The following is a 67,792-nucleotide window of genomic DNA, read 5'->3' on the forward strand; positions in this document are numbered from 1 at the left end:
GGCCCATGGGCCGTCATCGTCGTCGAGAGGCGGCCCCCGGCGCCGCTTCGTGACCACCAGGGCCATGTTCGAGAGCTTCACGGAGAAGGCCATCAAGGTGATCATCCTGGCGCAGGAGGAGACGCGGCGCCTGGGGCACAATACGGTCGGCAGCGAGCAGATCCTCCTGGGCCTCATCGGAGAAGGCACCGGCATCGCCGCCAGGGCGCTCAAGTCCGCGGGGCTCAACCTCAAGGACGCGCGCGTCGAGGTTGAGAAGGCCCTCGGCAGGGGCACCGGCCTCATTCCCGTCGAGATCCCCTTCACGGCGTCCGCCAAGAAGGTGATCGAGTTTTCCGCTGAGGAATCCCGCCAGCTAGGTATGTATCATATGCCGGTCATCCAAAGAAGTGGTTCTTGCGGTCATTGGTTATGTTTGGCTATCATTTCAAGTTATTTGATTTAATGAGTATGCACACACCAATTTATCAGCACAAACGACTTAACTAAGGTCTGTGCCGGTGGCCACAAATTGCCATGGCTTTGTATTTTCACCAAATTTCCAGAATTACCGACATTTCGGTAGGTGCCACAAAATTTGCATTAGGGCCATGACATTTCACTGATGTGTGAATTTGAGCTAATTCAAGGTGGACCTTTTTGTCGTTCACCCAAATTGAAAGCTCGAATAACAATGTCGGCGATTTCAATAATGTCCTAATCTGAATTTGAACCCTCATAATGCATCCCATAGTGGCAGAAGTAGTACAGTATGTCATTTTCATTAGAAGAAACGTCGAGGAGGAGAAAGTACAAAAGCCAAAGGCAAAACCGAAACAGCGAGGAACGAATAAGGAGGTCTCAACTACTAGTGCAGCACCACCCAGGAAGACCAAAAAGAAGAGCAAAAAACAAAAGGAGGAAAACTATACAGTATGTCATTGTTCATGGACAACTGTAATGTCTCGTGGCAGAATATTATTAGCGCACTCATAAGCATGGTGACTATTTCAGTTATGTCATATATCCTTGTTCTTTATTACCTTTGCTACTGGACTTAAGAAAAGAAGAACTTAGGTAGTTCGTTATTTTTCTTGCATTAAATTCCCTTACAATTGTCCAGGACATAATTACATTGGATCGGAACACTTGCTTCTTGGGTTGGTCCGTGAGGACGATGGTGCCGCACTCATTATTCTTAAGAAATTTCAGGCTGATCCCAACAACATACGCAATGAGGTAAATTTACATTAAACTACTAACCAAACAGGGAGTCTTTTCACTTCCATTCTCAGCCGACAGCCTCACAGCTATGAATTTGTCTTCCTCCTCTTAGGTTATGAGAATGATCTCTGAAATCTCTGAAGGTCAAACTGTTGGTACTGGAGTTGGGGGAGGAAGCACAGGATCCAAGATGCCAACACTTGAGGAGTATGGGACTAATCTAACAAAATTAGCAGAGGAGGTGCAGTACTAGGCCCATTATATATACTATAACCTAACAGGACAGAATGTAGTGGAATGGAAAACGAACGGTCAATTCTACTCTCTTTTCTGTAGGGAAAGCTAGATCCTGTCGTCGGAAGGCAGAAACAGATCGAGCGTGTGCTGCAGATTTTGGGTAGACGGACAAAGAACAACCCCTGCCTTATTGGAGAGCCTGGTGTTGGAAAGACGGCTGTTGCAGAAGGCCTTGCGCAGCGCATTGTCACCGGGGACGTGCCTGAAACTGTTGAAGGGAAAACGGTTTGTGTTCATTCAGATGACATCTCTTATACTAAGTGTTATAGTATCGACTTTCGATCATTTGACCTCTCCTGCACTAATGGTGTGAGATGAATAACTAGCTCTTATTGTTGTAATCCGTCATGGCAGGTTATCACCCTTGATATGGGACTTCTTGTTGCCGGTACCAAATACCGTGGGGAGTTTGAAGAAAGGTTGAAGAAACTGATGGATGAAATCAAGCAGAACGGTGAGATAATACTGTTCCTTGATGAAGTTCACACGTTGGTAGGAGCTGGAGCGGCAGAAGGTGCTATTGACGCTGCTAATATTCTGAAGCCAGCACTGGCAAGAGGTGAACTTCAGGTAGGCTGATGCATCAGACCCCACACCTCTGTCCAGATGCATAGCGGCAAGCAATGATTTATATAGCATTCGTTTTAATAATACTCTGATAATCAAGGAAAGAATCTACTCCAGTTTGCTCCCTGAAGTATGACCAATGTCCTTAGTAGTCAGGGGTTCATGCCCACATTGCCGGTAATCAAAATGAGTTTCTTGGGCATCTTCTTTTGCTAAATTGCTCACTGTAAATTTGATGTTGTCAGTGTATCGGAGCCACTACGATTGATGAGTACAGGAAGCACATTGAGAAAGACCCTGCACTGGAGAGGCGTTTCCAACCTGTGAAAGTTCCAGAGCCCATGGTTGACGAAGCCATAGGAATTCTCAAAGGGCTCCAGGAGCGATACGAAATCCACCACAAGCTCCGATATACAGATGAAGCACTGGTTGCCGCTGCTCTCCTCTCGCACCAATACATCAGGTTTGTAAATACTGCAAATTGCAGCGAACCGATGAATTTCCAATATTGTCTACTTCGGTGGCAAAAATTGTACCCCTGGAGTTCTGAAAAGAAGTTTATTTTGCCTGCAGCGATCGGTTCCTCCCAGATAAGGCAATCGACTTGATGGATGAGGCAGGGTCTCTTGTCAGGCTACGGCATGCCAAGGTAGAAGAAAGGCAACACATATATGCGCCTAAACATTTTTCCAAGTTCTTGCATGCAATTTTAAAATAACTGAATCTGAATTTTCAAACTGTATGCCGCTGACAGCTACCTGAGGAAGCTAAAGTTCTCGACAAGAAGCTCAAGGAAGTCATCAAACAGAAGGACGACGCCATCCGTTGCCAGCAGTTCGAGATGGTAACCATGTCTTCGATGAATCAACCAGCTGCAATTTATTCACAAATCTGACATGTTATGTTCTTCGTTTAAATTGCAGGCAGGAGAGCTTCGCAGCGAAGAGGTGGAGCTGAAGTCCCAGATCACGTCACTGGTGGCGAAGAACAAGGAGATGAACAAGGCGGAGGTGGAGTCCGGCGCGTTGGCGGGCCCGGTGGTGACCGAGGCGGACATCCAGCAGATTGTGTCCACGTGGACGAGCGTCCCGGTGGAGAAGGTGTCGGTGGACGAGTCAGACCGGCTGCTGAGGATGGAGGAGACCCTGCACCGGCGTGTGATCGGGCAGGACGAGGCCGTGAAAGCCATCAGCCGCGCCATCCGCCGGGCACGCGTCGGGCTCCGGGACCCGAGCCGGCCCATCGCGAGCTTTATCTTCGCCGGCCCGACAGGGGTCGGCAAGTCGGAGCTCGCCAAGTCGCTGGCCACTTGCTACTATGGGTCCGAGGAGGCCATGGTCCGGCTGGACATGAGCGAGTTCATGGAGCGCCACACAGTGGCGAAGCTCATCGGCTCCCCGCCTGGGTACGTCGGGTACTCGGAGGGTGGCCAGCTGACGGAGGCCGTCCGGCGGAGGCCCTACACCGTGGTGCTGCTGGACGAGATCGAAAAGGCGCACCCGGATGTGTTCAACCTGATGCTGCAGATCATGGAGGACGGCCGGCTCACGGACAGCAAAGGCAGGATGGTGGACTTCAAGAACACGCTCATCATCATGACCTCCAACGTCGGCAGCAGCGTCATCGAGAAGGGCGGGAGGCAGCTGGGCTTCGACAATGGTGACGGCGTCGAAGACGGCGAGATCAGTAGCAGCAGCAGCTACGGGAGGATCAAGAGCCTGGTGGACGAGGAGATGAAGCAGTACTTCCGGCCCGAGTTCCTCAACCGGCTAGACGAGATGATTGTCTTCCGGCAGCTCAACAAGTTTGAGGTCAAGGAGATCGCCGACATCATGCTTGCCGAGGTCGCGGGGCGGATGAAGGAGAAGGGGATCGAGCTGCTGGTGACAGAGAGCTTTAAGGAGCTTGTCGTCGACGAAGGCTTCGACCCCAGCTACGGAGCACGGCCGCTGAGGAGGGCGATTATGAGGCTGCTGGAGGACACGCTCGCCGACAAGATACTCGCCGAGGAGGTGAAGGAGGGAGACTCTGTCATCCTCGACGCAGACTCGGCAGGGAACGTCGCCGTGCTCAGTCGGCATGGCGACTCGCCGGAGCACCAGCCCGGCCAGTTTCTTGCTCTGCCTAGTTGATTGGGCAATTCATGTTTTTGTATAGCGTAAATCTAGCACCGTTTCAGCCATGGATTATTGGCGAGTGACGAAAAGAGTCCTCGTGGATCGTAATTTCGGAGTAATTTTATTTTTCTCGTTCGGTTTTGCTTGCTGGTGCACTGCATTAAACTGCCTTCAAGGGATTTCTGACTATAATGAGCTGGGAAGCTCCCAATCATGTACTTTATTCAAGTGTATGTTCTTGCCAAAACTCTTACAGCTAATCCAATTTTTGACAGTATTTCATTTGGTTGAATTTGAATTCCGGATCAAAAATCATGTTTATCTACCACATGGATTTGTAGAGTGAGAAACAATTTCAAACAAATGATGGATTTTAGAGAGAAATTGAGATTAGTTATAGTATGATTCCATGAAATTTGGGATTGAATTCTTGTGGTCAATTCCGCGACAGCCAAACAAGTTGGTTTCTGGATTTCGAAATGAATTCCAGAATATTCTAGAGGCCCAAATGATGAATGCCAATCGAGCTGTTATTTGTGTGACACCCCTATCTACTTCAAGGCAATTTTACCACCTTAAGAGTTGAACTCGTACGACAAGATCAATTAATGGAAGGCACTATTTGCATGTTTCCTCGCTGAGCTGAGATAGTATATAATGGTAGGCAAACCCATGGCAGTTGGCATGCAATGCTCATGCGAGAGAAAGTGTTTAAACATCGATGTCCCTACGCAGTATCTTCAGTTCCTGCAAATTATATCGTAATTTTGATGGGGTCGATGTGTTCATTCACATCTCGAATAAATTACAGGTATGCAAAAGGATAATAAGTTCTCCAATGGCACTAGCAGGAGGCTATACAAAGGATAGGCCAACCAAAAGATCCCAGGAAATACCTTGGATGTAAAAGGGTTCAGAAGGCACCCCCAGATTAAGTTCTACCTAGACCTCGTTTCTTTTGCTTTGGATTTGGACTTGATGGCTCCTTAAACGCTGAGGGGCAAAGGGTGTTTATACCACAGTTCACGCATTTGGGCCTCAGCGGAGTACAGATTGTCTGCCCAAATCCAACCTGCAAGACATTTTCAGTTTCAGCTTAAGATGACCATTTCTGCAATTTAAGGTATGTGACTATCTAGAGCGCAGGTTTCTGAAAATTCTGGAAATTCAGTCACTTTTTATGCCCCACCATTAAAGTGCAATTGCAGCAAAATACGGAGTATATACAAAAGAGAGTGCAACTGCAACAAATACAAAACTAAATAAGTGCAATTACCACGAATACAAAACTAGAAATCAAAAACAAAATACTAAAATAAAAAAATAGAGGAAGTTGGCCACAAGACACCGTTGTTTTCCGGCCTTTGCCAAAAACAAATAAGGAAACTATAAAAGTGACTGAAACACCACTGAACACAAAAAGTGATTGAAACTTCAAAAAAATTCAGGCAGGAGGAAAAAGCCACCATCTTTTAATATATAGAACATGTCTTCTAAAGGAAGATGAATCAATTCAGTAAGGCATTACCAGCAGCGGGTTTATAGGCTCCCACTCGTCCTTTGGCAACCACTTCTCGAGAGACATCCTTGTTTGTTCTGGTGTTGTAGTTTTCTGTGCGCAGATGGTAAATATAACTTGTTCCCAAGCAGAGAGACAATACAGCTTTAACAAATACCTGCTTTGTTCCTTCTCGGTAGACCCATCCAAGACGGTTAGAAATGCGATGCACATGGGTATCCACACAGATTCCTTGAGTATTCTTCCATGCGATGCTCATCACCTGTTATAGTGAAAAATAGCTATGAAGAGAATTAAGTTTAATTTTCAACTATGAAGGACATAATTAGTAGATAAAATACCAGATGAGCCATTTTAGGGCCAACTCCTTTCAGAGCAAGCAACTCCGTCAAAGAATCTGGAATATCACCTCCAAATCGTTTAAGACAAACTTTAGAAGCTTCTTTTATGAATTGGGCCTTTCTCTGATAGAATCCAACCTGATTAAATTACACACAGTATGGTATTAATAGTTGATCTCAATAGTCTCATGTAACCTGAAAAAGATGACAGTAGAAGCTGACAAAAAATAGTAAGGAACCAGCTCCCAAGTAGCTCGGTTATCAACAGCTGTAATTACCACCAGAGAATAGTAATGAAGTTCAAAGCATGGTTATGTCAGTCTACACTATTATCTATTGCCATTCACTCTGCTATGATGTAAATTTTCCATCCGCATGCTTATAGCTTCAGCTTAGATCCAGTTACTAATAATGCAGCAATTATTGCTTTAATTAAATTGGGAAGGTGCCATTTGTATTGATCCTAAGCATGCAAAAGGCAACTTACCGGTTTGATAAGGTTAGCTAGTGTGGTCTCATCTGTTCTGACGATAGCATCAGGGTCTAGTAAACCATTCTCGGAGAGACGCTCCACGGCAGCTGATAAAAATTGACTCCAAAATACAATCATCACTTTCTGAAGGAAAAACACTACTAAATACAGTTATAGATATGGAAAACAACTAATTAGTCAGACACCCAGACCTTTTCATGAGAAGATTAATTCAATTCAATGGACAAACAGATGGAAAATCCACCTCAAGTTCAGAAGTATGACCCCCCCCCCCCCCCCCCATTCACTAATCTATATTAACATTTTTGCAACATATATAGAGTCCAACATGGGTAGATTCTTGTGAAGTATTTTCTAACGCCAAGGTATGAGCAAACTAGACAAACAACAACACCATTGCCATCTGCTAATTGCGTACAAAATTAAGTTTCTAATAAATGTCAAGTCAAATGGAAATACACATTTTTGCACAAGACGGGAAGATGGGACATATGAGTGTATATTCCAGGCTTTCCAGCAGTGCTTTGGATTTGTTGCTGAACCATCTACGAACTCCATCACATTTTGAACAAATTTCACCAGAACATGGGTTAGCACCCGTTTCAGCATTCCCAGGCTCCAAGCACTAATTGACAAAGAATGATAACTTGAGCCATGTTCCACCGAATACTATCCTCCGAACAGTAATTGGACTAGAACTGTGTTCAAATGCATATGCTGTTGTAAACAAATTCATATTTGTGGCAACCGAACTGATAAGTGATTTGAATTCTGGAGAGTTTAAAAAATGAACACTAAGAGAGCCACTGATTCATTACTTTCAAAAAAAAGAAACTCGTAAGGCATACCATGTGTAACTTCATCTTTTGTTTGGCTTGACATCATAGTTGATATCAGAACTGCAAACCTTCTTTCCTGCACATGAAGAAAAGTAGCTTATGGTTTCGTAATCAATGTGGCAGAATAGAGTTGACTAACATCATTCAATGTAATTGTAGCTAAAACTTTTACCAGTGAAAATATATTTTTTATTAGATCCACCTAAAAGTATAAACAGAACAATGTGCAAAATGAGGTTTCCACAAAATATGGTGTTCTATTTAAACTTGGCGGGTCAATAGGCTCATGGCCAATCTGCAATCTATTATCCATGAACCCGTGTAGAGACTGCATTTTTCTGCCAAGATAGTCAATAAAATACATTTCCAAATGGAAACATAGCGAAAGAAAAAAATAGGGGAATTGAATAAGACCACATTCTCACTACGTGTGATATATTGACCTAAAGGGGATCACATCCGCGTGTTAATTTTCATGGAAAATGGACTTCGTAAACTACGATTCTGAGTTCAGATCAACTGTCTGCCAGATACCTTGGGTGGAAGAAGAGAACCAGCTTTTTCACAGCCCTTTGTATCTACAGGGGCCTCACCAGATAACCTCATGCTTTTTATACCTCCAAGAACTGCTTCCCAATTTTCTGGAGCTACAACTGCATAAATTACAATGTTAGCTTCCTGACCAGCAAATGGTCATGAGGATTCTTGCACAGTTAGATGCCGGAGCAAAAATCCTCAATTCAATAGTCCAAATATCTGGTCTGACTACTGTATTAAGAACTCAATAGACTTTAAGAATTGCGTCAAACCCAGATATTTCAACAGCTAATATATACATTCATCGCTAACAGCATGGCACAACAATCAAGTATTCAAGGTGGTACATGTGTACTGATGTGTTACGTGAGGAAAAAGTGAAAGAACGGTTGTGAGTTCAATCTGATAAAAAAAATTGGGGTAGCTAGAACTGCAGATTATTGGGGGGAGACATGTAGAATCTCTAAAACCGAAGTTCAAGAGTTCGAATTTCATGAAAGATTAGATATCTCACTAAAGATCTCTGCATCAATCACCTACGAAACACGGATACATGGATACGTATCCGGTAAGCGTTACGGGGATACCTTGACATGGCAATTTCCCGAAAACATGGATACCGGGATACGTTTGTATATATATAATGATTATTTAAAAATACAGAAATTAAAGATTTTTGTAGGATAGATGCCTTTGTATCAATGTTCTTCTCCACATCCAACATAAATGATAGCATAGTTCAAAGATCACAAAATCAGTTCACCAAACGAAAGCATCTAAATAAGGAAGGTTCACAGATCATAAACTAGGCATATTAAGATCACAAAATGGGTTACCCCAGGTATCCCTCAGGTATCTTGTTTTTTCTTTCAATTTTTCAATTCGAAAATAGCTGGATACGTATCCGATACGTATCTGGGAGTATCCGTGCAGTATCCGATACCGATATGGCAGTAGAGGGAAGTATCCGCGTTCCTAGCCAATCACCAACCAAAGGGCCAGCATGTAGGAGCCAACATGTATGGTTAGATACGTCAAGAGAATACAAATCCTAATCAAAATATTGTGTGGGGAGAGAATTTCAGCAGTGCGTGGCAAAAATGATATAATCCAAATCATTGTCAAAATATTGCTGATACTGATTGAACGGGTTTGACTTGATATCAGCTTGTAACGATAGAAACCGTCACAAATAAGAACAATAGAAATATCGCAGACAAAAGATGCCATAATCTCCTTCCTCACAATCTTCTGACCATCTGATTACCTTTCAGAACAGATGAAACTTTGACCTTTTTCTCCAACCTGACTGAAGACGTGAAAAGGTAAGCTTTTTGCAGGACATGAGGGAAAACTTACATCTACAATATTTATAACATGTGCAGATTTACAATAAGATGGTCCATATGCAACATACCATGAAAACAAAAGAAGGGGGAGAAACAAAGAACAACATTAGAGTAAATTTGAACATTATTACTGCACGGATTAATGATAACAAGATAGTGGATACACTTGAAGAAACAAAGGAAACATGAAAACATGCAAACAACTGACTTCCTGCCCATAGTAGCTGTAGTAGTTAGCCTCTGTTTCCCCTCCCCTAATGTTCCCTCTATCTTAGTCTGAACTGGAATATTTCCGTTATCAGTAATGGAAAGGGGGGGGAACCCCGGGTGGTAACTGACTTCCTAACTTTCATGATAGTGCTTTTTGAAACTTTAAGTAATGCTCAATATATGCACATGCTGGCTGTAGAGCAATTGGTTGAGGAAGTATGATTATGGATAAAACAACTATGGTGAAAAAATCATTGTTCAAGAAATCGGTAATCGGTAACTGCTTGGTCGGGTAGGGATTAGCGATTAATCGGTTATTGGACCGATTAATCGGTTTAATCGGACGACCATTAATCGGTCGACCATTATACTATATAGTATATATAATTATATATTGGGCTATTTGCCGCATCAGAACCTTGGGAAGGTGCAACCATCTAAAACAAATCAAGGGAAGCAAAGGCATCAGTGAAAACGGATGTGAGCAGCAGCAGCTTGGGAGGAAGCAAAGGCATCAGTGAAGCTCTTCAAGGCTTCGAGCAGGGGCTGGCCGGCGGATTAATCCGATTAATCCCGATTAATCGGTTGTCAGACCGATTAATCGGCTTGGGCGATTAACTGCGGCGATAACTGTTAATCTGCACGGTGGCCTGCCGATCAGCAATTAATCGGCCGATTAATCGCTGAATCGGCCGATTTCTTGAACAATGGAAAAAATTGTAACTTATGTGATGAATTATTCTTACTTGATGATGCTGGTACACCATCTGTAGATATTGATGCTTCTGCCTTGATCTTGTCATATCGAAAATCTTCAATGTCAGGAACGATATCAACCTGCATGTAGAAATTTTCTTGAATGAGATCTGAATGAACCAAAAACAAAGAATAATAAAGGAAGCACTACAAAAGTGACAGCATGAATGCACATATGCACTGAAAGTGGGCAAGTGCAATTACATGTCAGAACAACCAAACACTCGACAGAACAGTAATTTAAATAAACGATATGAAAAGTCCAGAATGAAAAATTAAGAATGTGCGATGCTTCCATTTTAATCTGAAGATATTGTGGTGAGTTAGCAGAAACCTCCTTCTTAGGATGCTCCCCGTTTAATTCAAGCACCCGGCTCAACTTTTTCCTCTTCATGGAATTCATTTCATACTTGGAGTTGTCAAAAGAAACACTGGATTCACACTTCACTTCTCTTACACCTGGAAAGGCGCAATTTGTGCTTTAGAGAAAAGAATAATAATACTAAACACACTTCAGAAATAAAAACATGTAAATTTAATTTAGTAGCAAAGATATGACTAAAAATAGTATGTACTAATTGAAGTAGATCAATCCAAAGTTAGTCTGAAATAATGTTACTGACCATACTTGAACTTCTCTTCTTGTCAATTGGTATGACAAGCAAACTTCTTGCTTATTCTTCTTCTTTTTTTGAGAAAAGGCAGATACTTTGGATTATATTCATGTTATTAAAAGTGGAAACTAATGCCTCACGGAACAAGCACATAAAGGAAAACGCAAGATAACTCTGCTGAAAAATATGTTTTCCTTACATTCCACAAAAGAGCACATGGCAACTAGAATCTATAATGCACAAGAATATCACCAAATCATCAAGAAAACGCACTGATTTTCACACGGTTTATGAAATGAAATGAACAATTGCGTCCTCTGTTTAGTGATGAGGAAAAAGAATTTGATTTTGGGGCGGGGTTGCTTCCATCTTTTTTACTTACATTTAAAGAAATAACCGCACAAAGGGAGAAGGTGTTCAAATTTTGCCTTTTTCTCCCCGGGATGAAACTATCAAAGTCCAAAATGTACAAATATTGCGATAACAACAGCAAATGGAGCAAAGGTAACACACAGATACGGCACCGAATTGAAAAGAAAAACAAGAGGCGGAATTTCACCTGGGTTGAGCTCCGGGCGGGAGGCGCGAAGCAGCCTGGAGGTGGACCGGGTATTGTGCATGGATGAGATCGACGAGAGACCAATGCCGACCGGGAGGAGATGGGGCATGGGCTGACGAGCGTCAGCGCGTTAGGGTTTTATTAGCAACGGCAGGTGTTCTTGGAAGCTTGTTGCTTTCCAACTTTCCCCCGCCTTTGACAAAGGGTTTTCCTTGCGGTGTTCAATCGCGATGCGTGGCTCGTCGGTTGTGGTGGTCCAGTTTGTCTCGTGGGATACTGCGTCGCCTCTCCTCGACTCCCTTTTTCTTTAAACAATCGTCTTGTTTTATTGATTCATACAAGAAAATGCAATAGATCCAAACAAGCTAAACGATCGTACCGAACGAAAATCCACTATAGAAAATCCACTGTAGAAAAAAAAGCTCCATCTTGGTCTTCCGAAATCAACATATCTAAATTCATCTTCCCCGTCTTGACGTTTCTCCACGTAACCGGTAACGGAATTGCAGAATATCATGCTTGCACAAGCTGGACTAACCTTATATGTTTTAAAAAATTGCCTGAGTCAGCCGCCTCAAACAATGGGAACCTAAAATCGTTGAACGCACCATGGCTGGGGACACACCCCTTACAAGGCAAACTGTGAAACTGCTTTTCTGTTGATGAATTGACAAGAAAAAAACCAAAAATACCAAAAAAGAATTGCGAGAACCAATGACTCCATGGAGTAGGACGCGACGCCTAAGCCAGGATGGGGACGGAGCCAGGACATAAATCTTCTAAACGACAGATGCCATCGCGAAGAACACACAAATCTAATCAGGAAACTGCAAAACTGATGCCAGACGTTGATCTGTAGTTCCCCCCGTCTCTCAACGCCGAAACGGCAGTTAGAGACGAGGGGAACCTCATGAGATTGACGGCTAGGGTTTCATACCATGATAGGTTTCTCCGCATAGGATGTAACCTTTTAAGTTTGTGAGTATAGCTTCCTCGACTCCTCCTCATATGCTGCTGTTGTTGTTTTTTTAATTGAGAAACTAATATGCTCTTGTTTTTTTTGTTGGGCCTAAAGTTGGGACAGAGAATGTTCGTGCAAATGATGCACCCGTGTATTGTCAAAAAAGAAAAGAAAAGAAAGGTGCACCAGTGCCCGTAATCTGTAGTGCATCCGATGCCAATGTCAAAACAGGCCGCCACTTAGAACATCTCCAAACAGAACCCCTAAATTTTGGGAATAGAAGCCAGTCTCAATTTCACACTCCCTATTTCTTTCGAGTTTATCAACATTCACCTCTGTTCATCAAAATAGACCATCTCTACATCCAATTCCAACTTATACCGGGGCATGGGTGGCCTGGCCCTACCGGCCCGGCCCAAAGCCCGATGTACCGGGCCGGCCCGGGCTTCACTTTTCTGCCCAAAGCCCGGCCCGAGAGCCCGAAATGGCTTAAATTGAGTATTTTTAGGAAACATAGGTATAAAAATACATTTATTTATTCTGAAAATAATTATCTTAATGCTTAAATGGTCTATTTTTGGGGTTTCGGGCTGGGCTCGGGCTTCAGGTTTGGCCGTCAGGCTTTTATGAAGCCCGGCCCAAACCCGGCCCTTCTTGGGGTTTGCCCAGGTATATTCCAACTCATATAATCCAAATTCACCATTTGCTTATTCAATTTGAAAAAATAAAACCACCAAATCGGGGATGCTCAGCACGGTGGAGGAAGAGCCCAGTGCTGGCGGCCATGTGGAGGTGGAGGAGGAGGCTCAGGCAGCGGCCGAGGAAAGAGCGACGGTGGTAGGAGTCGGGCAAGCGAGGGAGAGGAGACGACGTGACGAGAAAGGAGCCACAATAGCCGAGGAAGGAACGGCGGCGACGGTAGGAGTCAGCGAGCGAGGGAGGAGTCACGACTGTAGGAGGTGGTGTGGAGAGGGAGAGGCCGCGGCGGTGGGGGAGGCACGAGGGGCACTAGCGGTGGGAGGAGCCGACGCGGGGAGGAAGACAAGAGAGAGAGAGAGAGAGAGAGAGAGAGAGAGAGAGAGAGAGAGAGAGAGACGTGACAAAAAAATGAATCTTGTGCCCCCTATCCCTTCCCATGGGTTGTAAGCCAAAATTTAGAGGAGGCCTAAAGTTGGGACCTGTCGAGGGTCCCTGTTGGGTCTCTTTTTTTTGCCAAAGCTTCCAAAAACAGGATAAACTTTGCAACGCTTGAACCCTGTACACATAGCAAACCTTATGTTTGTGCAGCAAATCCTCACTCATTTGTAGAAAAAAGCTCATAACATATACATCATGAAAACCGGCATGCACCACTTAGTCATAGTGTGGTGCAATGAAAAACATTTGCAGCATCAGAACAATCAACTCCATATGCAACAAATTATACGCGTGCTTGTAGCATGTCAAAATATTGTTTGCAACAAATGATATGCATACCAACCTTGCATTGACCCGCATGTGTGGCATTCCATTCGCCAATTCAATCTCGTCCGCAATGAATCCGGCTCGCCGCAGTCTCATGTGAGCTGAATCTAAGTGATCACAAATCCATTTTCCTTAATCCCGATGTTTTTTTAAGCTTAATGGCGTGAATTTAATCTTTATGAAGACAAGCTCCACAAAGGATGAAAAATGAAAAAAAAACTCTATTAAGGTGCAAGATGGAGAAAGAAGAGGTAGAACTAAGGAGAGGAGCAAAGAGCAGCAGCGGAGTCCCACAAACTCTGGTCTACTGTTCCTCTTCCTCGGGTAAACTCTTCTTCACCGAACCACCTTGGACGATCATATCCTGTCCACCTATATGTGTATCAGTTAAAAAGTGCTCAAGTTTCGCAAAATGATTCCAAACTGGAAAATATCAAGGAAATAGAAAAAAGAAAAGCATACCAAGAGAACTATAATGGCACAAACGTTAAATATGTCAAGACTGCAACCTTTACTACACCGTTTCTTCTGTACGCTTGCGTAGAATCCTTTCTGCATGTTGGCACATAGTGGTACCTTGAAGATACTAAGGGCAATATCTCTCTCATGCTCACATAAAAGCTTTTTTTTAGGAATGCTCACATAAAAGATTGATCCAGTGAGCAGGCCATATTCAATCTATCATCACTGAACAAACCTTCGTCGTCAGCGGCATAGCAGACTAGCATGACCAAAATTCTCCTCTTCTTGTTGTAGACCTAATGAAAGAAGCTAGAGAACAAAAACCTAGACGGAAAATGGGGTAAAGAAATGGGTCAATTTGTCACGTGTCCTTGGATAGGATCCATCATCATCCGCGTGTGCATCTCGGCAATGGATGCGCGGCCTGCTGAACAAAAAGAAGATGACTTGTATGTTATGTAGATTTTTTTTTGAAGACCCTACATCACAAAGACACGTGACACCCAACAAATCGGCGAGGGCATGTGTACACACACTACAACCTAGATAGAAAACACCGCCAAGACAAACTCCACCACGAAGCCTACTCTCCAGCGATGGCCACCGTGCAAAAGTTTCTTTTGTGTCCCGGTGGAAAGGGAAGTATGGGACCGACCGACCCTTGACGGGCCTCATGGGCTCACAGTTTTCATTTGGACTGCTCGCTGCGGAACCTGCGACCGGGCTGCGGTGCTTCCGAGCGAGAGCAGGTGGGCCAGAGTTTAGTAGGCTGGTCCATCAACTTTTCTTACTCGTAGTAATAAACTCTAAATTTCGTACAAAGAAGTTCTCAAATTTATGCTAAAAAAGTTTTCAATTTTTTTAGAAATCTAATAAATAAAAATAGCCATAAGAGTTGTCCATGAGTCAACAAAGATAGCAAAGAGAGAATTCGGTTTGTACCGATGACCTTCATGATTAGATAATTAGTCCTCCCCTTTTCCAAATAAAGTGGGGAAATGATTAAGTCTTCCTTTTCTTTAACATATCAGATAGTGTCTCCTGTTTTTTTAAAAGATCAGATCGTTACAAATTTGTGGTCATTTGCCAGAACACACTGCTGGCTCAAAATGAAAAGTTTGACTTTTTTTTTCCTTTGGATGACGTTTTTAGCTTGGGAGAATGACAGTTGAATAGTTTTCTTTTTCAAATTGAAATTTTGCCTCGAAAAGAAGTATGTATGTGTCAATTTTGAAAATTATTTGATTGCAAAATTAGGCAGCATTTAGCCTCAAGTCAGTTCACAAAATCATATAAAATGCAGACATTCCAGATGGAACACATGTTTAACTCATAAAAGATTAACATAAAAGTCCACAAAATGACATGTTTAAAATACAGGTTTAACTCACAAGTTCATCTAGTAAGTACTGCGTAACACACTCTATACGGAATGTATGACATCTCACCCAAACTTCTGATTTAGGCCAGGCGGTGTGTTCTGACAAATGACCGTGAAATTATAATGGTACCGAACAAAGGCGCAATCCGGCGGTGTGTTTTTGCAAATGCCGTAAAATAACCGTGTCATGTAGCCAATTTCCCCTTACAGCAAACAACGTTTCATTTCATCCAATTTTCGATAAGATTTCATTTGGTTGAAATTGAATTCCTTGTTCAAAAATCATGTTTGTCTATTTGTAGAGTGAGAGACAATTCCAACGATGATGACTTTTGAAGAGAAATTAGGGTTAGTTATAGTGCAATTTCATAGAATTTGAGATTGAATTCTTGTAGCCAATTCCGTGCTAATCAAACAAATTCATTTCTGAAAATTCAAAATGAATTTCATAATTCTAAACCCAAATGGAGCAGTTAGTTTTTCATGGTTGATAATGTAATGCTCTTTGAAAAATAAAGCTTCCGTTTCAGCGAAAAAAGAAGAAGAACAACACCACACGCACGCGCGCAGCCCAAACCGGCGACGCGGACACTTTCCGCTTCTTCTCCGCCCACCCCGCCCCCAGCCTCCCTCCCCGACCGGATGGCGAATCCAAGCCTCCTCTTCCTCCCCAAGGTCCTCTGCGCCGTCGCTGCCTTCTGCGCCTGTCTTCCCGCACCCGTCTCCGCCATCCGGTGAGTGAGATCCGTTCCCCGGAAACCCCTCGCTCCAGCGTCGCGTTCTAGAAGTGCAAATGCTCTCGTAGTCGCTGTCCCGGATCTCTGAACTATCGCATTTCACTAATTCTAATTGCATAACTTCATTTTTAAGTCTACTTTAGGAAGGAAACTGGGTTTGCTGCACCCATTATGTGCAGGAGGACTGTCCAAGGACGGCATTTGATTTCAGATGATAATGGTAGTACACCTGCGTCTCTCTCTTGCTTCGATATACTGTCTTATGAACCCTGTGTTCCCTTATAGCCTTTGTTTCTCTAATAGAACACAATTTTTTATAGGTTACGTATGCTCTTCCCTTTCAATCGATCCATGGTCACACTGCTGCCCAAGAACAGGAGCACGCTTTTCCTGTCAGTGAGTTACTTTGCTTTTGTTGCACAAATTATCTATAACAGCAGTGCATTATAAAAAGGGTAACCTTGTAAATCTAACGCAGCTAATGGCACCATCCAGGGGCTGCAAACTTGATTTACAGTGCTGCAACTCTTATGAGTATTGTGTTTCCTGCTGCTTGGATCCTTCCAGGGTAAATTCTTACTAGCAGTACTGGAATTTTCAAACAAAGACTACAGAACTGAGTTATTTCCTAAATTATTCACTCATCCTTCTGACAGACCAAGGAAAGAGATGTTCTGAAGTTGAAGGTAGCTAAGCCAGTTACTGCTGGTAAGTGCCTGTAGGCATTGTTTCATGAATCTAAAATACTACGGAGTATAATTTGTTGGAAGAAGTTTACAGTTCATTGTCCTCTAGGAACTTACGCCAATATCTTCGATTTCTGCATGGGAAGATGCCGCCATAGTTCTGCAAGCGTGGTACTGGTTCTTTCTTAGCATTCTGACATGAATATTTGAGGACACTTTTCACATTAACATCTGAAATAAGGAACAGAGGTCGAGTGCATATCCATCCTGGTTGCATCTTATTCTTCTGGCGATCTAGCATTTTATAATGACAGCAACTACATGTGAAAAAAAAATCTGGTCAACAATTTTTGATTTTTTTTTCAATCTTGTTCTTTGAATCAACCAGGTCCATGAAAACGCATATGTGAGTGATTTCCATCATTGCTTCATGGTTCAGCAAAATTTATCAGGTACGCATAGTATTCTTGCATCTTAGCTACATAACCGCACGTCCGCACTCTCTAGGTACAGCATCTGTTCATGATCAGTCCGGCATATCTAAATTGTTTAAATAGTGCTATGAGATTCAGATTCAACTGCCCACCAAGAGTAGATACGAGCCATGAGTAGTGACTTAGCTTAGTTCACAAAGGCCAAACCAGTTCAGTTGTGGTCGACCGTATAGCAGCAGCCAGCACTAGCCACACTAAAACGAAACATATGGGCTATGAGACAATTGGAAATTGTAAGTTTGTGACTGAAGCTGCAACGATAAACGATTTTTCATGACTACTGAATATGCAGCTATAAATTTGTGAATTTATGCCTGAATCCAAAAATAAATATTTGGATCTGTAATTGATCTGACCATCTTGAATTTCTGAATTTACGTACCCTGACAATTTAGTGAAATATTGTTAAGTCGCTCTAATAATAAGATATCCCCTATATTAAGGAGTATAGCACATCATGGGCATATTGGGCGCATCCGCGCATGCAGAGTTTGTCATCGTCTTATCTATTTCACTGACTCAGTATATTAGCTCATTTTCTGTTAGTTTGATACTTTGATTCAATCAGTTAGTTATAATATGTTAAAAATTCATACGAGGAGCTTCATTGGAGCACATGGTAATGTGGGAGTAGGGAAGTTGCTGGAGTTTTGGCAGACAGGATGGTAACCTGAATTTCCAAATGGTACTTGTGTGGGCTGTTTTGTTTTGTTTTTTATTCTCCTTTTTTTGCGTTAGATGTGGGTGTGCCGTGCACTCTGTGCAGAGAAAACAAGATAATTAAACCTCTGATCAGCCTGTTCTTCAGTTTCATGCTTATTCTGAGCTGAGCCTGGTTATCAGTAATCACACAAGGTGCTAGCTTCTTGAATTATGCATTAGGATTAGGAAGTGATTATGTAAAACTATTTAGCAGGATCAACTGATTCTAATTATGGATCAAGGTTGGCTGGTATAAGCGTCATTGTGGGAAGGTAAGGTTTTTCCAGTTCTAGCTCTATATGTAGGCCAGTGAATGAAGTCCATGGGAATTTCTTTCTGAAATCACATTTGATATTCAGGCAGGGAGAACCGTGTAGTTCCACGTGTAGAGCAAAAGGACAATCATGTGTTCCGAGCAGGCTTTCTGAGTTGAACAAATGTCAGATGTAAGTTTATATAAACTATTTAATCTTGCTAATACTCATCTTTCACTAATACTCCCTCCGTTCCTAAATTCTTGTCGTTGTTTTAGTTCAAATTTGTACTAAAATAACGACAATAATTGAGGAACGGAGGGAGTTCTCTTTGTCGGATAGCGCTGTTTGCTTGCTAATCATCAATTGTTTGCTCCTGCTAGAATAATTAGTTTGACTGACTAGTCATGTATCAAGATCTATTGTTATTAGTTGTGTATAACTACTTTTTGCATGACCGCACTTCGATCTAGTTAATTGTTTGGTCGAATAGTCTGTAGTAGATTGTTCCTTAGATGAAAGTTGATGATGAACTGATATTTTGAAGTTGACATGGACCGGTACTTATACTTTTACCCCGGTTTTGTCTGACCGGGTTTTCAAGCAGGCCCTGTTGCCTATCAGCTGTTTTGCTCTATCCTAGGGCTACAGAGGTTACTTGCCATACCTAGTTACCCAATTTGAATGTGGGAACATTCTCTTTGTTGGAGAAGTTTCAGATCTGCACAGCCATCCAAATTTTGATATTACCAGTTACCGCTTACTTGATTAAATGAAACAATTCTAGCAGTAGTTAGGTACTCCCTCCGATCCATATTAATTGTCTCAAATTTGCCCAAATATGGATGTATCTATGCCTAAAATACGTCTAGATACATGTAATATTTTGACAATTAATATGGATTGGAGGGAGTAAATGACAAGGGGAAAACTGAAGTGGTGAATTACATTCCAATATAAAATATAGTTAACTTAAAGGTCCCTATAATTTACTGAAGGCGGTATTTGAACATGTAGATTCTTCAGAGAAATCATCCCGGACCTCATATGAGACTTTGCTATTACCAGTTTGATTTTGATTATTTTGTCAGTGAATTAATCATTAATCAGAGTAATTTGGTCTTCTTTATCATTTCCAAATGGTACTGTGTTACACATTTGCTTATGGTTCTTGCATACTTGCTTCTTTGATATTGCCGGTTACTGGCACACTTTTATTTTAAACAAATTCTGATATGTCGCACATCAGCACAAGGACACTTTGGCTGTAGAGTCTTATTTGAAATGGAATTATGCTGGCCTTCTTGTGTGATTACTTTCAATTCGGAAATAAAATAAAACAATGTTGCTTATGGTTATTGCTGAAACCAGTTTACAGAAATATATGAGATGCAGAAGTGGTTGCTTCCCCAGTCTTGGACCAGATCAACCCGCCGAAGTTGTAGACGAAGCTCCAACAAGTTTGGTATGACTTTGAATTTGCTGATATCTTACGTAATGGTTATCTCCTGTATATTTATGCTGTTTGACCACATGCAAACTGTTATGAGGCTCTACCTAGAAAAATAGAAGGAAAGTTTTATACTATGTTTTTATGCATTAAGTCCTAGTGTATACTTCTGATCTAAACTGTGTTGCCCATTGGTCACTTCCTCAAAATAGTCAACCAACAGCATTTTTTGAATCTGGTTATATGCACCATGTTATATCTCGGCCATCTCCATGGAAGTTATGCTGCAACTGACTTATATACATACTTACAATTTCAGAAGGTTGATATTAGATCCTACCATTTTACTAACAATTATGTGCTGTGAACCAACCCTGGTCATATAGTTTTCCCTTACTCCTTTTGGCCTCAGCAATGTGTCCATCTCAACCTTTACAGATAAAGAAAATGTGTCCATCTCAAAAAAGGAATCACACATTTGCAGTTTAACGTAGTACAGTACATGTGGCTTAATGGCTTCATGACTTACAATCTTTTAGTTGTATCTTGTTGCGGCTGCGCATATAATATTTTCTGGATCATGAAAAATCATGGCTATCTAGAAAGCTTAATCTCTTGCGTGTGTGAAAACACGCATACATGCTCACAAAATCATTTAAATTAACCCTATTCATCTTCAGTTGGAAGCAACACATCTAGCGCCATGATCTGCAGAAAGAAACTAACATAAAAACAAAAACATTCATCTAAATCTATCTTAAAGCCTACATTCAATGAAGACATGCGCTTGAAGCACTTCATTGCCTTCCAAAATATTCTACCGAATGATTTCGGTGCAACTAACTATATTTAGATTGCACACCAGAACCCCATATTAGCAGCTTCAGACATGGTGTAGTGTAGTAAGGCCCTAGCTGTAGTTTCCTTTGCCCTTGTTTTCTTTTGGTTTGTTGTTAGCTTTTAGGATCCGGCGCTTAGATCCTTTTGGTTCTTTTCTTGTTGCTGGCTTTGTTTGGTTTCACTTTGTAAACTTTTGTGCTTCCTCAGCGATCTTCTTCTAATACAAAATGACACGCCTCTAACCGCTTGGCAATTGAAGGCTGACACAAAATGTATTGCTTTAAAATTGTCAAAATATTTTAGCGAAGGGCCTAGATATATTGGTTTTCCTTCCTTGACCCTAATGAGGTGGTCTTTTTCATAGCACGAGGAATTTCGAAGTCTAATCATTTAGTGTTACATAGGGGTGGGGGCATATCTACGATATATACAACAGTTGGCCTTTTTGGGTGGTCTTACCATTGTCGAGAAATGGATCAGCAGATAAGATTTTGTTGGCTTCAGTCGGCACCAACGATCTTTCTCTCTGCGAAGCCCTATCGTTTAGTCTAGAGCTTTTGCCCAACCTGTCAAGTGCAGTAGCTGGTAATGGTTTGGAGACCATGGATAGGGCACTGGTCCTCATCTACGATCTACCAGCCACCAGGACCTAATCGCTGGCGTGGTTAGAGGGGCTATGGTCGTTTTGCTTGTGTCTTTCGAACTAATCTATTGCTTAATTATGGTGTGCCTAGAAGGAAGGCTTGATACCACACCCTAGAAACTAATATATATGTCTATCCTTATTTTCCTAATCATTTCTGCCTCAACTCGACGCTCATGATACAATCTTTTAGGCAACGCTGTCTCTGCCACGTGGCATATCAGTATTGAGTATTTGCATCTTGGCGAAGGGCCAGAAAAAAAAGGATTTTACCCTAAGTTTCTAATTCTTCCATTTCTTTTCCCAAAAGTATAAGGAAGAGGGACCCAACGCCCATGACACCATCTTTTAGGCAATGCTGGCTCTGCCACGTGGCTTGTCAATAGAGTATTTGCACCTTGGAAAGGGACCAGAAGAAGAAAAGGATTTTAACCCTCGGTTTCTAATTCTTCCATTTATTTACCCAAAAATATAAGGCATATAGTCACCAGTTTCAGTATATTTCCATTGCTGATACTTGCATCACTAATTCCTATTTGGGTGGACATCATGTGCTGGATATGGTTAAGTAAGAGTATTGATGAATAAACTTAAGCATTGAACTAATTTTGGTTGCTGCTGTTTCAGAATCCAGGAGCATGCTTGTACATGCAGACAGATGAGCGGCTCACATGTGATGGCTCACATCAACATACCCGGAGGGTCTGTCCTTGCGCATGAAAGCAGAAGTTTATGGTAATTTTATCTGAAAAGCTCATCAGATTTTAGAGACTCATCTAATTGTCAACATATCTCCAAAGTTTTTCTCGCTATTATCAATCACAATCACTTGCAAGGAAACAAGTGAAGATGATCCCCTGAAAACTGGTGCTCTTTTTTCATAAACAAACTTTTTCCCTACCTGTTGGACTGTTTGTTGTCCCAAAATGACATGGTCGTCTGCACCTAATTTTTAAGTAGCGCATGGACGGAAAAGGGAACAAGTACATGTGAATCTTCGCATGACATTTGCATGCATCAGTAGAGCCATCGATTGCAAAGAAACATAGCATTCCATGCTTTCCCCAGTTTTTTATAATTTAGCTTTGTCCTCTGCAGGCTGTTTTCCCTTTGCATGTTTGTATGCATCATTCGTGTGCAGAGCAAACAGCTTCTCGAACAATTATCTTTATAATATTCTGTCACAAATTTCCATGCATGTTTAGTACAAACGCAACCAAAAGGAACTACAGACACATGACTTTTTAAATCAATCGCACCATGACAACATCTCTGCATCACAAACTTCCACGAGGTTTGCTGTCCTTAAAAGGAGTAGTCAGGCTTGAAATCTGTTATAATCTTTGGCCTCCCCCTCCCTTTGATGTCATCCTTATTCTGACCAGTGGTAGTACCTGTCTCATTCTCCTCTCCTGCTGCTTCCTCTTCTTCACACTCAAAGGCAGGGTGAGTGAATATGTTGCCTAGGAGCCGTGTTCCTCTGAGGGCATTGGTGAGAGGCAGATGGCCCTCTGGGGTGTCATCATTCAGCTCCCATATGAACTCATCAGGGAAGGCCCTGTAGTTGAACTGCTCCACTTCAGTGTCCAGCTTCTTCATCCAGCCAACCTTGATAAAGAAGCGGGTGTAGTCACGCAGCGACTTCTCCCAAAGCCGTCGCTGTACGCTGTATCCAAACTTGCGGTTGCTATGCTCCAGCCAGAGCATATCAATGGCACGGAGGTCCTCCACGGAGATAAATTGGACCTCCGAGAAGAAAACATACCCTCGACGACGTGCAGGCTCGCCCGCGAGGTGGATGAGGAGTGCGCGGGTGGTCTCGTCAGCTTGGCGATAATCTCCGTCCGCAAGCTGCTGGCCTAGGAGCTCCAGGGAGGGCGTAGGGGGTGAGGTTGTTGCGGCGGCAGCAGCGACTGGAGTTGGCGCTGATGTGTTGGCGGTTGATGCTGTGCTCACCGAGGAGGAGGTGCTGGAGAAGAGCTTGAAGGAAATGCTGGTGCTGGAGGTGAGCTTGAGGATTACAGAAGAGGGGCCTTCATGGGTGCTGTTGTTGTGGAAAGATTGGTGGTGCTGAAGAAGGAAGGATTGGAGAGAAGCATTTGCCATGGCAGGCAGAGAGAGGGGGGCCTGAGAACGAACGGAAGAGGGGAAGGAGAGGGAGGGAAACGATGATAAGGGAGTGGATGGGGTTTAGTGGCAGGATTGTACTTGGTGGTGGTGTGGAGACTCCAGGGTATGTTGTCCGTGTGCCCTTTTGTGTTGTGAAAAATTCTGGTTGTGGTCTTGTAGGGGTTCATCTCGGAGAGAATACAAAGGAGCGCTGTGATTGGTGGGTTCTGGGTGAGGTGAGGATACTGGCTATCACAGGCTTGTTTCTTTTTTCAGAAAGATAACCCAAACCATTTCAGTCTATGCGTGGATTTTGTAAGTATATTGTTGTGTATAAGCCTTTTCTGGAATAATCTCTTCGAGATTTTCTTCATGAAATACAGCGGCTAAGTTCTCTTTTGGCTGCATGGACTAAAGGTAGTATTCATGAACATGAAGTACAGAGTTCTTCAGTTGGGTTACACAACATCCGGATCTTTTCTTAATTAGTGCCTATAAATTTTTTATATATATTATTTGCATTGGATGTCATTATTAAGAAATGAAGACCGTAACGTAACTGGATTTTTTTTAAAGATAGGAGTATATCTCGTGAAAACACATCCGGATGTAGCATTTATTTGCTTGATATTGATGAAATCTCTATAATGTTGATGGCACGAGTTATAACCAAAAAATAGTGTCCTGTTTCTTTCCTCTGGCTTGGTTTCTGGGTCTATGGACATGGTGCACGTGAATATGTCGCTGCATAGAAATGGGTGAGGACCATGTCCTGGACGGCAGGCCCGACGTATGCTTGTTTTGTTGCTTTGTGGGTTGTGGCCCATCAGCTATTAGTTTTCTGCATTCGACCCTATTTGAAGTGCATCACCCTCTTCCACAGGGTTAAGTTATGGTTTTTCCATACGAAATTCTGAACGTTACTACGAAAATACATATACATTTCTCGCTATGTTAGATAGTTTCCATTGGCATATTTCGAATCCACGCTCTTTGTTCCGTGAATTGTACGACTTAGTTTCTTTTACATTGCAATAAAATGGTTGTGTGCATCGACCAATGCAGAGGCATGGTTTTTCCTTTTCTAGAAAAACAACTAGTAGTGACGTCTCTTAACCATATTTCGAAGTTCCGAGTTACTCGCTTGCTACCGTATAATTTGTTTTTTAGGGGAAATATAGTAGGCCAAAACACCTACTGCTGCATTATATCGTGAGCTAGGTTATGAATTTTCTTGTTTAATCCAAATTTGTATGGGTTGGGCTAAAACGTGACTGGTCGTGCGTACGGTTTTAGTTGAACATAGGCCACATGATGCATATGTTGTGTCACTGGTTATTTTTCACGCCATGTTTTCTGTAATGCTAGTTCGGTATTCCCTGCTTTTACACTAGCAGCTCGTTTGGTACCCATCATTTGAGCTTAGAATTCAAGAATTCATTTCGAATTCTGGAAACAAACTTGTTTGGTTGGCACGGAATTGGTCACGGGAATTCAATCTCAAATTTCCTGGAATTGTATTATAACTAATCCCAATTCCTGTCCAAAAACCATCATTTATCTGGAATTGTCTCTCACTCTACAAATCCATATAGTAGACAAACATGATTTTTGAACAATGAATTCAAATTCAACCAAATGAAATCCTATCAAAAATTGGATTTCATTTCATTTCTACCAAATGAAATGAAAGGATGGTTATCAAACGGGCTGAGTTCCATTTGCAAAGGGAGAGAGAGTCCACATGAGGATTTTTTTTTGCATAAAAGACAAAATAGTTGTATCTTTCTAAATCAGGAAATTGAAAATATTTTAACTATCAAACTGCGCACTTTATTTATTACCGTCGGTTTTGTTCCGACGAGATCCCAGAATCCAGATAACATATGAGTAAGTTCAGATTGTGATATGAGTAAGTTTCGAGGATGTTTTTCATCTTAGAAGTTACCCCCTAGTAACTTATTGGGAGGGTCTAATTCTCAGTCGCCTAAGAAACAGTTATTTCTCAGTCGACAATCGTAGTCATCCAATGAAGATTTTCTTATCCATCGGACTTACATTAATCTTACACGAATCTCAATGATTGAATCAAAATGTTATCATTATCAAATCAGAAATAGTTATTTCTCAGTCGTCTAAGAAATATCAAAACCGTAACTTATTACCACCGCTTTGGTACCAAATTAACACCTGCCAATTTCCTGGTTACTTTAAGAGATCCATGTCATGTATAGTTCTAGATTTGTCAATTGTGAAGATCTTGAGGCTTGTTGTTGCTCTGCTCTCCATTCATTCTGATTTTGCCATCTACTTGGTCTCTGATCCTTTGCTCCGTACTTGTGGACTATCAACCTGACCAGCTAACTTCGCATGTACTCCCTCTAATTCTAAATTCTTATCCTGGTTTTAGTTTAAAGAACTAGAACTATGACAAGAATTTAGAATCGGAGGGAGTAGTTCAGAAAGTCTTCATCACTCACTCGGAGATAGGTATATCTTGTTCTGAATCATCAAGAATGTTTGTTCCTCCTTCCACTATTTCCTAGGATGCGGTGTCACTAATTCTGATGTTCCTCCTATCATACCACCTCTTCTCTGCAGCTTCAGATGAAATATGGCTCTACTAGGAATTGGATTCCACAGGGACAATGTCAGCACTATCATCTGGTTTTTGTACAATGGGTTCCTCTATATTCTTTGGCCAACATATATCTATTGTCACTGCTAGATTTCATCAAGTCTATCATGAACTCCTCAAAGGTTTGTCCACTAGTAGGATTAGCTTGAATCACATTCCCCACCAGCCTAGCCATGAAAGGATTGCCCAACGCAAAAGACTAGGCAACCTTAGAGCAACTCTAGCCGTTACCGAATTTTCTAACCTGAAAAAAATGCATATTCGGTCTACCGATCTCGTTTTTTCTGTTCCAATTTGACACACGCGGACCAAATCCTGAATACCTAATCCGTAAAACCGAATCTCTACATCTGGCCCATCTAGCCCAGCCCAACCCAGCTCCTTCATCTTTCTCCTCCCACACGACAAGAAAAGGCAAGAACACTACGCATATGCCTGATTAAATCTCCATCCAGTCTCCAAATTCCAAACCGTTTTTTCTCAAATTAAAGTCTGAGATTCAATCCTCATCAATCAACGAGCCGATTCAGGGAAACGATTTGCCGGATGGAGCTATGGACCGGTGCGGTCGGGGGCGGCCATGGAGGCGGCCAGGGCGAGGTCGGGGGCGGCCAGGGAATGCTTGCAGATAGATTGGCTTGGCAGCCCGAGAAAACAGGCTGCTTCACGGTCAAGAGTGCTTATCAACTTGGTCTTCGCGCGCAGATGATTGAGGATAATGTAGGTGCTTATAGTGGTATCGCAGATGGCAGATGGCCGGCTTGGGATCTGATTTGGAAAACGCCGGTACCGAAAAAAGTGCAGATCTTTGCGTGAAAAGTGGGTAGAAACTCCCTCTCTACCCAGGCTAATCTCCGGCATAGAAATGTGAAAACTCTACCCAATTGTCCAATCTGCGGTGCAAATTCTGAGGACTCGTTTCATGCATTAATCTGTTGCCCCCATGCTACGCGTCTTTGGCTGGCCATGTGCACTGATTGGAATCTGTCCGACCTGAAACTGATTGGTAATTTCGGAGAATGGATCCTGGTCCTTCTGGGACGCTTCAATGTGGAACAACGAGTGGTGATCATGATGACACTGTGGCGTATATGGTATGTTCATAGTGAAGTGACACATGACAAGCCGGCTCCTCCGACTGAAGTCTCGCGGAGTTTTCTCAACAGCTACATTGAAACCTTGCTCCTGCTTAAACAGAACCACACAGGGCCTGATTTAAAAGGAAAGCAGCCCATCAATATGGCTGCGTTTCTACCTAAGTATCGTCAAAGCCCATCTGGTGTGGACAATGCAAAAGCCCCTTGGAAAAAGCCGGACACCGAACACCTGAAGCTCAATGTTGACGGCTCTTACTGCTATGAGACAGCAGCTGCGGGCATCGGATGTGTGCTTCATGACAGTGAGGGCAACTGTGGCCTTGCAGCCTGTCAAAACCTACGATCGTGCAGTGATCCGCTGGATGCCGAGCTCACCGCGTGCGAAGAAGGCATCCACCTTGCGCTGCAGTTCTCAACACTGCCATTCACGGTTGAAACGGATTGCTCTGAGGTCCTGGCCCTTGTCGACCATGCAAAGCCGAACTTGTCCAAGTACTGCAATACTGTGGATGCGATCCGCAACCTCCTGAAGGAGCGTGAAGGAGTCATTTTGTGCAAATGTGATAGGAGCCATAACAATGTTAGCCATAGTCTTGCTAACTTCGTGAGAATTAGATCAGATCATTGCCCAATCCTGCTCTCTTTGGAAAGGGACCCCAACTTTCGGCGCCAGAAACCTGCCCTGAGATATGAAGTGTTTTGGGAGAGAGAAGCCAACCTGCAGGATGTGGTGAAGGAGGCTTGGGAGCGCCATACGAAACCAAGAGACCTTGGGGGTGTAAGGGATGTCTTAACGGGAGTGATGGGCTCCCTGCACGAATGGAGTGAAAAAACAGTAGGTTCTATTAGAAAACAGATCAAGAAAAAGAGGCGAGTGCTTGAGCAGGCGGAGAGAACTAATGGCAGAGGAGGTAGCCAAACTTGTCTGAAGATTAGAAAAGAGATTGATGGGCTGTTGGAAAAAGAGGAGATAAGTTGGCATCAAAGATCTAGAGTGGGCTGGATCCAAGCGGGCTATAGAAATACGGCCTTTTTTCACAGGAAGGCGTCGTGGAGGGCTAAGAAGAACAGGGTGAAGCGGCTCCAGGACGGGGCGGGGGTCAGCACTGAGAACCAGGAAGAAATGGATAACATAGTCCAGGATTTCTTTACTGATCTGTACAACAAAGATGACACGGTGAGGCCAAGTTTGGTCACTGAGGCCCTGGAGTGTAATGTGTCGGAAGCGATGAATGACTGTCTGTGCAAAGATTTTACGGAGGAAGAGATAGGTGATGCTTTATTCCAAATTGGACCACTGAAGGCCCTTGGTCTGGACGGTTTCCCGGCTCGGTTCTTCCAGCGCCACTGGGGGATTTGTAAATTTGATGTGGTGAATGCAGTGGCTACCTTCTTTAGTACTGCCAGCATGCCGACGGGTGTTAATGACACGACCATTGTCCTAATCCCGAAGAAAACCAACCCTGAAAATATCAAGGATTTGCGGCCCATTAGCCTATGTAATGTGATATACAAAATTGTGTCTAAGTGCTTGGTCAACAGGCTCAGACCGATCCTGGATGAGATTATTGGCCCATCTCAAAGTGCTTTTGTTCCGGGAAGAATGATCACCGATAATGCGCTCATTTCCTTTGAGTGCCTCCATGCTATTAAGAACAGCGCGTCAAAAACTGGCAAGTTCTGCGCATTTAAACTCGATCTGGCAAAGGCTTACGATAGAGTGGACTGGAGCTTTCTGAAAGAGGCTCTCCGGTGCAAGGGCTTCAATGAGAAGTGGATCTTTTGGGTCATGTGCTGTGTGGCCACGGTCAGGTATTCTGTTAAATTTAACGGGAGCTTACTGGATCAATTTGTGCCGAGTAGAGGCCTGCGTCATGGGGATCCCCTATCCCCGTTCCTATTCTTGTTTGTAGCGGACGGCCTGGCCTCACTTTTGAACAGGGAGGTTATGAAAGGGAATGTGGAGGAGCTTAAAGTGTGTAGAAACGCCCCGGGGATCTCCAACCTACTCTTCGCTGATGACAACATTCTGTTCTTCAAGGCTGATCGGGTGCAGGCCACGAGGATCAAAAACACCCTTAAAAGGTATGAGGCCGGCACGGGCCAAAGTCTAAGCCCGACGAAATGTTCCCTGCTTATGGGCCAGAACTGCTTGGACGGGGACCGGGCAACTGTGGCCAATATTCTGGCGGTTTCGAACATGGATTTTGATGAAACCTATCTGGGCCTGCCGATTCCTGAAGGGAGAATGAAAAATGGTAAATTCCAATCCATCAGTGATAAGGTTAGCAAACGGGTGGGGGACTGGATAGAGAGACACTTGTCGGCTGCTGGAAAAGATGTGTTGATTAAGTCGGTCCTCCAAGCAATCCCTACCTATTCGATGAGTGTGTTCAAGTTCTCGGCGTCCCTATGCGAGAGTCTTATGCAGCAGATCAGAAACTTCTGGTGGGGAGATGAGAAAGACACGCGGAAAGTCCATTGGTTGGCGTGGGACAAATTAATTTGACCAAAGTGCAGGGGGGGAGTGGGTTTTAGGGATTTACAACTGTTTAACCAGGCCCTGCTTGCTAGACAGGCCTGGAGGCTGTTAAATAACCCGGAGAGTCTGTGCGCCAGGGTCCTAAAGGCCAGGTACTATCCACATGGAATTCTGACAGATACGGCTTTCATCCAAAATGCCTCCCCTAGTTGGCAGGGAATTTCTCATGGTCTGGAGTTGTTAAAAGAAGGGATTGTCTGGAGGGTCAATGGTGGGGAAAAGATAAGAATCTGGAGAGATAATTGGATCCCCAGAAATGGTCTTAAAATGCCAATCATTAGGGGCCGGTCGAGACTTCGTTGGGTCTCCCAATTGATGAACCAGAATATGAAAAGTTGGGACGAGAACCTGATTCGGGAAATCATGCACCCAATAGATGCGGAGGATATTCTTAGCATCAGAATTCCGAATTTTGAAGGAAATGATGTTGTTGCCTGGCTTCCGGAGAAATCAGGGGTGTTCACTGTGAAGAGCGCCTACAACCTTGCGACAGAGAGAAAGTATAATGCTCAGCCCCTTGGCTCTAGCCTGAACCCGTCGGGAGACAGAAGCTTGTGGAACTTGATCTGGAAATGTAATGTGCCCCCTAAAGTCTGGGTTTTTGGTTGGAAACTGGCGAATGGGGCTCTTGCGGTCCAGCAGAATCGCAGCAAGCGTTTTAAGAAGGAACTCCCATAATGCACCATTTGTGGGATGGAGGAAGAAGACTACCACCATGCTGTTATTAGGTGTACAAAAGCTAAAGCCCCACGAGAGGTCATGAGAAGGCACTGGTCGCTCCCGAGCGAAACCCTCCTGGGCGATAATGGTAGGGACTGGGTCCTTGTCCTTCTCGATCAATTAAATGCGGATATGAGATCAAACGTTCTGCTTCTCTGGTGGAGATGCTGGGAACTGCGTAACGATATCATCTGTGCTAAAGGGGATATGTCTGTCACTGACTCTGAAGGTTTCTTGCTCTCTTTCGCACGCTACCATCAGCAGCCGCTGAGCATTTGCTCCCCGACAGGCAAAGGGAAGCTACTGGTGGAGGGCAGAGTGAAGGGTTTGAAGCCGCAACCTGGCGTTTCGTTCTGGAATCCTCCTCCCCCTGGTACCGTGCTGATCCAAACCGATGCGAGCTTCGTAAAGGAAGATAGAACTGGGGCGTGGGGCACGACTGCTTTTACTAGTGACCGTAGGGTGTTGTTCTCGGCCTGTGGTTGGATCCAAAGTGCAAATAACGCAGCGGAATCTGAAGCCATTGCTTGCAGGGAATGAGTGAGGCTGGTGTCCAAGCTGTGCTCTCCCGACTTTGTGCTTGAGACAGACTCCTTGGAAGTGGCGCAGGCCCTGAAGGACAAGGGCTGTTGCAGAGCTGGCCACTTTGACATCATTGAAGAAACTAAGAGATTGGCCGCCCCCCTAAACATATCCGTTGTTAAAGTTAGTAGATCCCAAATTCAGGTGGCGCATGAGTTGGCCCAGTTCGGCCGGAGGCTTAGATCCTTTGGCACGTTACTGAATGCCGTTCCGCCGGATATTGGCAAAAAAAAAACTTCGCGGGAATTAACTCTTCTTCCGATTGTTGGATGGGTGAAAAATCTCAATTTGTAATCGACGCTATGCGTCAGGACTCTGTTCAGTATTTGATTAATGAAGTTTTTAACCTGCAAAAAAAAATATATCTATTGTCACTGCTAGATTTCATCAACTCTATCATGAACTCCTCAAAGGTTTGTCCACTAGTAGGATTAGCTTGAATCACATTCCCCACCAGCCCAGCCATGAAAGGATTGCCCAAAGCAAAAGACTAGGCAACCTTAGAGCAATTCTAGCCGTTACCGAATTTTCTGACCTGAAAAAAATGCATATTCGATCTACCGATCTTGTTTTCTCGGTTCCAATTTGACATGCGCGGACCAAATCCTGAATACCATTCGTAAAACCGAATCTCTACATCTGGCCCATCTAGCCCAGCCCAACCCAGCTCCTTCATCTTCCTCCTCCCACACGACAAGAGAAGGCAAGAACACTACGCATATGCCTGATTAAATCTCCATTCAGTCTCCAAATTCCAAATGGTTTTCCCTCAAATTAAAGTCTGAGATTCAATCCTCATCAATCAACGAGCCGATTCAGGAAAACGATTTGCCGGATGGAGCTATGGACCGGCGCGGTCGGGGGTGGCCGTGGACAATGGAGGCAGCTAGGGGCAAGGTCGGGGGCGGCCATGGACGATGGAGGCTGCCAGGGATGAGGGAGGCGGGCAGGGGCGAGATACCGACCGTCCGCGGCCAGGGTCGGGGACGGGCCGGCGGCGGCGGCCACGGTCGGGGAGAGGAGGAAGACAATGTGGGAAGGAATAACTGCGGCCAACCGTTTTTTTCTAGAGTTGGGGTGGCCTGTTTTGGTCGCATGGGACACCGATGATATCCAAGCGTGGGGGATGGTATTCGGTTGATTCAATCCTTTTTTTTAGCGGATTTCGCAAATCTTCGGTATCTATTTAGGTCGTTTTTTGCCCAAAACCGAAAACTGACGGTTGTTTCTCGGATCGGAGCTCTTTTCGGTATCTGTAAAGTTGCTCTTACGTTGTATTTCCTCCAACTTAGGTTGCATCTGTTCGGCTCTAGCGTAGGATAGTCTTCGACTGTTTTTATTAAGAAGAAAAATACTACTACTGGTGTGGATCAATCACAAAGTTTATAAATTTTATAGGGGACGCGTGCATAGACAAGAAGCAGAGGAATTGCTCTTCACTTTATTGATCTGATTCTCACCATGGCGAGATGCAACAGAGGCTTGCTCTTATTTTATACTTGGCTTATCAAGAATTTGAATAACGTCGAAGGCTTGTCTCACAAGGGCCATGTCGAGACCTTTGCCATGGACCACATTCATATGTTCTGATGTTCATTCATTGTTTTTGGTACGACAGGCTAGCTACGCCACCTCGGCGGTACCCAACCCGCTTTCCGTCCCAGCCCTGCGTGTACACTCCGCCGATGGACAACACCTCCATGGCCTCCATGCCCGCATCACCTTCCGGCACGTCCAGGTACACTGTAAACTCCGTCGTTTCTCCGGCCTTCATGGCACCTACGCGAACGCTTCCAGACCTCCCATCGTCGCTGATGTTGGTCCTTTGCTCTCTGGATTCTATCCTCACGAGCGACACCCCCGGGTGCACGGCTGCGAGCTGAGCCTCCAAGCCGACCGCGGAGAACAGGCGGAACGTGGCCTTGCTCAGCAGCCCTGATACAACACCGGAGAACTTGTGGTAGATGTCGTTGCCGGCGCCATCAATTGCGTTGTATGTCCCTTTGGTTCTGGTTGCGATGAATTCCATCGTCTTGGCGTTGTGGCCCGTGAACCCGAACGTGCGCACGGGGTATTTGGGGTCTCTTAGTACGCTGGTGTCCGTTCTTTCCCACTCCTTATCTTTCAGTATGGACGTGTCGCCGCCATCCGATAGCAGGATAATGAAGGCTGCGCGCTCCACGTCACCCCGCTCCATAAGGATCTGCCAATAAGTACATACATGTACAGCAACATCAGTGTGTTAGTCAAATCGATAACTCTGTTTGACTTGAAAAATCAAGCTGTATGAATTACCTGCTCGGCCCTCTCTAGGGGCTTGGACAGCCTTGTGCCGTAACCGGTGGTGAGTGACTTCACCGTGCTCCGAGCCTTCTCCTTGCCCTGGTCAGACATGTCGACAAGCTCCTCTGCGTGCTTGGCGACGTCTTCATCGAATGGCACGACAGCGAGGCGGTCACCGGGGAGCAGAAGGTCGATGACTAGCGAGACAGAAGCCTTCTCCTGCTCTAGCCTTTCGTTGTCATGGATGCTCCGGCTTACGTCGACCGCCGCGACCATGTCAATCGGGGCCCGCGCCGTCTGGCCTGCCCCCGGAGCCTCCAGGGTCACCCACACGGGGAAATTGCTGTACTTTGCCGGCCCAGGGACGGACTGGATCTTCACCGTCGTGAAGACGCTCAACTGAAGCACGGAGGCTGGGGTCGCCTGGGTTGTTCCAGTTGAGGTCATGTGCTGGTGTAGAATTTGTGAGATAATGTACGCGCGGTGCAATTAAGTACGAAGCAATTCTTTCTTGAATCCAGCAAGATATATTGATTAGAATTCAAAAATAAATCCGGAAGAATTAAAAGCGTTGGATGTGAAGAGTTTCATGCACAAAATCAGTTCATCGGAAAGCTCAAACCGATGAGAAAAACAATTCCCTTATACTTGGACAGCATGGATGCATGCGAGGAGGATCACCTGTGAGTCCATTTCTGCTCCCGACAAGCAACCGCGGCGTACCTAAACACTCTTGTGCATTGTAATATTACTTCACCGAGCTCGCTAGATCGATGTATGTATTGATCTTATTGGGTCCTGCTAGCTTATTCTTGATGCTCCAATTCGAACCTCACCATGCGTCTGTTTATATACTTGGAGAACCTTGTGGCGAGGACGTACGGACGGAATTGAAGGACCGATGATGATCCGCGTGTATAGGCGCGTTACGTCCCGGCTAATCACACTGACATGACATATCGTTTGTTGGTACTACCTCCATGTGATGTACGTTTCCTTTCCCAGCTCACGGTCACAGTTATTAACACTTCTCTGCGTTGTTGAATGATCTAAGGGTTAATACGTACGCCTTGATTAGTTCCTCAGTCGACAGCTTTGTTTCGAGAAAAGAACAAAAGAGGACGTGATACACGAACGCGCAAGGCGCTAGAAGAGCAAACGACGTGCACGCGTACCAACAAATAATGCCCCGTGCATATCAAATTAATTCGTTGTTCAGTTCTAGCCAGCAAAGCGGTGACGTGTGCATCCTCCAAAGACTTAACGTGAAACACGGCCGGAGAAGAGACAATTGTTAGAGTGATCTCTACCCGAGTGGGCCCAACGGCCCACCGGGCCCTTAGATCCACAGCGCCCTAATCGGGGACGCCCAACCCATTATGGTTGGCAGGGCCCTGTTACACTGTTCAATATAAAGAGGTGGGGGCGGCGGCACGCAACACAAGGTTCGTCGCTGTGCCGCACACCCCACCGAACAACCGCCTACCGATCTAGAGTTCCGCACAAGAGTAACGGGAAGCTCCACCTCCCGCCGCCGTTTTTTCTTTTTTTCTAACAGAGGCATTAATTTTTGCTGTATATATTCAGTTTTGCTGTTTTTTGGTATAATTTTTATCCTATTCAAACTGAACCAACGAGATGTTTGTTTTAGGAAATAGAAAAGTGCAAAATAATGCTTCTGAAAAGTATAAAGTTATAATTTTTGTTCATAGTTTCCGCTGCAAATAGTTTAAAAGTGTTGTTTCAATATGCAAAGAACATGATTAAAAGTGTTTTATGTTAATTGTGATCCTGTTATTTTTTCTTGACCAACGTCATTAATAGCATGATCATGATTAATGGTTAAAGTGTGCATTTAATTCTATTTTTTGCCCAACGGTGATATAGATTAAATTGCACAAACAGAAATTCTTCCTCCATTAGAGTTCTCAGAAATAGAGCAATGCGTAGATTGCATCAAAGGAAAGTGTGTAAAACAAATAAAAAAGGGTGCAATACGTAGCACCAGCACACTCGAAATTATTCACACTATCATTTGTGGACCATTTCCTGTGAAAAGTGTGGATGGTTATGATTTGTTCATAACATTCACAGACGACTACTCCCGTTATGGTTACATTTATCCAATAAAAGAAAGGTCAGAAGCATTGGATAAATTTAAAATATTCAAGGCTGAAGTTGAAAATCAGCATGATAAAAAGATAAAGATAGTAAGACCCGACCGTGAGGGGGGGGGGGGTACTACGGTGGGCACACCCCATACGGCCAAGTCCCTGGGCCTTTTGCAAGGTTCCTACAGGAGACTAGAATAATTGCTCAGTATTCAATGCCGGGCGAGCCTCAGCAAAATGGAGTAGCTGAAAGGCGTAACCGTACCCTTATGGATATGGTGCGCAGTATGATGAGTTATTCCACATTACCATTGGGATTGTGGATGGAGGCATTAAAAACCGCCATTCACATTCTCAATAGAGTGCCAAGCAAGTCGGTGCCCAAAACACCGTACGAGCTGTGGACAGGAATAGTGCCCTCTCTACAACACCTGCGGGTGTGGGGGAGCCCAGCTGAGGCCAAAATGTTTAACCCAAATATTGCAAAGTTGGATACCAAGACAGTAAGTTGCCATTTCATTGGCTACCCTGAAAGATCAAAAGGTTTTCGTTTCTACTGTCCAGACAAATACACAAAGTTTGTGGAAACGAGACACACCGTCTTCTTAGAGGACGAAATGACGAGGGGGAGCACGGTAGCTCGGAAAGTTGATCTTGAGGAGAAGAGGGTGCATGCACCTAATCCGATGACTCAAGAGCCATTCTTTTCACTACCTGTTGTTGCCGCACCGACAATCCCTGAGATCGTGGTGCCGACACCTGTTGTGACTCCACACATGGCAACAATGAGTGAAGGTCCGGAACCTGTCCTTTAGGAGCCGACTCAACCCATTGTTGCACATGAAAGGGAGCTGCAGCAGCCTGAACATGCGCCACATGTAGAGACACAGAACATGCCAGAAAATGAGGCCCCTATAAGGTCTCAAAGAGTTAAAAAGTCAGCCATTCCAAAAGATTATAAAGTTTATAATACAGAAAGAGTTCATATGGAGAATGATCCCACTTCATATGAAGAAGCCATGAGTGGTTCTCACTCATCGAAGTGGCTGGAGGCCATGGAAGATGAGATGAGATTGATGAGTTCTAACGAAGTTTGGGACTTAGAGGAAATTTCTAAAGAAGCCAAAACGGTAGGCTGTAAATGGGTCTACAAAACCAAATATGACTCTAAAGGGAATATAGAAAAATACAAAGCATGACTCGTGGCAAAAGGATTTACACAAAGAGAAGAAATAGATTACAATGAGACATTTTCACCAGTCTCATGCAAAAATTCCTTCAGAATAATAATGGCACTAGTGACGCATTTTGATTAGAGTTACATCAGATGGATGTAAAGACGACATTTCTAAATGGGGATTTAGAAGAAAATGTTTACATGAAACAACCCAAGGGTTTTATCATGAAAGACAAGAAACACATGGGATGCCGCATAAAGAAATCCATTTATGAATTAAAGCAAGCCTTTAGACAGTGGTATCTAAAGTTTGATGAGACCCTTAAGAAATTTGGGTTTAAAGAAAATGTTAAGGACAACTGCGTTTATGCAAAATTTAAAAGTGGAAAATATATTTTCCTAATTCTGTATGTGGATAATATCCTGCTTGCTAGCAGCGATGTCAGTCTACTACTAGAAACAAAAAAGTTTTTGTCCTCAAATTTTGATATGAAAGATCTTGGTGAAGCATCATATGTCTTGGGCATAGAAATTCACCGAGATAGAAAAAAATAGGGTTCTAAGACTATCGCAAAAGGCATATTTAGAAAAGATTCTAAAGAATTACAATATGCATGCGAGCAATGCCACACCTGCTCCTATAGTCAAGGGCGACAGTTTCGGGAAATTTCAATGTCCCAAAAGTCAATATGAGATCGATCAAATGAAAGCGGTTCCATATGCTTCGACAGTTGGAAGCCTACAGTATGCACAAGTGTGCACTCGCCCTGACTTAGCTTTTATCACTAGGGTACTCGGTAGATATCAAGAAAATCCAGGCATAGAGCACCGGAAAATGGTAAAGAAAGCATTTCGTTATGCGCAAGACACAAAAGGCCTCATGCTAACATATAGAAGATCTGATTCCCTAGAGATAAGAGGGTATTCAGATGCAGATTTTGCGGGAGATAAAGATGTTAGGAAATCCACGTCAGGATATGTATTCACTCTCGCAGGCGGGGTTATTTCGTGGAGAAGCTCCAAACAGTCAATAGTTGCATCATCCACGATGTATGCAGAATTTATAACATGTTATGAGGCAACGGGGCATGCGATATGGTTAAAGAAATTTATATCCGACTTGAAAGTAGTGGATTGTATCGACAAACCACTAAAGATGTACTGCGACAATCAGCCCGCAGTGTTTTATACTCACAACAACAAGTCGAGTAATGCTACCAAACCAATAGAGATAAAGTATTATGTTGTGAAAGATAAAATTCAGGATCACACAATAAGTCTCGAGCATATAAAGACAAAGGATATGCTTGCGGATCCGCTTACGAAAGGCCTACCACCCAGTGTGTTCAAGGAACACTTAGCCGGCTTGGGTTTAAGGGAAAGTTTATGATTTCTGGATAAAGAATGGCCTGAAAAGAACATAATTTTTTTCAACATGGAAAGGTATGTCATAACTGTCTGATTCTATCGGCAATTGAGCTGAGACGATGAAACATGCTCTACGTACTAATCGGTGGTGAAATGAGTAAAGTAAAAAGTATACGGTCAAAATAAAAGTTGAGATCAAGGGGGAGAATGTTAGAGTGATCTCCACCCGTATGGGCCCAACGGCCCAACAAGAGTAGGTGGCTTCGGTGAAGGAAACAAACCTATTCTCTGTGCTCTGTTCGGGAAGATCTATTGGCGGCAACATGGGGCATAAAAACGTCGGGCTGGCTGCTCTTGACATAATGAGATGCTCGAATGCCCTCTTGAAAAGGGAAGAAGGAGCCGTGGGATATCTTAGATAAAACGCTTTCGTTCCCCATTTAGTACTGAACTAAAGCTTATGCATTGGGCTAGAGAGTGAAGAGAAGTTCTCGCTGTCTATCGTACCAGTTGCCTTGCTTATCTTGGCTTCTCTAAAGACAAAGACTCTGGTTGAATCTTTCGGGAAAGTCAAAGGCCGAAGATTGGAGTTGGAAAAGCGGAAGCTAAGGGCAAAATAAGAAGTGAATAAGAGGATGTGTCTCACCGATCTTCAGAGCCTCTATAGACGCCGGTCTAGTGTGATTCCAGACACGTATTTCCGGCGTATGTAGAGTAGTGTAGTTTTGCTAGTAAATCTAGTTGTTAGCGAGGAAAGATAGATAAAAGATGGTTTCAATTCTCCATCAATAACATCCAGCTCCAAATGACCGGCCCCTTAGATCCACAGCGCCCTGATTGGGGGCGCCCAACCCATTATGGTTGGCGGGCCCCTGTTACACTGCACAATATAAAGAGGTGGGGGCCGGCGGCACGCAACACAAGGTTCATCGCTGTGCCGCACACCCCACCGAACAACCCCCTACCGATCTAGGGTTCCGCGCAGGAGTAACTGGAAGCTCCGCCTCCCGCTGCCGCTGTCGATCCCCGTCGCCGTCGCTCCCTCGCCTTTGACCATGTCGTCCGCGCCGTCGGGATCTTCTAGCCAAGGCGATGGTACTGCTCTCCCTCTCTTCTCTCCCTTTTATCCCATACCCAAAACGAAATCCATTCACAGAAATAGGTTCCTATTTGTACCGATCTACACCTAGAGATATCTAGGATTTAACAACAATTAACCTATGATGGATGGAATATCAACTTACATATAGCCATGCTTTTGCCTTCCATTTGGTGCACGCCAGAATTGTACGTATTCGATCGTGGCCTCGTGTGGTGTTCATTTCCGTTGCTGCACCGGTGCCTCAGCCTATGTCAAATGTCAAAGTAATACTCCTCCGTCTCATATCAAATGACGAAATATTACATGTATCTAGACGTTTTTTTTAGTATAGATACGTCTATATTTGGACAAATTTGAGTCACTTATTATGAGATGGAGGAAAGAGTTTAAGAACAAAAAATTAACCAAGTGTGAGCTCGGTCTGAGAGATTGATGACCAGTTCGGACCGAGACAACAAATTCAGTGGCCTAGATGCATTTTATTCGATACACGCTCTGATGCACTATTACTTTTAGTTTATAGAATACTCCCTCCGTCCGGTTATACCAGGCGTGAATAGTGTTTTCGCTAGTGCCAATGAAAGCTGCTACTCTTTTATTGATTGGACCACTTTTGCATGTATGTCTTTTTGATTGGATGACTCCACCAAACATCTGATATTTATGAACTACTAGCAAAATGAATCACGCTTCGTAAAAACGGACGGAGGGAGTACTTCCACTATTACTTGAACCAAGCAGATTGGGCCTGCAATAATGCCGCAGTGGCATTGAGCTTCCAGATTGGATGGCCATTTGATGGGCTTTAATCACCGCGGAAAAGAAGACTGGGTATTATGTTAGTTCTTGTTCCTTCCCGTATGTTATTGGAACTTGCTTGTTTTGTCGTCAGCCGCCTCTATCGATGCGGTAAAAGCAACAAGTAAAACTGTGGCTTGCAAGTTAGCAGGTGGTTTCGTTCTTTCCGGTTAAAAACAATATGGTGATTCAGTACTCTTCCTCTTTCGATTTCCAAAAAACATACTTTTAGTCGTAACGGTGGCAAGACACAGATAAGAAGATCATTATTAGTCCAAATAGCATCACTGTAAATACGAAGTATAATTTTTTTTAAGGGCATAGCAATAGCGATCTACGGAGCACTTACATAGAGTACTACTTCCTCCGTCCCATATCAAGTGACTCAAATTTGCCCAAATATGAATGTATCTATATCCAAAAAGTGTCTAGATATATACATATAATATTTCTTCACTTAATATGAGACGAATGGAGTACTATTTTTCTCACTGTTTTTGAAGATCGCTGCCCTATTTTTAAACCATGATTATCATCTCTGTTTTTTTGGCCTCTAAGAATATTTTTCTCACAAATTATTTCTTTAGTTCCTTTTATTTTCAATGTTACATTTGTGGCATCAAAATTCTAGAATTACGAATTTGGAATTCTTGCTCTCAACCTCTAAAATAAATAAATAAAATAATAAAGGCCGAGCCTGAAAGTACAAGACAATTCTTTGTCATCTAGAGAAAATAACTCCTTAGCACCCAGTTACATTTTACCACTGGCCAGTTTGATGTGTAACTTGCGATGATGTTTTGCAGAAGGAACATAGGTTGAAGCAATCTTAACACTAGATGATAACGTGTTAACTGAATCCATTATTTTAGAAAGGTCATCATGCACATCTGAAATGAACTATTTCAGTTGAATATAATGCAGAACATAAGAAGAAATCAAGAATGTAAACAGAGTGATGCAGTGATGCTCGTAGTTTTGGAAATCGATATGAAAATTATTCTCTTATTTAAAAAACAATAAGAAGAATATAGGCAAGCCCCAATGAACCTGAACAAGAATCTAGGTTTTTTCTCAGGTGTTCATCACCGAGCATTTTGATGGTAACTATATCTCTGGTTATCAGTACTCTCTCCGTCCTTAAATGTAAAAAGTCATAACTTTGTCCTAAGTCAAATTTTTTTTGAAATTTGACGAAGTTTACAAAAAAATGTACCAACATGGCAACATCTACGACTTCAAATTAGTTTTATTAGATCCATCATGATATATTTTTCATGCTATACTTATTTGATATTCTAGATGTTGATATCTTTTTCTATAAACTTGGTCAAGTTTGACTTAAGACAAAATGAGGAATTCTTACATTTAAGATCGGAGAGGGGTATCAATACAGCCTGTCCTTCACCTCTCAATCCTATGACCATATTCCAGTTTCAGTTGTTGGTTTATTGGGACGAAGGTCGCTTTCACTCTTGATTGCTGCCTCTGCAGTCGTTGTGTCCTCATTCGTGGAGCCAACAGGAACGATTATCACATTGACATGTTGGAGGCTTGAAAGATGCCCAAGACCGAAATAGAAATCAGCACCGTCAGAACATGCCTCCGGTAACTTGAAAGTAAGGTGATATGTTTGTAACTTCTGCATAGCTCCTGGTGCAAACACTAGCCACATCCCAGAAATAAAACATATGAGACTGAAATCTTTTAAAGATTGGAATCCTTGGCTGCCGATGACTATCTTTCCATTTGGCGCATGCCCCGTAAAGACAAGGCGGAGATAGAGCAGAGTGGACAGTTCTTTCAGTATGTCAATATCAATTTCTGCCATTCTTGAGATGTATAGTTCCAGGTGTTTCAGACTGGCAAACGTGCTCATCCACTTTGGCACCATCGAAACAGGCTTCGTAATGGCAAACTTTCGGAGATGTTGAAGTGCAGAGCATGAAACCATTAATGAATCTAGAATGAAACGTTCATTACCTTTGTAACCAAGTGAGAGATCTTGAAGGTTTTGTCTGCCTAATTCGCAAAGAGAACATACCAAAGCTTCCCTAAATTGCCCCCCATAACTTCCCATCTCAATAGGTTCTTCGACAGTTATTACAAGCTCTCTCAGTTTTGCAAGACATCTAAGCTCTTGAACCAACCTTATCGAGTAGCTTGGGATGACAACATGTGACAGTTCTTCCAAACATTGCATATTTCCAATCATTTCTGGTAGCTTCGTTACAACACTTACATTCAGACAAACTAGCTTTTGCAATCGAATAGTTGCATCGGGAAGTGCTCGTATAGGACACAGTCGTACATCCACTATCTCTAACTGTTCCAATTTCCCTATTCTTTCAGGAAGCTCACTTATAAATCTGGAGTAAAGCACTAGGTACCTCAACTGAAGCATACTCCCTATACATTCAATATGGTTGTTCTTCAGCCAATCACAATAAGACAAGTCCAAAACACGCAAAGCGTGGAAGTTCACAATATTTGGTACTTCCTTTGTAAACCCAAAGATACTAACTGAACGAAGAGAAGATTGTTTTGTTAAGGCTGTTTGTGTTACTGCATCTTCTGAATTATTGCACTGAAGGGACAATCGGCGAATCCTTTTTGGCAAAGAGAAAGGCTTCTGTCCATCTATTATGGTAACAAAATTAGCTTCGGTTGACATAGATATTAGAATATTGAGCACCATGTCATGGACTTGACAATATTGTACACTGCCATCATACCCCATACTCACTGGTAAGATCATACTTCTATTAATAAGATCATTAAGGTAACTCTGAGCTACTTGGTCCAATCTTTTACCCCGTTCTTCAGCAATAAATCCTTCAGATATCCATCTCCTTTTCAAATCTTTGGTCTTTATCTTATAATCCTCTGGATATATACTTAAATATAACAAACAGGTCTTCAAATGATGAGGTAGATCATAGAAGCTAAGCAATAATATCTCTCTCATACCTTGTAAAGTGTTACTGTTGTCAAGTGCTGAGCCAATTGAGTTTAGCACCAACTCCCACTCATCCTTTGTGCTGGGTTTCGTAGCCAACAAACCAGCAATATTAAGTATGGCCAATGGCAAACCGCCACATTTTCTTAAAATTGCATTGGAGACTTCTTCCAAATGTGAGGGACAACTGTGCTCAGTATGAAAAATTCTTTTCAAAAACAACCTTCTGGAGTCATCCTCACGCAATGGTTTGATGCGATAAATATGGCCTTCAACTCCAAAGCTAGAGCAGCAAGTTACGGCTACGTCAACAACACGTGTAGTAGTAATTATTCTGCTACATGAATTGTTGTAAGGCAACACACACTTCAATATCTCCCAAGCTGATATGCTCCAGATATCATCAATTACAATTAAGTACCTATTGGATGATATCAATATTATAAGTATGTTTAAAAAATCATAACACTAATTTACTATAGAAAAAATTAACTTGAAGAAATTATTGCGTCTGTAAAACGCACCTCTTGTCGTGCAGAAATTCTCTAATCATGTTGATGAGTTGCCGCTCATGATCCCACATGTTACCAGGAGTACCAAGTTCAGAGAGTATATCCAAAAGAATCCGCTTCACATTAGGCCTTTGAGATACAAACACGAAAGCAGCGCAATCAAATTGACCTTTGATTTTCTGATACACTTGGTAGGTCAGAGTAGTTTTGCCCAAACCTCCAAACCCCACGATGGACACCACTTTTAGCTGTTGCCAAGACCCACCATCTGCCTCCGCCTCAATTAGCAACTTGATTATTTTGTCTCTCTCACCATCGATACCCACAATTCCTCCTACTTCAGCATAGATTGCAGGCAGACGAGGGTCCACGGCAACATCACTAGCCATGGAGATCGACTCATCAAGCTTGTACCTTTTTCTGCGATCGCTCACCTCGACAACTTGACTTTTCAGTTCTGCAATCTCTTCTGCAATATTACACCTCGAAAAAAGTTCCTTCAGCTTCCTGATATTGTTGATGACAAACGCCTTGATGCCTGTTGGCTCATCTGGATTTTCTTCATCTTGGACCATGAAATCATCAATGGTGTCCTCGATGTCGTAAGCTAGCTCCCGCACCTCCTTCATCCAAGCCTTCACTTGCAAATCAGGATCATTCTGCATCGCATACTTCTGTATTACCGCTTTCATGCTGCTCAGCTCATTTCGCAGGAAGAACAAATCCTTCTCGATCCTTCTGTTCTTCGCGTACTCTCTCTCCAACATAGTGGAGAGCTTTCTGAGGAGCGAGTCCATCGATCCTGTGAAAGCACTCACCAGCGCACTGGCCATGATTCACCTTTTTCGTAGGACCAAGAGCAATACCAAGTAGTAAGATGATGAACAAGAAAGAGAGGTGTGAACTTTAGCACAAAAAGAAAGAAGAGAACTGGGCTAACCTGAAGGACGAGACTTGGTAACTCTTGCTAGATATTTGTCTACTTTCTGACTAAAAATTTCCCAAGGTTCGATTTATTGGATGACTTTTTTATTATGTTCTATTTTATTGTTCTGCATTCCCAACTACTAACCCACTTTGAAAAAGAAATTAGTATTTGTCGCAACAGTATTAGTTTATAAAATTAGTTGGAAGAGTGTGTCCTGGAACCATAGTCTCACACGTCTCTTGAATGTGTGGTTCCTGGTTGCTACGAATGTGTGGTCTGATATATGTCTTATAATTGATGTTGATGCAGATTGCGGTTTTCAAGTACACATGTGTGGCAACTGGAAGCCAATGTCAAAGTAAGCTGACGACCAGCAAAGAGAGATGTGAAAATGTGGAGCTAGTGGAAAGAATACTGTGGAAACCCGATCTTATAGCCAAGTCAAGTCTTCCTGTGCTATTTTTTAAGCATATTGCCTTTTTGTATTTAGCCTACGTTTTCAGAATACCTGAGAACAGAAATAAGCAGTTACTGACTTCCCAGAACGCGATCCGAACATCTCGCTGCGAAGTAGATATATGAATGGTTGCTATGTAAGAATATTTATGTGGCCAATGTAAATTATAGTCTGATTCTAATTAAAAAAATTAGTGTGATGGATGCTAATATAAATGATTAGAATTATGGGTTTTAATTCCCTCTTTTCTCGCTCTGTTTAATCTTCAATTACATGGTGTACGTGTGTTAAAAGGAAGTAGCACTTTGGTAGTCAAATGAAAGCATCAGCATGCAGTACGTAGTTGACATCAGTACGTGCATGCATTTGATCGATTAGCACGTGCGGCTGCTACTCGCGTGAGACGCCTCCTCGCCGGAACGGTTCAGAGGACGCGATTGACTGAAGTGATGCGTCTGCTCGTGTTAACGCGTGCGTTTTCGCCAAGCAACGCGTCCGCATAATTACGTAAAGCCATGGCCTTTCCAGGCCTATAAAAGGAGCAGTACATGCATGTGTTTCGGTACACTAAATCAATCAATGGGTCACACATACACAGAAAGGCTGTTCTTCATCCATCCGAGGAACTTGTGAAGAGAAAAGGCAGAGGCAAGAAGAACGTACGCACGACGATGGCGTTAATCTCGCAAGGACTCGCAATGGAGCAAGGTACACTCGGATCATCATTGTTAAAATCTCTAGGATGTTTCTGTTGAATCATACAGTATTGCAAAGATCCGTAAATAAAAGTCTATTCCGCTTACAATTGGTATCAGAGCATGGTTGATGCAACACTTTTGATTCACATTATAGTTGAGATTTTTGATCCGCTCTTCCGTCTCTCTCTCTGTTCAAGACTTGTTGCCATATATTGGATTGATCTTTGCACTCGTGCTTTTTATTGGAAAATACATAGAAGGGTTCCTGACCCATTATACGTGTATATGTTTGTTGCTGACCCATTACAAAAGGAAGCAAACTAATATGAGCAATCTCTCTTTTTTAATAAAAATAAATTAATATTACAACAATGGGGATAAGCATATAATGCAATATAACAGAACAATTTATGAAATGAAATCTGAATATAAACTAATCTTACATTTGGTTAGTTTCCATGATACTACGCAGTATTCAACAGAACAATACAAGAGAACCAACTTCAAAAGACAGCCAACCTATAGCATGCCTCCTAGAAAGCTCTCTCCTACACACAAATAAAAAAACATCAAGGAGTTAGTGAGATTATCTGCAAGGGGCAACACCAAAACTTGAAGCCAAACATGTCTAGATACAAGACAAACTAAGAGATAAGTGTAAGGATCATGGTCATAATGGATATGTGAGCAATGGAAGGTGTTATAAACCAAGCCTTGGTCAATGTCCATTTTTAGAAAAATACTAGACTTACACACTCTAACAGAATTAACCTTGTTCAGTGTCTGGATCAAAGCTTAAATCCTCGTCTAGAGAATGATCACAAAAGTTAACAATTGTCTATTCCCGTGTCGTTAAGAATTGAGGGTGATTTCTGAAAGCACAACTCATGAAGTTAATTTCGCAGTAGAAAATAAAACACTGCAGCTAGCACTCAAAATAAACTAAGTAGAGGCAGTGTCATTGGACCTGGCAGCCAAAAACTTGCTAATCACATTGTTAGAGGCAACGAGTCTGGGCCAGATCCACATCATAACATCTACACCAAAACTGTATCTGCACCAATCAATCTGAAGCCTGGAAACTACTACAACTAGCCTACAAAATGTTCTATCACAAAGACGCTTAGTAGCTACAACCACAACCTAACGTTGGCTCTTTGTTTCTCAAACCTGAATCGAACCCCATCCATCGCAAATGGTCACCGTGAGAGTACAGCAAGCAAAACTCAACAGACGCGCACGAGCATAGTCCGCCATTGACCAGATATGGGGGAAATCGAAGAGCAAGCGGCCGCCTCTGCTGCCTTCGCCTCGACACATCCGCTCCAGAAAAATAAGCGAGAAAGAAATCAGCCGTGTGATTAAGCGAACCAAAGCAGCCGTGGGTGTGACGTGGCCAGACGAACTCACCGCGCGGACCAGACAAACTTCGCCGCCAACGAGCACAAATGCAGAAACCACCTGACACCTGACCTCTCCCCTATCCGCCAGAGTAAGCAAAAATTCAGCAAGGAAACACAAATCGCTATTGAAGAAGACCAGAATAAGGGAGGAGGATCTCACCGGACGGGGAAGAGAAAAAGCCTCCGCCGACGACGAGGAAAAGTCGCCATAATGGGGGTCGGAGCAGACGCGCGCCCGACGGCCGCGGCCTCGGCGGCGACCTTGCGGGGGGCGCCTCTAGGTTCTCCCGGAAGCGCTAACCGCTTCGAGGGCCGCTCCAGCGCGCCCCGCTCGCCGCGCCGTCGCCATCGAGGTTGAGCAGCCATGAGGACGCCGACCCCGCGAGGGCCTTACGGAGGACGGAGGACGGGGGACACCAGAAAATGAAGGGGAATCCCAACGGACGAGCAGAATCGCCTCCTCCCCTTCCCCCGCGTCCTCATCCTCTCTGCTCCGAGGTCTGTCTGAGTGTCGACTGAAGGAAGCCGAGTGCGCAGAGCCGCAGAGGCAAAGAACAAGAGGAGGCCAAGAAAAAGCACGAATCTTCCAGCGTTGATCGGACGGTTATGAGGTCGCCTGTTTTTTTTTAAAAAAAGCAGGCGACTGTGCTGTAGCAAAACGGTAATTTATTAACTTTCTAAATCTTGTTGACAATCAGTCCGCAGACTGCGAGACAAAAACTCTGTGGGTTTAGTTCGATGAAGAAATACATCACTATAATATTATCATGATAAATACTCTCTCTATTCTAAATTTGTGTTGTTCTTTTAGTTCCTCAGCACCGTTGTGCGCGATGGAGATCGGGGCATGAGGCGGCTGCTCGCAACGGGGAGGCGGTGCTGTGGCGGCCCTACACGCGTGCGCATGCTCTGTCCTGCGGGTGTGCTCTGTCCGACGCAGGGAAGTGCACTGCGGCGTGGAGGCCGCGTGGTGTGCAGTGAGGTTACCGCCGACGGCAGTGTTGTGGGCCTGTTCATGGCTTGGTGGGCCACGGCCATGCTACCCTTTTCCAGCGTCGGTGTGGCCAGATCCAGTGCATGCGGCGGGTGCGGACTTCGCCGGCGCTTGCTTTGGTGCGTGTCCGTGGTGGGATTGGTGGCAGCGGGTGAAAACCTAGCATTGACGCGGTCGGTGTCGGAGACGACGACGTCATTGGACGTCGCTTCCTTCTTGAAGCTGCCGTTGTGCCGTTCTGCCACATCCCACCCTTCGCAAACGAGGAGTTTCTGAACGAAAGCTTTGATCCGATTTTCGAGTCAGGTAACGGCGACGTCCTCGGACGCCGTGTCCTCCGTGTAGGCGTTGCCTTTGGAGACATCATTTGGCGGCGGAGTTTGCGTGCTAGGTGTGGTCCTGGCCAGGGAGGGCAACTTCGTGTTGCGCGGTCTTGCCGATGCACGAGTTGCTTCTATCGGGGCAACCTCTTCTGGATCCAGTCGTCAAAGAAGCCCCACTCTGCCTACCTTCTTCTGGCGCAAGGAGTCGTTTCCTGTTCGGCGTCGCTAGAGTGGAGGAGGTCTTCGTCTTTGTGGTAGCGGCTTGTTTATTCGACTCCTCTGTATGCTTTTTGTCATGTTTTTCGCACGGCTTTTGTTGGATGGAGGGAGTATGTGCAATCAAAACGACTTTTGTTTCCTCGTGGGAATTTTTCATGCACCTGCGGGCAGTGCATTTGTACCACTGGGTGTACTACACGACCCAAGGGGTCTTGCATGGTGCGTCACCTGTGCGCCATCACGAAATTGCGAGACATGGGTTGTGCACCGTGCCACCACCGGTGTAGTCGTCGGAGCGCGGCCGGTGCATTTGCGAATCCGGCGTCGCTCTTTGCCGACGGCGAAATTGAGCTAGTGCGCCTCCTTCCTCCTCTTGTGAGCCGAATGTGCATCGCGCACCCCATTAAAGAGCGGCAGTTGAAGAATAATCATTCTGCAACCAGTTTCAGAATATAACTGCTCATTATATAATCATAGATGCGAAAAACATAATTGTACTCCTTCCGTCCAACAAAGGATATCTCAACTTTGACTAAATTTGAATGCATCTATACACTAATTCATGTTTAGGTACATACAAATTTTGACAAACTTGAGACATCTTTTGTTAGACAGACGGAGTAACTTTATAAGGGTTAATGTGATATATGCCACCGCAATTATCATCTTTTATAACAATGCCACTGCAAATCTGCAGATTTTTTGGAAAATGCCACCATAGTGGACTGAAAGAGCTACTGCAGTGAAATTTTTCAAATGATGAGAATTGCAGTGGCATTTTTCAAATTCGTCACAATTGAAGCAGCTCAAATTAACCCATTATATAGACGCTGATATACATTCGTTTACTTGTCTTTGTGTTTCCTTGGCAATACTTGGTCATTTCGCTAGTTCTTTTTTTTCTCCACTTCTTCTACACGCCGAACTGCTTCTACGACTTTCCAACTGAAGCAAGACTGATGTGACACGCCGTGGCACCCGGAATATATAGTGCCAAACAGGGTGAGACGGCGGTGAGCCTATCAGTCAATGGGCGCGTGCCCCCACGCGTGGCGGCACAATCTGCAACACCGCGGCCGCATGTGGGCCGCCTCCCCGGCCTTCCGCAGGCAGCTATTCCTGCTCCGCTCTCTCGCGCCCTCCTGCACCTGCGTAAGCGGCGGCCGCGCGTCCTCGAGCTCTCTCCGGGTCCACGCGATGCATGCGGCGGCAGCGGGGGCGGTGTACGAGGCGGACGCGGAGTCGGTGGTCCGGCGGATCACGCCGCCGCTCGACCGCGCCCGGCATAAAGGGCAGGCAGGTGAGCAAGCCGCTCGATCTTCCGATTTCTTGTGCGCTCTAGTTTTGGTCGATGAATTGGGCGGTACGAGGCTCAGGATTGCGCAGTCTGTGTTCGATGGAATGCCCGAGTGGGGAATGCTGTTGGATGTTATGGTAGGTTTAAGAACGAGGGGGCATTCCTTAACTTGTGAGTGTAAATTTAGGCGCGAAAGGTAAAATTGCGCGGATGGAATATTAAGTCAAATTGGACGACGAGCTCTCGGCCTGTGGCCTTGGTGGACTGCTGGGAACACTACGAGGCATATCGCTAGGACCTGATGCATCATGGGAGGGACTTGGTGTTTTTGCACGTTTAATTGGGGCACACCACAAGTTTGGATGCTCATTTTGGGAGGTGTATGCTGCCGTGGTGTTGGTGTGGCGGACGTGGGAAACTTTTAGAGCCTAAACAAGTCGCAAGTCTCACTAGTTACTACGCTGTCTATGGCTAATAAGCACCATCGTATATAACGGCCTTTTTGATACGAATAAGAAAAACAAAGGAGTTTGATAGCATTGCCTGCATGTGCGGATTGGAAAACATAGAGAAACTATTACATGAGTAAGATTCGTAAAAAAAAGAATCCAAGTAAGACATGCTAAGCTTTTCTTTTATCCAGTGCGTGGGAATACAAAAGATAGAGCTTTGCTTGATGGTAAATTTCTTTCTTTTTATTTGAACGTCACACAAAGGGAATATTTCTTCGTTTTTCTCTTTGCTTCGTTCTTACTTAAAGGGGGTAGAGTAATCAAATCTATATGAACTTGATAAATTGAATCTTGTTCCTTTTTTAACTTGAGGAGATGCTTCTTTGTTGTTAGAAATTCAGGGCTTTCATAGGGATAGCAAGTTACATGCTTAGCGTAACGATGCTCTATATTGTACTCAACAAACTTGAATGCTATTGGCATGCAGAAGATATTTTTTTGAAAGTGATTCAGTTCGTGTGCGATGTACATTCACTAAAGAAAGGGTTTTGGCACAGAAAATGTGTGTCGTAAAGCTCTTCTTTAGAAGTACAGAATAAATGCAATTCAATGATAGTGTAACTGTCCATTAGTATGATTTTGCTCCTTAGTGACTGAATGCAAATAGCCCAACTTTGTATGGCCAATCCATTTTGATGAGAAGACTCTTTTTACTGTGCCTTGGATTTCACATACAAAAATAATTTGAAATGGGGATACCTTTTGTTATAAAGATTAAGTCCGGTGTCCTAGGAGTTATATAATTTTTGTTCTTCAGTATTAAACTTAAATGGAGCCAAAGGTAAATGCAACTTGGTTTGGCTATCATGGAGATAATCTATAGTCAAAATATTATTCTTTTTTAGAGGTTGGTTTTACAGTTGCTGCCATGTGCCAGTAATTTTAAAGCTGTTCAAAATAATTTTGTAGAATTAATAGTTTTGTAAGGTTTATTGTGCTCTCTTGTATAGTTAAGCAGGTGATCAAACCTGTAGCAGAAGTAGATAAAACAAGCCCTAAATCTTACTTCAGGCAGGTCTTGTAAGTATTTCTAGTGGTTGGGTATAGAGTTGCTACATAAAATTTCAGTTGAGGAGACTTGTGCAGACAATGAATCTCATCCTCATATTTGTCAAGTGTTTAAAGCTCCAAAATAATGGAGCAGTCCCAATTTTCTGATCCTTTCTATCGATTTATGGAAATTGTTCTGAAATACTGCATTGGCTTTTGAAGTTGTGGCCTGTGTATTCCAGTTTCTTATCAGGTGTTCTAAAACATTTCGACGAAAATATTCTTAGAATTAATCGGCAATTTATCATTATGTTTTCCAGGGAAGATAGCAGTAATTGGTGGATGTCGCGAGTACACTGGTGCTCCTTATTTTGCCGCTATCTCTGCCTTAAAAGTTGTATGTATCTTCTAAAAGATTAATCAATGAATTGCACGTAGATGCAAATGTTTCACATGTTGTTGTTCAGGGTGCAGATCTCTCACATGTTTTCTGCACAAAAGATGCTGCAACAGTAATTAAGAGCTATAGCCCTGAGTTGATTGTGCATCCAATACTTGAGGAGTCCTACAGTGTAAGGTAATTTCAATTGATTTTTTGAGCCCGTTTGCTGGAATATCGATTTGATGTCTTGCATAATCTCAAACTTATTTTGGAAGGGATGATGAAAGAGAATCTGTTTCTTCTATCATTCTCACTGAAGTTACGAAGTGGATGGAGCGCTTCGATTGCATAGTTGTTGGTCCTGGCCTTGGAAGGGACTCATTTCTTCTGGTTTGCTTACATGCTTAAATATCCCAAAAATATAACTAATATCTCTGTCCTATTTTGTCCCTTTTTCCAGCTTTTCACTCTTTGCTAGTTGCTACAATTCTGAGCGCAACTTGAACCTCTTGAATCCAGTTGAATATATTTTGATTTGTGCAAGTTGAAGTAAAACCGACTCTACCATGTCTAATTTGATAATCTAAGTTTTGTGAAGATGTTTGCAACTAGAAAGTTAGGTGGAGTTAATATGCATATGTAGATGGTAAACAACCAAATATAGTCCCGGAACTTTTTCTGAGCTGTTACATTGCTTGCCAATTTTCTGCGTACAATCATTAGGTATTAAAGTTATATCTTTTAAACCCTAGAGACTAGATGAGATGAATTTTCCGTACAATACCTTTTCTATATCATATCAAAATTCTTTTTGTATTAGTGACCCACATCAATGATTTTTCGCTTACATTATGTCATCTAGGTCTAAGTACAATAAGATAGTACTTAGTTGATCTTCTGTCTGACCTTTACTTCACTTTACCTATCTGTAGAATTGTGTCAGTAATATCATGAGACATGCACGGCAGGCTAATATTCCAACTGTTGTTGACGGGGTACATTTGAACATACTTAATATACTTTATGTATTTAAGTTAGGAGTCCATCTTAAATTTAATTTGTACTGCAGGATGGCCTTTTCCTTGTAACCAATAACATTAGTCTTGTTGAAGATAACTCTCTCGCCATCCTAACACCAAATGTATACGAGTACAAGCGTCTTGTCCAGAAGGTGCTTAACTGTGATGTAGATGAGGAAAATGCTTCTGAGCAACTGACTACACTTTGCCAAAAGTATGAACGTAATACATTTACTACCTTTTTTCTTTAGGTTCATTTCTAACCTTTTCTTCTTTACTTTCAGAATTGGTGGTGTAACCATCATGAAGAAAGGAAAAGCAGATGTAATTAGTGATGGTAAACAAGGTATTAGTAAGGCACTTCGTTACTTAACTAAAGTTCATCCAACTCCAGCTTTAATCCCATCTTTCTGTGTCCAGTGCTGTGATTTAACTTGGGACCACTACTAACTCTTTTTTATTTAAAACTACTGGATATTTCTTTTCTGCAGTCACACAAGTGAGTACATTTGGTTCCCCAAGGCGATGTGGTGGTCAAGGCGACATTCTTTCCGGAAGGTTTGTTGCCCTTCTCGTTGCTGAGTTTCCCTTGTCCAAGTTTTGTGGACTCCTGTTAGGAAAAGCAGCATCATAATAGGCAGATTTAGAGTCTGCTAGGAATCCAAGTCAGGGAGGGAGTTGACTAGCAGTTTTGGTAGGATTCAAGGATTGTATTATGAAAGGTCTAGGCACAAAAACCAATACGGCCTCCTTCTAGACAGCTCCGGCCGCCGCCGAGTTCAACTCTGCCGCCGTCGCCACGAGCTCTCCGGTCAGCAACATCAATCTGCTCCTCCCGCTTGAGCCCCCTTCTGATCTGCTCCGGACATCAGATCCGCGCCACCACCCTGACGCATGTCCCCCACCGGTGGGTTCCCCCATCGTTGCCACCTCCGAGTTCTAATATCGCCGCCGGCCTCTCCTTCATTCGTGTGTTGCCTCTTTTGGATCTGAAATTTGTGGTTCAATTCAAGCGTACTACACGGGTTGTAAATTTTGGTGGAGTTCATCTGCACAAAGGATTTTTGACATGTTTCTTTAGAGAAACAAGTGTGTGGGTATTACAGACTTTGCACATCTCACCACAGAAAATAAGCTCAAGTTTGAGAAGCTGTTTGGAACAGAAGAGTTTCTCAGGGATTCCCCACACCTGGGCTCTTGTGGACAGTTAAGCTTTATATGGCTTATGCACAAGCTGAAACTGTCTAGAAGGGGGCTTACATAAGTTGCTACAATCTCTAAATGTGCTTTTCAGCATCTTCTGTTTGCCAATAGAAAATATATATTGTCGATCAATGTTATTGATATATTATCTTAATTCTTTTACCATGAACTTTGCCATAATATGTTTTTTGATATCAAGGTTGGTTTGTTGCCTGATTTTGTTTTACTGGTGATAGCGTGGCGCTCTTCTCATCATGGGCACGACACTTTCTCTTGTCAAATGACCAACCTACAGAGAAGAGGTAATACTTATTCGGTTATTCCTCTTTGTCACTACTCTCTCATACTAAATCAGATTGCTTTTGCTTTCATGCGATGCAGCGTGAACCCGATGATCCTTGGGTGCATAGCTGGCTCTCTATTGCTCAGGAAAGCTGCAGGGCTTGCTTTTGAGAAGAAGAAGAGATCAACCGTAACTACAGACATCATTGAGTTCTTGGGCAAAAGGTGCGTGTGCCCGCACTAGACCTTCCGCTTGTACGACAGTTTATCTGAAAGCTCCCTACCCTTTAAATTGCAGCTTGGAAGATATCTGCCCTGCTGAGCAGTAGTGTTGGGTGGATTTGTTCCATCATTGCCGAACTGTACCCCAGCAGCCTACAATAATGTTGATGCTGGCATTTGGATATTACCATCATCGTGTACATATTTTGTAGACTAAGAAGAGGGTGCTGGGATGCTTTGATAGACTGTCTGCTTCTTTGTAAGCGCTGCATTGGACATGGCCTTATGACTTTTCAAGTATCCTTCCCATGATAGCTAAAACATCTATATCCTTTCTTTTGTTTTTGCGCCCCTTAATTGTTTTTAAGAGTGATTCGTTGTTCTCTATTTATATGCTGTCTATTATGCTCAGAAATTTGGAAGTCTGAGAAGGTCTCTCTTTTCTTTCTTTCTTTTTTGCACGAACTTAGAAGGTCTCTCTATAATTATCGTCATAAATATAAGGGGCTGAGGGCGTCATGTATACAACCTTTGCCATATTAATACATCCAACCTGCCATGGATTGAATTAGTCTACACGCAGATTTATTGTTTGTGTCGGATGGAAGAATATTCGTTTCCCAATTTGTATATTTCAATATTATTATTTTTATTCCATTCTGTATATATATGTATGAGAGTACCCTTCAGAACCACATTTTTGTGTCTCGAATTTCTCACATAATTCACGTCCAATTTTGTCGGCTCATCCAGTCAATCTTATAATCACTTCCGACTAACAGTACGAGGGGCTCCTACTGCGGTATATTAATATATAAAAGATATGTACAGAAGATTACATAATTACATTCTGGGACAAGCCCCAGAGAGAGAGCTAGAGAAAGTCTAACAAGGTGGCTATCTCAGACGACAGGTTTTGAGGCACTCTAAAACCGCCTAAGAGGATGAGATTAGCTTTTCCAGGTTTAAAGATTAAATAATTACGAACTTTCTAGATATTTCAGACAGCTAAAGCAAAAACCGCAAAGAAAATAGGGCTGCCAAAATTGATTCTGATCTCCGGGAGGGTATCCAGACAATTAGCGGCAAGGGGCCAATGAATCCCAAGCTGTACCAGCACTCAGAGCTAAAAGGACAATTAATGAACAGATGGTTGAGGGTTTGTTCCACTTCAGCATCACAAAGAACACAGTTTATGTCACCACCAACTATGAAATTTCTCCTGTTCAGCATATTCCTGGTGTTAAGCCTGTCACTGAACAATAACCAGGCAAAGACTTTAACCTTCATTGTGACTTTTGACTCCCAGATCCATTTAAATGGCCTAGGAACCTCAATCCTTCTGAAACAAAAAAGAGTAGAATTTTCAGGAGTCATTTTTCATAATAGACATATTAGCATCAACAATGGCCTGATCAAGGAGTTCAATTTCAGAGAAGACTTCAGGGGACAGAGGGATATGTAAAGAATCCTCCAGGTTGCCAATATTGCAGTAATCAGCAAGAGAAATGTCAACATTTTTAGCAAAAGAATAGAGATAGGGCCACTTCTCAGACAGAGTTTCATCAGACCAAGTGTCCTTCCATAACAGGATAGTGTCTCCCCTCCCAGATTGGCAAGAGGAGATACCACGAAAAATGGGCATTAATCTGAAAATGGATATCCACCAAAAGGAACCGACTGGAGTAGCAGCATGAGGAGCACCTTGAGGATAGTAGGACTCCCATATGAGATTTACTCAAGGGACATCCATCTTATCAAGAAACTTGTCTAAGTGCTTCAGAAGCAGGCCTTGGTTCTGGACTCTAAGATTAATGACACCCAGTCCACCTTTATCTTTAGGACGACACACTCGATCCCAAGCAACAAGGGAATTACAGGAATCACCATTTGCAGTTTTTTTAACAAGCATCTTCTTCTGATTTTATCAGTTTGCTCAATGATCTTCACAGGGAGCTAAAGGGAACACATTGAGTAGGTAGCAAATGAGGAAAAAACGGAGTTAACAATCGTAAGCTTGCCCCCATAAGAGAGGAGGGCGGTTGTACTGGACATTCTCCTCTCAATCCTGTTGACTAGAGGAAGAAAATCAGAAAACACAGGTTGAGTGGTGCCAACAGGGAGACCCAAATAAGTGAAAGGCATAAAGCCCACTTCACAACCAAAAATGCCAGCAAGAACCAGTGCTCTTTCAGGCTCCAGATTGATGGGAATAAGGTTTGACTTATGGAAGTTGATCTTAAGTCCTATGGAGTCAGCACAAGCAGAGAGGAGGTTCTTGATGTGACTCATGTTCTTGGATTTCTCGCATGACTCACGGTTTAAAAAGTCAACTCCGCCGGCTCACCTGATCAACCATATAGTCGCTTTCGATCAACTCGGCGAGGCGAACTTAGCCATGGTCTCGGATTTCCCACATGTCTCACTGTTTAAAAAGTCAACTTTCGGTAAACTTCGTCGGTTCATCCGATCAATCATATAGCCATTTCCGACCAACTCGGCGAGACGAACCTAACCATGGTCTTGGATTTATTGCATAACTCACGGTTTAAAAAGTCAACTTTCGGTCAACTTTGTCGTCTCATCCGATCAAACCATATAGTCGTTTCCGACCAACTCGGCGAGACGAACCTAGCATGGTCTCAGATTTCTCACATGACTCACGATTTAAAAAGTCAACTTTTGGTTAACTTCGTCGGCTCACCCGATCAACCATATAGTCGCTTCTGACCAACTCGTCAAGATGAACTAACCATGGTTTTTTATTTCTCGTGTGACTCATGGTTTAAAAATTAGGAGTGCTGCTCATGTATGTAACGTACATTCGGACCAGCAGAAAAAAAAACAATTAGTAGGAGTTTATATTTATTTTTTCGTCACGGGTATTGATGGGGTCAAGTTATAGTTTTCTCGAAGAAAAAAGTCAGGTCTTTGCTAATTAATGTTGTACTACTCATTTCTTTCTCTAGTATCAAAAGATACAGTAAAAAACCTCTAGTTCTACTCATTTCTTTGTCTTTCAGCCACACTTCAAGTAACTTTGCGGTTCCTCCGATTCCTAACCCTACAGCGACAGAGCCACTCGAGCACCAACCATAGGCGCGTTGGGCAACTCGTCTCCCATCTAGCATTTGCTTGTGCTGCCTATCTATATCTATTCCTAAAAATCGTTTAGATACATGTAATATTTCGACAAGAATTATGTAACGGATGAAATAAATGTTAAAGTAGTACAGGGCTCAATTATGTTCAAAAGATTGAAGTACGCCCAGGTCGAACTGCACAGTACTTTAGAGGGACATTACAAACATGTACTCACTCTGTTTCTGCATGAACAAAATTACGCAAAACCAACATATTTGGGATAACATTTTAGGAAAAACCACATTTTTTAATTTTTTCAAATCATCATCACTTTTGTGGACCGTTGTATTCCCGCGCACTAATTTGCGACTTGAACGCGTTTTGATTGAAAACCTGTCAGGAAGGGCCCATCTGTTGGTGCCACCGTGGCGACACGCTGGACAAGTGGTGCCACCGTGTCCGAACCAAGTAAATTGCACAAAACCACCGGATCGAAGACACTTGTTACGAAAACCACAGTTTTTGCTAATTTTCGGGCAGAACCACCGCGTTTCAGGCAAGTTTTTGCACATATCACTAATTCTGACGTTTGGGGCGTATAAGCTCATTTCTGACACCTCGGGCCCAGCGTTAGCTCCATTCGGTAGCCCCGCTTGGAGTCGCTGCAACGTGAGCATGGCCTTCTCGCGACCGACGGCGGCGGAGCGCGCCATCCGGATGAGCAGCGGCAGCGCGCCCTCCGCTACCTTCAACCTGTTTGACGAATTGCTCAAGTTACAGTGGACGTGCCGCTATTTGCTTCCCCAACCTACAACAACACAACATCGAATATCTGGAGCGTCCCGTCCACTTCAAACTCCTGAAAAAGACACCCACAAGGTGTTCGACCATATGCTTCGCAGGCGATTTTAGCGCCGGTAGTGCTCCCCCATGCCGACACGAGGGAGAGTGAGCACATGAGGGACGGGCTGGCGCCTTCCATTGCTGTATGCTTGCCTGCCTGCGTGTGTTGTGTCAAGGACGAGGTAGAGGACGACGGACGAAGGGGCCGGGCCCCGCCTAACGGACGGAGATAAGACAAAGTTGAGTTTGTCAACCTGACATGTGGGCCCGAGATGTTATAAATGAGCTTATACGCCTGAAAACGACAGAACCAGTGCTATGTGCAAAAACTTGCATGAAACGTGGTGTTTTTGCGCAAAAATTAACAAAAATGGTGGTTTTCGCAACAAGTGTCTTCAGTGTGGTGGTTGCGCAATTTACTCGGTTCGGACACGGTGGCACCACTTGTCCATCGTCGCTGCGGTGGCACTGACAGGTGGGCCTTTCTGTCAGGGTTTTCAATCAAAACACGCTCAAGTCACAAATTAAGCGCAAGAGTACAACGGTCCACAAAAATGGTGATGATTTGAAAAAAAAAAACTGTGGTTTTCCTGGAAGCTTGCCCCAATTGTGATGATTTTGCGTAATTTTCTCTTTCCGCATGCTACTATAAAAAGTCCTATCTTTGTGCAGTAAAATAAAAAGTCCTAACTTTATGCTAAGTGAACTTATTCAAATTTGATCAAGGCTATAGAAAAAACTACTAAGATTTACAATATCAAACTAGTATTACTATAAATAATGACGTAAATAATAAAACTAAGTTGGAGTGCTTGCTTAAAAGAAAAGCAAATTTCACACAACCACGCACCAAGTTGGAGTGCCTCCCCACCGCATCGTCCCTTTTCGGCCGCCGCCGCAGTCCACCGCGACGGGGCGCTCTGCGTCTCCGCGCCCACCGGCCGCCGCTGCGACTCGAGGACCTCATCCCCAACCACGCCACACGGCGTCTCTTCCAGTTCCAGGGCTGGTGCGTAGCCCGCGGCCACGCGGACGAGCGTGCGCCCACGCCCACGCCCCGTCGTAGTCTTCATCGCCAGCGGGAGGCAAGAGCTACAAGGGGAGATTCGCCCTCGCCCGAGCACGTACAAATACATGTACAATCAGCATACACGGTGCGGCACTAGCTCAACTATATCCTGAAAACTAGCTAACGGTCTCAGGTGGATAAGTGCAACATCGATTCACTTGGAGCAGTTGGCAACAGAATTACAGAAGCCTTTCCTTGACATCTGCGGTGCGGCAGCTGCACCTCTCAAGTCTCAAGTGCAGCCTCCGTGCCTCCGTGGCCTGTAGATGCCCCGCCTGGACGCCCTGTGCGCTCCCTCCGCCGCGTCCGTACCTTCTTCCTCGCCTCCGGCCAAACGCCGCCATGGCCGGCGCCGCCGCCCCCAAGCCTCCTGCAGCTCGCAGGCTCGCAGCTTGCAGCACAAGCACCGCTGTGCCTCCACGACCTCGCAGCTTGCCCTCCCGCGTCCTGAATCGCCCCCGCATCGCCGAAAGCCGGCAGCGGCGCTCCCGCCGGCGTTCGGGAAGAAGACGACTACCACCTACGCGGCGCTCGGGCGCGCGACGAGGCCCAAGGAGGGGCGCGGTGCGCTCTCCACGCCCTGCGGTCCAGCAGGCGGCCAGGCAGGAAGAGATGGCTGACAAATGGGGTACATTTCCTCCCTCGTGTCAATCATCTCCGACGCCAATCTCTCTCCCCCACCCCCCACAGCATGCCCTTCGGCGTGTCTCCTGACATGTGGGTCCCACCGGTCAGAATTCGGGCAGGTTAAGTGAGAAGGATTGACGCAAAAAATATGGTTCTGCCGACGGTTTTGCATTAAGTGTGGCTCCACATCATAGTTGCCCCAAAAAGTATGATTTTATGAAATTTACTCTTAAAGAAACCTTAATAAAAAATATATCTCTAGTGAGTAAACAACTGTCTAAATTGGACGTAAGATTGTAGGATCAAATTTATATGTTAATGGTAGTACCATGTACCTCTTCCGTCTCATATTAAGTGTCTCAAATTTATCCAAATATGAATGTATCTATACATAAAAAGCATCTGGATACATGTAATATTTCGAATACGATTTTGTGGTTGTTGTCTTGATGCTCGCAGCTGTGTCGAGTGTCGACCTTGAGAATGTGCACTGCAGCCTTTTGATTTTAATAGCAGTGTCCATGCGTTGTTATGAATTAAAAAAAATGTACCCTACAGACACACGAATCTCCGTCTTCTTCAACTTTTCTTCCTCATCTTTAGCTGCACCAATCTTCAATTGGGTCGGACCGGATAAGGGGACCAGCTTAAACCTACCTGGTCGGGCCGGCGGTAACGGGCGTTAGCATCGTCTCTGCCACATGGCCTGATGAGTGGGCCCCATGTCAGTTTCGCCATCAAAACGCCATCGACGGAGAGATTGGTGCACCCTGCGCCCGGCTGTTGGTTTTAGATAAATAAAACTGGTGGTCATGTGCACCGGTTGTAATCCGGTGGTTTTTTTAATTCAATCTTGTTACAGATACAGGCAAAATAACTCATTCTCCAAGGTTTGTACTAGTGTCCTTGTCTAGTATACTATTTGCAATCTTTTAGCATTCGATTCAGATCTGAAATTTCTTGCTATTTCAACACAAACAAGGAGTAGATATACTTGCCAGACCATCAGCTCCTGCCTATCAACCTACAGATTGATTCACTGATAAGCTTGCAATGCTCGTCACAAATGTTTCCCTTCCATCATTGAAGAAATTTTGTAATCTTTAAGAAGATACTCTTTAGAACCTTTCAGTGAAGAAATTTTAAGGAGCATTCGTAATTTTGTAATCTTGAAGAAATTTTCTCAGGTAAACACATATATACATTAAGCATTGGAGAAAATTACGAATGCTCCTTAGAACCTTTCAGCATTGTGTATCACTGCAAAGTAGAAGTACATACTAGAGATGATGGCGTTCATCCCTTTTGTTGGATAAAACAAGGTGGTTGCCTCTTATAAAAAAACCAAGGTGGCTGCAACTAAAATACTACACCTCAACATAGCAATAAGTCATGTTGAACAGTGAACACCAACCTAGTCAATCTTTGGGTCAATGAACTCTGAAATTCTCCAGGGAGTAGGCTGATATGGATGAACAGCCGCATGCCCATTAAGATCAGAAAATGCACATCAGGTAATTAACAAACACATGGCAACTGCACCTTTCCATCACAAACATGCAACCGTGAGACACTACGAGATGAGGAAACAAAACACGAAATAAAATTTGGATAGGTATCGACAAGAATAGGCCTCCAAAATTATCAAAACCTAATAATCTTGACAATAATTGCTCTTCCGCCTGAAATACAGAGAGCACTATATTACAAAACACAGGGCATTAGTTCTTATTACTGTTAAAACTCACAGTAATATCACACACATCAGTGCAATTTCCAGGGACATTGAAATTGCAAGCAGTTGCACAAAAAACTCAATTTGTTCTAACTTTCTAGTTTTCTATCACAATCTACAAAAAGAAGCCACTAAATTATACCCAAATGTAAGAGCATCTCCACTCAGCCCCCCCATTTCACCTCCGGCGCTAGGCCATTTGAGGGGGCGCCGGCGCACCCTCTTCGTTTGAGGCCGAGCGGTGACCCAGCCGCCCCCCCTAGACGTCGCCCCCCCCCCCCCCGCCCCCCCAAAAACACATTTGAAACAAAGTATTGCCGCCATTTCACAGGCCGGCCCAAATCATGAAATCGCCCAAGTTCATCACAAGATTCGGCGATCAAAATAACATCAAACTTAAATAAAAGTGAAATCACTCGGCCACTTCGTCTTCCGCCGGTGCTAATGGCTCTTCCGTGCCCGCCGGTGGTGTAGAAGTGGCCGCAGTTGTTGTGTCGGGCAGTGAGGGCGCCGATAGAGTAGAGGTGGCCGTTGCTGCTGTTTGGGGCGCTGACGCCGGTGCTCTCGCTTCGGCCAAAATGAGCCTGCGCTGGCCGTCGTACCACGCCCTCACCTCGTCGTCCATGCCGGTGGTGTCGCATGTCAAGATCAACAAGTCCTCCCGCCTCTTCTTCGCCAAGACATTCGCCTTGAGGATCTCGAGCTTGTCATCTTGCTTCTTGATCACCGTCGCCCATCGTGACGCTGCGACCTCCTCCCTCTTGGCGGCGAGCTCGTCCCTCTTGGCGGCTTGTGCGGCGGCGTCGGACATGCACTTCTCGATGCATGTGTACAGGTGCTCCGTGGCCGGCGCGGCATCCCTCATTGCCTTTGCCTTCTTGTGGCCGATGGGCCGGCCTTCCGCTGCCGCCGGAGGAGCGGCTGTCGGGTCGTAGGTGCCGGTCTTGGCGAGGCCGGCACGCGTCTCCGTCCACTTGTCGCACGTCTCAATTCTTACAAAGACCTGGATGAACTTGAATTTGGCGTCGTCGTTGTCGTCTCGGAAGGCAGTGAACATGGCGACCATCTGATCATGGGCGCTGCTGCCGCTTGCGGGTCGCCGGCGCGCCTCTTCTTGAATGCCATGCCACTTGTTGCACGCTTGTTGGATCATTTGCCACCGGTGCGACAAGCCAGACTCGTTGCGATCGTGGGTCATCGACGCGAACTCCCGGTCGATGACCCGGCGCTCATCATACGCAGTCTTCACACGCCGCCAATAGGTGTCGTCGGATGGATTCGCGCCGGTGAAGGGATCCAAGCTCACGACCTTCCAAGCTTCGGCGAGGCACTCGTCTTCCTTGGCGGTCCATTTGGGGCCTCGGCCTCCGCCCCCGGACTTCTTCTTCTCAGCCGCACCCTTCTTCTTCCCCTTCGGCGCGGCGACGACGGGCTCCTCTGTTCCGTCGGCCCATTCTTCTCGCTCTTCGGTGTCGTTGGAGGTGTAAGGCTCCTCCTCTTCTTGGGTGTAGGTGTAGTGGGCGTGCTGGGAGCCGTCGTTGATCATGTCGGCCATGATGGAGTCACCTTGCGACATTCCGCCAAACAGGTTGGGTGCGGGCTGGCTGCATCCGGCGGAGAACTGCGGGAAAGAAGAGGCGGACGGCGAGGAACCGCCGTAGGATAGAGGCCCCCGCCGCAGAGGAGGTGAGGCGAAGGTGTGGGGGTTGAAGCCGCCGAGGGGATCCGCGGCTAAGGTGTTGGGGTTGAAGCTGCCGAGGAGATCGGTGTCGGGGTAGTCCGGCGAGAACCGCGAGAGGGACGGCATGGCATTCCCCTGGTGGTCATGGGCATGTGGGGCGACACCGGCGACGGGGACGATGAAGAGCTCCCTTGACTGCCACTGCCGCTCCAGTGTTAGGTGGGCGGCGGCCGCGGCACATGAATGCCAGCCGAGGCCACGGCCGCGGCCCTCTGCGCCTCCATCTGCCGGGCCAGGTCGGCGTTCCTCTCCTTGGCCCTCCTCTCCCGTTCACGGCGGGAGGCGTTCTCGACGTTGCAGCGGGTAACATCCGCCGCCCAGTCGGTGTTGCTCATCCCAAGCGGCCGCTTCTTTTCCCTAGGTTTCTTCGGCGCTGGGTCGCCGGCCAGCGTGCGAGGCGTTGTATACCTCTTCGGCGGCATGGTTTTTTCTTGGAGCGGCGCCGGAGTCGGCGGGGCGCTTTGACGGCGGCGAGAATGGGGGGAAATGGCGGGACGGCTTGGCGCCCTGGCGGGGGTGGGGGAGTGGAGCGAGAAGGGTAGCCGCCTGTCGTCGCTCGGTGCTCCGACACCGGGGGCGTGCGGCCACGTCCCCCTTTTAGGTTCGGTAGGGGCGTCTGGGGCGGAGACCCGGTGATCGCCGGCACGGGCGATGAGGCCCTACCGGGCCGGCGAGACGAAGAGCTAGGGGTACGCGCTAGCCCAAGAACAGATGCACGTACATTTTTTACCCAGGTTCGGGCCACCCGGAGGCGTAAAACCCTACGTCCTGCCTGACTAAACTGATATTGATTACGGATCAAAGGCTTACAGGTTGCCGGGCAAGCTCCCGGGTTTTCTCTCAGTCGCTAGGCGCTCCTCACCGCTCACCGTTGGCTGCCTACTGGAGCCAGTAAGCATCTATCGAGCGAGCTTCGTCCAAACCAACTAACTCACCAACTGACTAACCTCCCAACTATCTGAGCCATCAACCCTCTAACCTCTTAGACCGTTGGCATGGTTCCTCCTTTTATACACAAGGGGAAGCCACATGTGCCACGGTGCATGTACTACAAGTGTCCAACGGGGAGGCACGCAACTCTCCCTGGTGAGCTGGTGGCATGCATGGGTGCCACCTCCGCTGCTAGGGGCCTAGGACCCTAGGGTAGGATTGGACAACTATTGTTCCTTCGACCGGACGGGTAACTACCCGTCGGTCGGCTCGTTTACTGAGCCGCGCGCCTTACTCCTTGCCTCGGTGGGACCACGTGTTCCGCGCCCGTCACGCGCCCGCGCGGTGCTGTCCAGTGGGCCCCACGACCCGAGGCGGGGGCACGCGTCCGGGAACCCCCAGTCCCCGCAAGTCGGCCCGGGAAGCACCCGGGCCCAGCGCACCCGGGACCCTCCTCCCGGGAAGCAGCTTCCCGGGAGGTGCCTAAGCAGGAATATTTCCGGAAGCCCCGCTAGCCCCTTTCGGGCTGGTAGCTTTCCGGGAAGCTCGTCGGCGCTCCCCGGGATGAGACCTTCCTGGGAACCCGGGGGAGGGGGCCACGCGTCTCGCAGCGGTGGTACCCCGGGTGCCACGGGTGCGACAGTAGCCCCCGGGCGTGGGCCGGCATCACCTGTCCCCGGAAGGGTCTCTTCCTAGCTGGTTGCCGGGCTACGCCCTTAACCAACGTGTGGGCCCCCGATCAGTTGCGGGCCCGCGTCCCTTCGCTCCCCGTGTACGGCGCCGCCAAAAGCGGAGTAGTGGGCGCGAGATTTCCGCCCTAATTCCCCCCCCTAAATCGGGTAGTTAAGGCCACTCCGCGCATTACTCCCAGTGATTAGGAGTTATCCCCGCGCACCCGTAGGGTACAGAACCGGCCGTTACCAAATGACCGGGCGTCATAAAGCTTCCACTGTTGGCAACGGGGAGCAACACTTTGCCCTTTCGCCTCCATCCTCTTCCGCATCTCGCATCCCTGCGCTCTTGCCAGCTTCCGCCCTCGCTCCCCATGGCGCCCCCCACCACCAGAAAGGGGAAGGAGGTCCAGTCTTCGAAGAAGCCCGCGACCAGCAAGACCGAGGCGGCACTCAAAGCGACCGCCGCCAAGGACCAGAAGAGGCGGGAGATGTGCGCGAAAGTAGCCTTTTTCCGCCCCGGCTACAACGGCGAGGCGCTGGGGAAGCTCCGGCACACCGTCGCCTCCAACTTCAACGAGCACGGGGAGACGCGGATCTTCCCGGCGGGCGTCGAACACCAGGATAACGACTTCCGGGTGTTCGCGTGCTTCCTCCTCTGCGGCATGGTGCCGCCCTTCTCTCTGTTCCTCCACGCGCTGGTGGAGTCCTATCAGCTGTGGGTGGCGCAGCTCCACCCCACCTCGCTCTTCCTCCTCGCCACCTTCCAGTTCCTCTGCGAGGCGTTCGTGGGGGTGATGCCGTCGGTGGGGCTCTTCCGGCATTACTTTTACCCGCGCATCGACAATGCGAAGGCGATGTCGTCGGGGGTGGTTTTCCACGCCCGCGACCAGATGAAGTCGGAGTTCATCGTCCGGTCGGGGAAGAAGATCGAAAAAGAGTGGCGGGGCGACTGGTGCTGGGTCCGAGTGGAAGACCCCCAGGAGTTCATCTAGCTGCCGACGGAGCTGCCGGTGCCCCAGATCGGCTGGCAGGATAGGTACCACCGCGACGCCGACCTCCTCCCCATCATGGAGAAGATCAAGGCGTTGTGGCTAGCGGGGCTCACAGATGTCGACGTGGCGCGCACCTTCGTCCATCGGCGCATAGCCCCGCTGCAGCTGCGTTCCCGGCCCGCGTGGATGTACACGGGCTCCGGGGACAGGACACGACTCCAGGCGGACGACATGGACTTGGAGTCCCTCAAGACGTGGGTGAAGGGGATCTCCGGCGAGGTCTTCCAGTCGATAGAGTTCCCGCCGGGGGTCTCCGCTCTCCATGCCGGCGTCAAGGCGCTCAGCGACATCGTCGGCGCCTTCCCGCCCTGCAATGAGTGGGGGCTGATGGACGACACCCCCACCCGCGTCCCGCACGCTCCCCCGCAAGCATCCCGCGGGAAGCAGGTGCTCGAGGAGAGCAAGGGCGGGTCCGAGCCCAGCTGGCCCTCCCTCCGGTCGCTGGACGACGAGGCGGGCCAGGTGGCTGCGTCCCCGGAAGTCGTCGCCATGGAGGACGACGACGAGGAAAGCAGCGACAGCGTGCCCCTGATCCTGAGAAGGTCGAGGGCGTTCGCGGCGGCCGCAGCCACTTCCTCAACAACGACGTCCGCCCCGGCAGCGGCCCCCAACCTGGCGGCAGCCGCCGCTCCTGGGGCGCCCGTGAAGGGGCGCGTAGAGATAAACAAAAACTTTTCTTACGCGAACTCCCAAGATCTAGCCGAGGTAGAAGGCCACGAGGATTACCACTAGATGCGCAGTTGCGGATTATTGATGCGGCGCCTTGATGCAGTGCAGTCCCTCGATCCGATCCAGCCGATCCAATCCCGCGATCGTCAAAGTGCTGAACGTACAGCACCTCTGCCGGTATCCACACGTGCGAGGAGGAGCTCCGGCGGCGGACTGCTAGGTCCGGTGCGACGGTTGAACTGAATCGGGCTAGGGTTCTCAACGCATGAGAGTGGAAAAACCGTGCCCCTTAGGCATCCCACGCCCCTGCTTATATATCGAGTGGAAATGGGCTCCAAGCCTTGTGGCCCATCCACCCTGCGAGTCCAACTCGCATTGTCAGCCCAATTCCAGTTCGGGTCCAACCCGACCAAATACTTGCTCCCGCTCTTAAGTGTGTGACCCCGCAGGCTCATGGCGACTTGGACACGATTGGAGTCCGACTCACAATCGATCAATCGGTAGTGGCTCGTAGCAGAACGTGCCGACTCCCAAGTACCATCGAGTCATGACGACGTACCTTCCAATGTGACATACGTCTTAGTCCCTTTTGCCTCACGATATACCTTGTCGAACTATAGGCGATTAATCGTCATCCCTTTAATAGTTCAACTCTCTTCTCGATCTGTGATATACGATTCATCCGACTAACTCTTAGTCGATCAACCCGGTTAACAGTTAACCAAGTCGCGCATGGCCATGCTTCCCGAATCATATCACTCGAGAGGGCCCAGAGAATATCTCTCCAGTCGGAGGGGAAAAATCCCATCTTGGTTATCCACATCACACAGCTTGATTCTCAGTCAACCCGAACTCTGCCTTTATAACTGCCCTGTTACGGAACAACGTTTGACAGAACCTAAGTTGGTGATCCACAACTCGGATTGTGCGATAACCTCAGGTCTAAGGATTACATTGATTGAGACA

General features: G+C 45.1%; 8 protein-coding genes and 1 long non-coding RNA gene across 29 annotated transcripts in view; 4 read left to right on the top strand and 5 right to left on the bottom strand.

Moving 5' to 3' along the window:
• LOC100841761 (chaperone protein ClpC2, chloroplastic) overlaps positions 1–4,476 on the top strand; it is a 5,249-nt gene extending 773 nt beyond the window's left edge. The window contains exons 2-10 of the mRNA XM_003576041.4: positions 1–359; positions 1,103–1,218; positions 1,316–1,444; positions 1,540–1,725; positions 1,855–2,070; positions 2,313–2,530; positions 2,641–2,716; positions 2,822–2,911; positions 2,991–4,476. The exon at positions 1–359 is cut by the window's left edge and continues 260 nt beyond it. Coding sequence (XP_003576089.1) covers positions 1–359; positions 1,103–1,218; positions 1,316–1,444; positions 1,540–1,725; positions 1,855–2,070; positions 2,313–2,530; positions 2,641–2,716; positions 2,822–2,911; positions 2,991–4,199 — 2,599 coding nt within the window. The 3' untranslated portion in view covers positions 4,200–4,476. The remainder of the gene's footprint in view (positions 360–1,102; positions 1,219–1,315; positions 1,445–1,539; positions 1,726–1,854; positions 2,071–2,312; positions 2,531–2,640; positions 2,717–2,821; positions 2,912–2,990) is intronic.
• Positions 4,477–4,759: 283 nt separating this feature from the next.
• On the bottom strand, positions 4,760–11,649 carry LOC100836192 (endonuclease III homolog 1, chloroplastic). Of its 3 annotated transcripts, XM_010239460.3 has the most exons (12): positions 11,402–11,648; positions 10,563–10,687; positions 10,219–10,309; positions 9,181–9,222; positions 7,911–8,029; positions 7,386–7,452; positions 6,532–6,623; positions 6,045–6,182; positions 5,861–5,965; positions 5,713–5,796; positions 5,081–5,256; positions 4,760–4,931 (listed from the first exon to the last, which is right to left on the bottom strand). In XM_010239460.3, exons 1-11 carry the CDS (start codon positions 11,508–11,510, stop codon positions 5,116–5,118), a joined length of 1,113 nt encoding a protein of 370 aa, XP_010237762.1. In that variant the 5' UTR covers positions 11,511–11,648; the 3' UTR covers positions 4,760–4,931; positions 5,081–5,115. The 3 variants fall into 3 exon arrangements, with proteins under 3 accessions (XP_010237762.1, XP_003577617.1, XP_024310973.1); XM_003577569.4 differs by having other exon boundaries at positions 4,760–5,256; positions 11,402–11,647; XM_024455205.1 differs by lacking the exon at positions 9,181–9,222 and having other exon boundaries at positions 4,760–5,256; positions 11,402–11,649.
• Positions 11,650–16,229: 4,580 nt separating this feature from the next.
• Positions 16,230–22,402, top strand: LOC100836694. 5 transcript variants are annotated; one of them, XM_014903223.2, is made up of 11 exons: positions 16,230–16,403; positions 16,550–16,626; positions 16,727–16,802; positions 16,902–16,974; positions 17,063–17,114; positions 17,202–17,263; positions 17,481–17,544; positions 18,500–18,560; positions 18,648–18,734; positions 19,914–20,007; positions 22,103–22,402. In XM_014903223.2, exons 1-11 carry the CDS (start codon positions 16,312–16,314, stop codon positions 22,193–22,195), a joined length of 831 nt encoding a protein of 276 aa, XP_014758709.1. In that variant the 5' UTR covers positions 16,230–16,311; the 3' UTR covers positions 22,196–22,402. The 5 variants fall into 5 exon arrangements, with proteins under 5 accessions (XP_014758709.1, XP_003577619.1, XP_010237765.1 ...); XM_003577571.4 differs by having other exon boundaries at positions 16,232–16,403; positions 18,503–18,560; XM_010239463.3 differs by having other exon boundaries at positions 16,331–16,403; positions 16,727–16,798; positions 16,885–16,974.
• Positions 22,403–22,626: 224 nt separating this feature from the next.
• LOC100837008 (tetrapyrrole-binding protein, chloroplastic) lies at positions 22,627–23,752 on the bottom strand. The gene has a single exon (XM_003577572.4). It carries the CDS (start codon positions 23,579–23,581, stop codon positions 22,781–22,783), a length of 801 nt encoding a protein of 266 aa, XP_003577620.1. The 5' UTR covers positions 23,582–23,752; the 3' UTR covers positions 22,627–22,780.
• An 8,821-nt stretch (positions 23,753–32,573) lies between these two features.
• LOC100842368 lies at positions 32,574–34,287 on the bottom strand. 3 transcript variants are annotated; one of them, XM_003576043.4, is made up of 3 exons: positions 34,128–34,287; positions 33,459–33,896; positions 32,574–33,366 (listed from the first exon to the last, which is right to left on the bottom strand). In XM_003576043.4, the coding sequence occupies exons 1-3, from the start codon at positions 34,137–34,139 to the stop codon at positions 32,761–32,763; spliced, it is 1,056 nt and encodes a 351-aa protein (XP_003576091.1). In that variant the 5' UTR covers positions 34,140–34,287; the 3' UTR covers positions 32,574–32,760. The 3 variants fall into 3 exon arrangements, with proteins under 3 accessions (XP_003576091.1, XP_010237766.1, XP_014757578.1); XM_010239464.3 differs by having other exon boundaries at positions 33,459–33,869; positions 34,128–34,286; XM_014902092.2 differs by having other exon boundaries at positions 33,459–33,956; positions 34,128–34,263.
• On the bottom strand, positions 34,128–44,621 carry LOC100837313 (putative disease resistance RPP13-like protein 3). 6 transcript variants are annotated; one of them, XR_002966040.1, is made up of 5 exons: positions 44,414–44,621; positions 43,486–44,313; positions 41,369–43,382; positions 39,347–39,450; positions 34,128–36,469 (listed from the first exon to the last, which is right to left on the bottom strand). XR_002966040.1 is itself a non-coding variant. In XM_010239465.3 (2 exons), exons 1-2 carry the CDS (start codon positions 44,304–44,306, stop codon positions 41,420–41,422), a joined length of 2,784 nt encoding a protein of 927 aa, XP_010237767.1. In that variant the 5' UTR covers positions 44,307–44,620; the 3' UTR covers positions 40,988–41,419. The 6 variants fall into 6 exon arrangements, 1 of the variants encoding a protein (XP_010237767.1); XR_002966039.1 differs by having other exon boundaries at positions 39,347–39,432; positions 43,486–44,620; XR_002966038.1 differs by having other exon boundaries at positions 34,128–34,478; positions 43,486–44,620.
• Positions 44,289–45,067, top strand: LOC112272356. Its single transcript, XR_002966041.1, has 2 exons — positions 44,289–44,430; positions 44,711–45,067. It is a non-coding gene; the product is annotated as an uncharacterized LOC112272356 (long non-coding RNA).
• A 338-nt stretch (positions 45,068–45,405) lies between these two features.
• LOC100837614 (ATP-dependent (S)-NAD(P)H-hydrate dehydratase) lies at positions 45,406–54,827 on the top strand. Of its 3 annotated transcripts, none has more exons than XM_024454753.1 (11): positions 45,406–45,566; positions 51,615–51,691; positions 51,762–51,871; positions 51,952–52,066; positions 52,609–52,671; positions 52,746–52,909; positions 52,980–53,041; positions 53,187–53,253; positions 54,135–54,200; positions 54,280–54,405; positions 54,479–54,827. In XM_024454753.1, the coding sequence occupies exons 1-11, from the start codon at positions 45,407–45,409 to the stop codon at positions 54,507–54,509; spliced, it is 1,041 nt and encodes a 346-aa protein (XP_024310521.1). In that variant the 5' UTR covers position 45,406; the 3' UTR covers positions 54,510–54,827. The 3 variants fall into 3 exon arrangements, with proteins under 3 accessions (XP_024310521.1, XP_024310520.1, XP_003577622.1); XM_003577574.4 differs by lacking the exon at positions 45,406–45,566 and adding an exon at positions 49,492–49,795; XM_024454752.1 differs by lacking the exons at positions 45,406–45,566; positions 52,609–52,671 and adding an exon at positions 49,490–49,795.
• Positions 45,869–47,595, bottom strand: LOC104584567. Of its 6 annotated transcripts, XR_002960112.1 has the most exons (4): positions 47,120–47,554; positions 46,524–47,036; positions 46,328–46,428; positions 45,869–46,104 (listed from the first exon to the last, which is right to left on the bottom strand). XR_002960112.1 is itself a non-coding variant. In XM_014903276.2 (3 exons), exons 1-3 carry the CDS (start codon positions 47,323–47,325, stop codon positions 46,090–46,092), a joined length of 531 nt encoding a protein of 176 aa, XP_014758762.1. In that variant the 5' UTR covers positions 47,326–47,510; the 3' UTR covers positions 45,869–46,089. The 6 variants fall into 6 exon arrangements, 1 of the variants encoding a protein (XP_014758762.1); XR_001408016.2 differs by having other exon boundaries at positions 46,328–47,036; positions 47,120–47,548; XM_014903276.2 differs by lacking the exon at positions 46,328–46,428 and having other exon boundaries at positions 46,727–47,036; positions 47,120–47,510.
• Positions 54,828–67,792: the final 12,965 nt, after the last annotated feature.

The sequence above is a fragment of the Brachypodium distachyon genome, chromosome 4 (assembly GCF_000005505.3).
Source record: "Brachypodium distachyon strain Bd21 chromosome 4, Brachypodium_distachyon_v3.0, whole genome shotgun sequence".
In the NCBI taxonomy this organism is placed as follows: Eukaryota; Viridiplantae; Streptophyta; class Magnoliopsida; order Poales; family Poaceae; genus Brachypodium; species Brachypodium distachyon.

Excerpts from the sequence above, each read along its gene's own strand:
- LOC100837614 (XM_003577574.4), top strand. The coding sequence starts at position 49,525 with ATGGGCGCGTGCCCCCACGCGTGGCGGCACAATCTGCAACACCGCGGC. Across the intron at positions 52,672-52,745 it reads TTCCAACTGTTGTTGACGGG|GATGGCCTTTTCCTTGTAAC; the intron begins GTACATTTGAAC and ends TTTGTACTGCAG. Across the intron at positions 53,042-53,186 it reads AATTAGTGATGGTAAACAAG|TCACACAAGTGAGTACATTT; the intron begins GTATTAGTAAGG and ends TCTTTTCTGCAG.
- LOC100837313 (XM_010239465.3), bottom strand. The coding sequence starts at position 44,306 with ATGGCCAGTGCGCTGGTGAGTGCTTTCACAGGATCGATGGACTCGCTC. Across the intron at positions 43,383-43,485 it reads GAATTTCTGCACGACAAGAG|GTACTTAATTGTAATTGATG; the intron begins GTGCGTTTTACA and ends ATCATCCAATAG.
- LOC100842368 (XM_003576043.4), bottom strand. Across the intron at positions 33,367-33,458 it reads CCCTAGAGAGGGCCGAGCAG|ATCCTTATGGAGCGGGGTGA; the intron begins GTAATTCATACA and ends ACTTATTGGCAG.
- LOC100836694 (XM_014903223.2), top strand. The coding sequence starts at position 16,312 with ATGGCGAATCCAAGCCTCCTCTTCCTCCCCAAGGTCCTCTGCGCCGTC. Across the intron at positions 16,975-17,062 it reads GCTGCTTGGATCCTTCCAGG|ACCAAGGAAAGAGATGTTCT; the intron begins GTAAATTCTTAC and ends TCCTTCTGACAG. Across the intron at positions 17,545-18,499 it reads GGTTCAGCAAAATTTATCAG|CAGGATCAACTGATTCTAAT; the intron begins GTACGCATAGTA and ends AAAACTATTTAG.
- LOC100836192 (XM_010239460.3), bottom strand. The coding sequence starts at position 11,510 with ATGCCCCATCTCCTCCCGGTCGGCATTGGTCTCTCGTCGATCTCATCC. Across the intron at positions 10,310-10,562 it reads GGGAGCATCCTAAGAAGGAG|GTTGATATCGTTCCTGACAT; the intron begins GTTTCTGCTAAC and ends TTCTACATGCAG. Across the intron at positions 5,257-5,712 it reads AGCCTATAAACCCGCTGCTG|GTTGGATTTGGGCAGACAAT; the intron begins GTAATGCCTTAC and ends AATGTCTTGCAG.
- LOC100837008 (XM_003577572.4), bottom strand. The coding sequence starts at position 23,581 with ATGGCAAATGCTTCTCTCCAATCCTTCCTTCTTCAGCACCACCAATCT.
- LOC104584567 (XM_014903276.2), bottom strand. The coding sequence starts at position 47,325 with ATGGCTGCTCAACCTCGATGGCGACGGCGCGGCGAGCGGGGCGCGCTG. Across the intron at positions 47,037-47,119 it reads CTTTTTCTCTTCCCCGTCCG|GGGAGAGGTCAGGTGTCAGG; the intron begins GTGAGATCCTCC and ends TCTGGCGGATAG.